Below are 72,089 nucleotides of genomic sequence, written 5' to 3' on the forward strand. Positions count from 1 at the left end.
GAGCCACAGCCCGCTGGACTTCACAGCGTGTCGTGTCATTCACTCCTCTTGCCTCCAGCACCAGCAAAGATACTAGCACCCTGGAGAATGTTGTGACGCTTTGCGGGAAGGTTACCCTAAAACAACGAGAGAGAGCGGCCTGAGATTATAAAGCAAAGAGAGAGAGAGAGGCAGAGAGAGAGACAGAGCGAGAGAGACAGAGTGAGAGAGATAGAGAGAGAGAGACAGAGCAGTATAGTCGGGGGAGAGATACTGTTCTCTGCAGCCACAACCGAGAGTCCCGAAGGCTGTGTTGCCTGCCTGGTGCCAGGGCTAAGGATATCTCCTCATAGCTGGAGAAGAACTTGTAATGGGAGGAGGAGGATCCAGTTGTTGTGGTCCACAAAGGAAACATAGAAACATAGGAGCAGGAGTAGGCCATTCAGCCCTTCGAGCCTGCTCCACCATTCAATATAATCATGGCTGATCCTCTATCTCAATACCATATTCCTACTCTCTCCCCATACCCCTTGATGCCTTTTGTGTCTAGAAACCTATCTATCGCCTTCTTAAATATATTCAGTGACTTGGCCTCCACAGCCTTCTGTGGTAGAGAATTCAACAGATTCACCACCCTCTGAGTGTAGAAATTTCTCCTCATCTCAGTCTTAAATGTCCTACCCCGTATCCTGAGACTGTGACTCCTCGTTCTAGACCTCCTAGTCAGGGGAAACACCCTCCCTGCATCCAGTCTGTCTAGCCCTGTCAGAATTTTATACGTTTCAATGAGATCCCCTCTCATTCTTCTAAACTCTAGTGAATACAGGCCTAGTTGACCCAATCTCTCCTCATACGACAGTCCTGCCATCCCAGGAATTAGTCTGGTGAACCTTCGCTGCACTCCCTCTATGGCAAGTATATCCTTTCTTAGGTAAGGAGACCAAAATTGCACACAGTACTCCAGGTGTGGTCTCACCAAGGCCCTGTATAACTGCAGTAAGACATCCTTGCTCCTGTACTCGAACCAATGACATAGGTAGAACTAGAAATGAGGTTCTGCTGAGGGAGTTTGAGGAGCTGGGGTCCAAATTAATAAGCAGAACCTGAAAGGTAATAATCTCTGGATTACTATCTGAGCCACAAATTGGCATAGGGTCAAATAGATCAGAGTTTTGAATGTGTGGCTCAAAGAGTGGTGTGGGAGACAGGGGTTTCGATTCATGGTGCACTGGCAACAGTACTGGGGAAAGAGAGAGCTGTTCCGTTTGGATGGATTCCACTTAAACCGGGCTGGGACCAGCGTCCTGGTGAATCGAATAACTAGGGCTGTAGATAGGGCTTTAAACTAAAAAGGCGGGAAGGGTTCAGGTGAGGGGAAATTTATAAATCTAAAGAGAAAAATCAAGACCATAGAGCAGTGTAGTGATTTGGGTAAAGATAAGCAGAGCGTGACAGGAAGGGACAGAGAGTTTAACAGTAATAGTGCATCAGTGAATAAAGTCAAATCAGGAAAAAATGTTAAAAAGTTAAAATTAAATGTGTTATATCTGAATGCATGAAGCGTCCGTAACATGATGGATGAATTAATGACACAAATAGAGATAAATTGGTTTGATCTAATAGCCATTACAGAGACGTGGTTGCATGGTGACCAAGTTTGGAATTAAATATCCCAGGGTACTTGACGTTTCGAAAAGAGAGACAAATGGAAGAGGAGGGGCGGGGGGGGGAGGGGGTAACCCTGATAATACAGGATGACATAAGGACAGTAGTGAGAAAGGATCTTGGCTCGGAAGAGCAGGAGTCGAATCAATATGGGTGGAGATAAGAAATAACAAGGGCCAGAAAACACTGGTGGGAGTAGGTTATAGGCCCTCCTAACAGTAGCTATACTGTTGGACAGAGTATTAATCAAGAAATAAGAGGAGCATGTAACAAAGGAAAGGCAATAAAGCTGGGGGGACTTTAATATTCATATAGGCTGCACAATTCAAATTGGCAAAAGTAGTTTGGAAGATGAATTCATGGAATGATTTTGTGACCGACCATGGAATAGGCTATTTTAGGGCTTGTGTTGTGCAATTAGACTGGGTTAATTAGTAATCTCATAGTAAAGGATCATCTGGGGAAGAGTGATCATAATATGATAGAATTTCACAGAGTTTGAGATTGACGTACTTAAGCACGAAACTAGTGCATTCACCTTAAATAAAGCCAATTAAATAGGTATCATGGGCAAGTTGGCTAAGTTAGAATGGGAAATTTGATTAAAAGGTATGATGGTAGATAAGCAATGGTGAACATTTAAAGAAATATTTCATAATTCTCAATGAATATACATTTCATTGCATTAGCGCCTGGTGCTAACTTTTTCAACTTTTAAAAGTTAGCACCCCAAACGGGGCTATAATGAATTTCTCCTCCTAAGAGCTTCTACAAGTATGTAAACAGGAAGAGAGTAACAAAAGTAAACGTGGGTCCCTCAGAGGCTGAGAAAGGAGAAATTATAATGGGGAATTATAGAAGACACAAAAAACATACTAGAAATAGTGGGGAACCAAGGGTCGAATGAGAGTGAGGAACTTAAAGTAATTAATATTAGTTAAAGAAAAGTACCGGAGAAATTAATGAGACTAAAAGCCAACAAATCCCCTGGACCTGATGGCCTACATCCAGGGTTCCAAAAGAGGTGGCTGCAGAGATAGTGGATGCATTGGTTGTGATCTTCCAAAATTCCCTAGCTTCTGGAATGGTCCCAGTGGATTGTGACTGGAAGCCTGTGTCTAGTGGGGTACCTCAGGGATCGGTGCTGGGTCCCTTGCTGTTTGTGATCTACATAAATGATTTGGATGAGAATGTAAAAGGTATGATCAGTAAGTTCGCAGATGACACGAAAATTGGTGGGGTGGTAAATTGTGAGGAGGAAAGCCTCAGGCTACAGGAAGATATAAACGAGTTGGTCAGATGGGCGGAAAAGTGGCAAATGGAATTTAACCCTGAAAAGTGCGAGGCGATGCATTTTGGACGGACAAATAAGGCAAGGGAGTACACAATGAGTGGTAGGACCCTAGGAAGTACAGAGGGTCAGAGGGACCTTGGTGTACATGTACATAGATCCCTGAAGGCAGCAGAACAGGTAGATAAGGTGGTTAAAAAGGCATATGGGATACTTGCCTTCATTAGCCGAGGCATAGAATATAAGAGCAGGGAGGTTATGATGGAGCTGTACAAAACGCTGGTGAGGCCACAGCTGGAGTACTGTGTGCAGTTCTGGTCGCCTCACTATAGGAAGGATGTGATTGCTTTAGAGAGGGTGCAGAGAAGATTCACCAGGATGTTACCTGGGATGGAGCGCCTCAGCTATGAAGAAAGACTAAACAGGCTGGGGTTGTTTTCATTGGAGCAAAGAAGGCTGAGGGGGGACCTGATTGAGGTGTACAAAATGATGAGGGGCATAGATAGGGTAGATAAAGAGGAACTTTTCCCCTTAGTAGGGGGGTCAATAACAAGGGGGCATAGATTCAAGGTAAGGGGCAGGAGATTTAGAGGGGATTTGAGGAGGAACTTTTTCACCCAGAGGGTGGTTGGAATCTGGAACTCTCTGCCTGAAAGGGTGGTAGAGGCAGGAACCCTCACAACATTCAAGAAGCATTTGGATGAGCACTTGAAATGCCATTGCATACAAGGCTATGGACCAAATGCTGGAAAATGGGATTAGACTGGACAGGGATTGATGGACGGCGCAGACACGATGGGCCGAAGGGCCTCTTTCTGTGCTGTAAAACTCTATGACTCTATGATTGGAAGGTAGCAAATGTAACACTGCTATTTAAGAAAGGAGGGAGACAGTAAACAGGGAACTGCAGGCCAGTTAGCCTGATATCAGTCATCAAGAAAATGCTGGAATCTATTATTAAGGAAGTGGTAACAGGGCACTTAGAAAATCATAATATGATTAGGCAGAGTCAACATGGTTTTATGAAAGGGAAATCATGTTTAACAAATTTATTAGAGTTTTGGAGGATGTAACTAGCAGGGTAGATAAAGGGGAACCAGTGGATGTAGCATATTTGGATTTTCAAAAGGCATTCGATAAGGTGCCACATAAAAGGGTGTTATACAAGATAAGGGCTCATGGGGTTGGGGTAATATATTAGTATGGATAGAGGGTTGGTTAAAGGACAGAAAACAGAGAGTAGGAATAAATGGGTTATTTTCAGGTTGGCAGACTGTTACTAGTGGGATGCCACAAGGATCAGTGCTGGGTCCTCATCTATTTACAATCTATATTTATGAATTAGATGAAGAGACCAAGTGTAATGTATTCAAGTTTGCTGATGATACAAAGCTAGGTGGGAAAGTAAGCTGTGAGGAGGACACAAAAGCCGCGGTTTTCCCTACCTCGGCGGGTCTGTGGCGGGTGACGTCAGTGGTGGCTCGCAGCCTTGCTGCTGGCTCCATCCCAGCCTCCAACGTGACTTTCCTCTGATTGGGCTTGTAAGCCCGCCCAGTGAGTTTCCCGGCCAACTGAAGGAAGTGGCTCTGATTATGTCATTTTATGACGCGTCATCAGCCGGTTTCCTTAAAGGGACCATGAGCAAATTTACTTTGACATTTGTGCTGTCAGTTTTCTACAGCATCGAGGTGCTGCAAACACTGACAAGCACTGCACAGAGGTGCACAGCTGCACCCAGGCTCTCCCATGACTCACTCCATATGCTTATAGAGGGAGTCACAGCACGCACAGAGGTTTTCTTCCCTTCCAATGGACGGAAGAGACCTCCGCAGGAGACCAACGAAGCCTGGTTGCAAATTGCACAGGTGGGCACAAGGAGGGTTGTCGTCAGGAGGACCAGGCTGCAGTGGCGTAAACCTTTCAATAATCTCAGTAGATCACGAAATGTTACTGCAAAGCCACACTCAACCTCATCCTGCTGTGCCACTCATCACATCCCCATCACTCTGCCTTCCCTACCCTGCTCCTGCACAGCCTTACTCACACCAACTTACCTTGCACCTCCATCCATCCCTCTCTATCTGCATAGAAAAACAAAATATTATTTAAATGGAGAGAGACTACAGAATGCTGAGGTACAGAAGGATCTGGGTGTCCTCGTACATGAAACACAAAAAGTTAGCACGCAGGTACAACAAGTAATTAGGAAGGCAAATGGAATGTTGGCCTTTATTGCAAGGGGGATGGAGTATAGAAGTAGGGAAATCTTGCTACAACTGTACAGGGTGTTGGTGAGACCATACCTGGAGTACTGCATACAGTTTTGGTCTCCTTATTTAAGGAGGGGTATACTTGCATTGGAGGCACTTCAGAGAAGGTTCACTAGATTGATTCCTGAGATGAAGGGATTGTCTTATGAAGATTGGTTGAGCAGGTTGGGCCTATACTCATTGGAGTTTAGAAGAATGAGAGGTGATCTTATTGAAACATATAAGATTCTGATGGGGCTTGACAGGGTAAATGCTGAGAGGATGTTTCCCCTCATGGGGGAATCTCGAACTAGGGGGCATAGTTTCAGGATAAGGGGTTGCCCATTTAAGACAGAGATGAGGAGGAATTTCTTCTCTCAGAGGGTCGTGAATCTATGGAATTCTCTACCCCAGAGAGCTGTGGAGGTTGAGTCAGTGAATATATTCAAGGCGGAGATAGACAGATATTTGAGCAACAGGGGAGTCAAGGGTTATGGGGAACAGGCAGGAAAGTGGAGTTAAGGCCAAGATCAGATCAGCCATGATCTTATTGAATGGCAGAGCAGGCTCGAGGGGCCAAATGACCTACTCCTGCTCCTATTTCTTATATTCTTATGTTCTTATGTACATTATCACTTCCCCATCTCACTAGCCACCCCTCCCACTCACCCTCACCCTAATCCAATCATACCAACTAACAATACACAAGGATAGGCACTAGTATGTTTTAGCCAATGTTTATGTGAAGTTACTGTTAATGTGCTGTCAAACATTGAAATCTTTATTTTCAACACTTTGCGCTCTTGCTTAGTGAGTTGCAGTGAATGGTGAGACATAGCGGTAGCCCTGCAATGCTGATGAGTGTGAAAGGAATGGCTTGGGCATTGTAGGGAAGCTTTATGTTGTTGGTGTGGGGTTGTGCCAACCATCTTCTGGCAACCAGGGCAGAGTCAAATTAAGTAAATCTGGCCATGATGAAGTCATACCGATGTCCCAGGCAGCAATGTGGTCGGATGCTGATGCCCTCTGTCCTGTGCAGCATCAGGTGATTGCAGAGAAGGTTGGTGTGGTTGTTGGTGAGGCTGGTGTCGGGGCTGATCGTGGTCAGATTCTGAGGACCAAGGTGAGAGAGTATAAAGTGCACCCATGCTGATGGAATAGATGGCAGGTGAAGTAGAGATGACAGAAGCGATCTGTCAATGTTGGAAGAGGTAATGAGGTCAGACTGAATGGAGACTTGTGTAAAGACTTGCAGCATTCTGAATCTGTAGTGGAAATACAATTTAGAGAAGCTAATAATTAAGGGAATATTTCTCAATCAACTGGGAGCTTTGACTTGACATTTGAAACTGTCAACTCATCAGCTGATTCAATGGCCAATGACCTCCTGCCTCAGCTTCACAGATGAGGTCTAGGCACAGTGGGAAACTGGTGGGCGACCTGCCAAATTCAAAAAGCTAGGGAAAAAAGCATTGTTTAGTGGCTATAAACAAGCCACTAATGATTTGAACCGCTGGCAGACCCATTTTGACAGTGGGTTCCCAACCTGTTGTCAATCATTTTAAATTTCACAGCTGACCCGCCACCCATCCCGTCCGCTGAGCGCCAGCAAAATCGCAGCCCCAGAGTCTGCAAAGGGATATAGACAGGTTAAGTGAGTGAGCAAGAAGGTGGCAGATGGAGTAGCATGTGAGGAAATGTGAGGTTATTCACTTTGGTAGGAAGGATAGAAAAACAGAATATTTTTTAAATGGTGAGAAACAATTAAATGTTGGTATTCAGAGGGATTTGGATGCCCTCATACAGGAAACACAGAATGTTACCATGCAGGTACAGCAAGCAATTAGGAAAGCAAACAGCATTTTGGCCTTTATTGCAAGGGAGTTGGAGTACAAGAGTAAGGAATTCGTTCTGAAAATTGCACAGGGCTTTGATGAGATCATACCTGGGGTACTGAGCACAGTTTTGGTCTCTGTACCTAAGGAAGGATATACTTGCCTTAGACGGGTTGCAACAAAGGTTCGCTAGATTGATTCCTGGGATGAGAGGGTTGTCCTATGAGCAGAGATTGAGTAGATTGGGCATATAGGCCTAGAAATTCAGTCGCGTTTGCGCCCACTTATTGGCTATAAAGTGGTTTGCGCCGGAAGTTTTTTAGCGCCCGAAATTGAGTTGGTCCCTAGCATCGGCGTTAGCCGGTAGCGCTGCGCCGGCACCGATGACGTCATCGGTGTGCGCAGCGCCCCGGTTCCAATGGTAATCTGTCCCGATGGCCAAATTCAGTTGCGGCCGCCTCGCCCGTCGCGGCCGCAAACAGCGTTTGCAAAATGGTGCCTTACAGCTCCGAGAGGCTGGCGCATAAAGGTGGAGGGGCGGCCGGCCGCTTTCCCGGCGGCCGCCTGGCCGCACCTCCCTCCCCGGACTCCTGCACCACCCCCCCGCGGCATTGGTGTGTGACTCCCGCGAGCCCAGCACTTCTCCGTGGTGCCGGGCTCATTTGACGGGGGAATCCAGCGGCGATCTCACGGCTGCAGGCAGCTCCTCCTTAAGAGAAGGAGGAGGCCTGCAGTACCCCAGCCTGCCGCACCGCATCGGTTGCCGCAGCGGCAGCTGGGCGCCGGAAACTGACATTCTTCGCCCCAAACGAGGCGGCCAAACCCTCCAATAGCGCCCGCCTCCGTCTTGGGGCGGCGCTACTGAATTTCAGGCGGGCGCTAGGGGAATCCGGCCCAGCGCTAAATTTCGGGCACTAAAGACCTGGCGCGGCGATACCGAATTTTTAGCCCCATACTCTCTGAAGTTTAGGATAATTAGAGGTGATCTCATTGGAACATACAAGATTCTAATGCTGAGAGGCTGTTTCCCATGGCTGGAGAGTCTAAAACTAGGGGGCATAGTCACAGGATAAGGGGTCAGCCTTTTAAAACTGAGGTGAGGAGGAATTTCTTCACTCAGAGGGTTGTGAATCTTTGGAATTCGCTACCCGAGAGGGTTGTGGATGCTCAGTTGAGTATATTAAAGACAGAGATCGATAGATTTTTGGACTCTAATGGAATCAAGGGATATGGGGATCAGGCAGGAAAGTGGAGTTGAGGTTGAAAATCAGCCATGATCTTATTAAATGTCGGGGCAGGCTCGAAGGACCATATGGCCTACTCCTGCTCCTATTTCAGATATTCTGATGTACCTAGTGAAGCACAGATTACAAGTGAGGAGGAACAAGTTATTGCAGTTCATCCAGCTGGAGTGACCAGCATTGGTGGTGTGGCAGAATGGTCTGATGAAGTAACACCTGCTCCAGATGGCCACTCCAGCCAGCCTCCTCAAAAGATTGAGGAAGTGGTAGAGAGTGGGAAGCCACTTACAGCCATTGACCCATCAAACGTGGCTCTGGCTGTTGCAGGGAAATAGTTACTGCCATAAATCTCAAGTTCGACTTAACTTAAAAGGGGTCATTTTCCAACTTTTACTTCACTGTTGGAAGCACGTATCGGAAATGTGAGGTCTTGTTGCATATGATTTTCTGACCATCCATGGTCAGGCAGTCAACATATATCTGAATTTCTGATGGGCAAGACTCCCTAGGAGAGGCAAGGGGCTGAATTTTTACTTTGACGAGTGTGGGGGTTTGCGAGCAGGTGGGCAATTAAAAGCACTGATATTGATAGCGCGTCGGGAAGCTGGCTTCAACCCGCCGGCTTCCGTCTTTAACTCAGGCACGTTAGTCAGCGCAGTAGAGACCCCCTCGGGAGAGGCAGGTGACCTAATTTAAGCAGTTGAGAGCTCATTACAGCCTTTTTTACCTGATGTTGCAGCTTTTACGGGCTGTCCACGGGATTCCCGGGCTTGCTGAACCTCGCCAGTGAAAGTAAGGCGAAAGCAAATAGGCCATCGTGGGAGTTGAACAATTGACAGTTTAAAAAAAACACATAAATACTCACACCTTACACCTACTTCCTTTCCTAAGGGAAAGAACCTTGGTGACACCATTTGTGCTGAAAGTTTGCTTTCAGGCATTTGCAGGTGATTTCTACTCCTCGCCTTCTCCTCACCTTCTCCTCACCTCTTAATCTTCTCCTCACCTCTTAATCGTCTCCTCACCTTCTCCTCACCATCTCCTCACCTTCTCACCTTCTCATCTTCTCCTCTTCAACTTCTCTTCAACTTCTCACCTTCTCTTCAACTTCTCACCTTCTCTTCAACTTCTCCTCATCTTCTCCTCATGTTCTCCTCACCACCTTGTAGTGTATGTGCCTTTAAGAGCCCCCTGTGTACTGTAATGCCGGTAATGGCCACTCGGGCTATATAAGCCTGTATATTGTGTTGTATCAGTTAGTTCACCTCCAGACTTTGTTCAGTAAACACCTGTGAAACCAACTCCTGCCTTCAGTGTGTCTATTAACACACGGACTCAACAGTGGCGACGAATTGGAAACGGACTTACCTGCAATTCGGCAGCACCTCAAGGACATCGATTCCTCAGACGTCCAAAGTCGAAGAAAAGCAAGAAAAAAAAAGGCTGTGGTTTCACCAGCTAGCCGAGCTGGTGGCAGGTACTGCAATAATTCTTCCTGGGCGGTGGGCTGGGGCTCCATCGGCTGGCTCTGCAGCGAGGCCAAGCAGCGAAGGCGGAGGTAAGCAGAAACAGACGGGGGGGGGAGCACTCGGGAGATGGCCAGTGCTGCAAAGCAGGTCGGCGTTCGGAACTAGCAGAGAGAGTCCGGCGGGAACGAGTCTCCACCTGTTTTTTAAAAAAAAACGCAGAAAACAGCGTTGTCAGCAGCAGCGGTGGGAAAGCGTGGGAAGCGCCATATCTTTTCTGCAGGAAAGAAAGAAAAGCGCGGAAAGCGCCATTTTTTTTCCAGGATGCCTAAGGCTGGCAATATTGATGCTTTTGATAACAATATAGAGGATTGGACCACATATGTGGAAAGAGTGGAGGTATATTGCACAGCAAATGGAATAGAAAATGATAAAAAGGCGTCAGTACTTCTAAATCTAATGGGCGCAAAGACATACGGGCTGTTACGAAACTTAATCACTCCAGCCAAACCAAAGGACAAGAATTTTAAGGAAACTGTTGATACCCTACAGGAGCACTTAAACCCAACACTGCTGCTGATAGTGGAACAATTCAAATTCTTCAAGAGGAATCAGCACAAGAATGAAAGTAACGCTGATTACCTCACCGAATTAAGAAAGCTATCAAAGCACTGCCAATTCGGGGCAGGACTGGCAGATTCTCTTCGAGACAAATTCGTCTGCGGTCTCCTAAGTGAAGGAACACAGAAAAGGCTGCTTTCTGAGAAAGATTTGACACTGGACAAGGCTTTCAGTATGGCTGTATCATACGAAGCAGCCACAAGAGGAGCTGCAGAGATACAGCAAAAGACACAGGACTTTGGCACCCATGAAATGACACAGGGTTTCGAGAGATGTTATCGCTGCAGCAGATCCACCCATGACCAGAGGGACTGCTGGTTCAAGGACAAAGCATGCAGGCAATGCGGAAAGATTGGACACATTGCACGGGTATGCCGATCTGGACAAAAAAAATCCACGGACAGGAAAAAAAAAATCAATAAAGAAAAGTACAGAAAGGTACAAATGATGACGGACAGTAGCTCCGAAGACCAGAAGAACGATAGCGACTCCGGAAACAAGAGACTAAGCTGTCTCAAATTACATAATGTAATTGCCAAAGAAGATTACCAGACCATTTGGGTTACCCTCATGATAGCAGGGTCCCCAGTTAAAATGGAGCTAGATACAGGATCAGCTCTGACCATCATAAATCAACAGGATTACGAGCGGCTATTTCCGCATATACCTTTAAAAGACACATCCATTATCTTGAAAACATATACGGGGCAGAAAGTATACCCCAAAGGAAAAATAAGGGTGCCTGTTGTATACAACGGCAAGGAAATACAGAAGTTGTATTTATACGTTCTACAAGATGGTGGTCCACCGCTGTTGGGACGTGAATGGATCAGGAAGATATGTTTAGACTGGCACTCCATTCAGGCACTGACGGTGACCAGTAAGGAAAAAAATGATGACGTCATACCTGAACGATTAAAAGACATCTTGGCCAACGCCAAGGAAGTGTTTCAAGAGAAACTAGGAACCTTGAAAGGCATCACCGCCTCAATAAAAGTGGAAGATGTGGCAATTCCCAAGTTTAAGGCAAGGCCGGTGCCATACGCAATTCGTCCAGCAGTCGAGGCAGAGCTGGAGAATTTGGAAAAGGCAGGCGTATTATCCAAGATAGATTGGAGCGAGTGGGCAACACCCATCGTCCCGGTCATGAAGAAAATGTTGAATAATGATAAATCTGAAGAACAGAGAAAAATTCACATCTGTGGAGACTTCAAGGTGACTGTAAACCCGGTCCTTCACACGGTACAGTATCCTCTTCCGAGGATAGAAGATATTTTCACCTCACTATCCGGAGGGAAACGTTTCACCAAAATTGACTTGGCACAGGCATATCTACAGATGAAGGTTGAAGAGGCCTCTAAAAAGTATCTCACGATAAATACACACAAAGGCCTGTACCAGTACAATCGACTGGTTTTCGGAGTAGCATCAGCTCCAGCTATCTGGCAAAGAGCTATGGAGCAAGTCCTCCAAGGGATTCCGGGGACTCAATGCTACATAGACGACATCCTTGTAACAGGAGAAAACGACAACGAGCACCTTGCCAATTTGGGGCAGGTGCTCACTAGGCTAAGAGAACGGGGCCTACGAGCATATCGCCCCAAGTGCAAATTTTTCCAGAATCAAATCATACTGTGGCCACATAATTAATAAGGAAGAGTTGCATAAGTCACCTGAAAAAAATTGAAGCGGTCATAAAAGCCCCAGCACCTGAAAATGTTTCACAATTAAGGTCGTTCCTGGGATTAATAAATTACTATCATAAATTTTTACCGAACTTATCAACTCTTCTGCACCCTCTTAATGAACTGCTACAAACTGGAATAATTTGGAAATGGAGCGAAGACTGTAAACGTGCCTTCCATAAATGCAAAGACTTAATCACGTCCAAGGAAGTTTTGGCTCATTACAACCCATCACTGCCAATCAGACTGGCATGCGATGCATCCCCTTACGGCGTAGGAGTGGTATTATCGCATAGATTCCCTGATGGCTCGGAACGGCCGATAGCTTTTGCGTCACGCTCATTGAACTCAGCTGAGCGTAACTATGCCCAAATCGACAGGGAACCTCTCAGCCTGGTATGGGGAGTGAAGAAATTCAACCATTACCTACACGGACAAAAATTTACCTTGTTGACTGACCATCAACCCCTCATCTCCATATTCAACCCTAAAAAGGGTGTTCCCATTATGACAGCGCAAAGGCTACAGAGGTGGTCCCTTTTTCTAGGGGCACACCAATATGACATAGAATACAAAGGATCAAAACAGCATGGGAATGCTGACAGTTTATCGCGCCTACCGTTGCCAACGGTAGAAGAGGCACCTACAGTAGACCCAGTGGAGATGTTCCACTCTACCATAGTCGAATGTCTACCAATAACAAATTCTGCCATTGAAAGGGAAACGAGAAATGACCCGACTCTCTCACGAGTCTACGATTTAACAGTGAAGGGATGGCCAGCACATGGCGAACCACTGTTGCCAGCATTCTCGCAAAGAAGAGAACAGCTGTCAGTGTGCTGAGGAACATTGATGTGTGGATCCAGAGTGGTGATTCCACCCAAACTCCAGGATAAAGTTCTAAAGGAGCTTCACGAGGGGCATCTGGGTGGAGTGAAAATGAAGAACCTAGCCAGGGCGTTTGTATGGTGGCCAGGTAGCGATGGAGACATCGAAGAAATGACCAAGAGCTGCCTAGGATGCCAGAAGGCCCAAAACGCTCCACCACAAGTCCCTCTACATCCATAGGAGTGGCCCTCATCTCCATGGCAAAGGGTACATATCGACTTTGCTGGTCCATTTATGGACTCAATGTTCTTAATCGCAGTTGATGCACACTCCAAGTGGCCGGAGGTAATAAAGATGTCCTCCACCACCATGGAAAAAACCATCACAGTATTAAGGACCATATTTGCCAGGAATGGGCTGCCTGAACAGATCTGTTCTGATAATGGACCGCAATTTATGTCTGAAGAATTCAGGAAGTTCTTAAAAAAACAATGGGGTTAAGCACTACATGTCCGCCCCATACCATCCCGCCACCAATGGATTGGCTGAAAGGTTTGTCCAGACCTTCAAGAAGGCCATAAAGGCCATGGGTAATGAAGACATAAAACTTCAGCATAAGGTAGATAACTTCTTGTTTGCATACAGGAATGCAACACATATGGTTACAAACCAAACTCCCGCCATGATGTTCTTCAATAGAAGCCTAAGATGCCGGCTGGATTTGATCAAGCCAAACATCAGAAGGGACGTGGAGATCCGGCAATTTCAAGGCACCGAGGCGTTATCTGGACCGAGTCAGGAAGCCTCCAGAGAGACTGACTTATAATTGATTAACTGCAGCAATGTGTAGATTATTGTTCTTGTAACATGTAATTAATGATTACTTAAAATATTATGTACTGGTTGGCTAAAAGGGGAGGAATTGTAGTGTATGTGCCTTTAAGAGCCCCATGTGTACTGTAATGCCGGTAATGGCCACTCGGGCTATATAAGCCTGTATATTGTGTTGTATCAGTTAGTTCACCTCCAGACTTTGTTCAGTAAACACCTGTGAAACCAACTCCTGCCTTCAGTGTCTCTCTATTAACACACGGACACAACACTTCTCTTCACCTTCTCCTCTCCTCACCTTCTCCTCACCTTCTCCTCACCTTCTCCTCACCTTCTCCTCACCTTCTCCTCGACCTGCTGCTCCACCGAAGAGAGAAGATGAGCACGGGGGTACATCTCGCAGGAGATGATACCCCCAACACAAGGTATATAGGCAGAGGAACAGCTTCCTGGACATGACTGAACACCAGTGCCTCAGGAGGCTCAGGGTGTACCGTCCTCCCTATGTGTATGTGTCTGTACGCCGTTAGACAGCCAGCCAAACTCCTTTCAATAACGACATGGGAGTCAGGATGTAGCGTCCAAGCTCCGGTGTTTAATGATGCCACACTTGCATGAGGTCAATGAAACAATACAAATCAGTTGTATTGGGTTGGAGTAAAACTGAGAAAGACAAAAGAAAGAAATGCACCTTGTTACATACATAAGATATAACTAACATCGAAACATGGATATGTAATGAAACCATTCAACTCACAGGCAATGCTTTCGAAGGCGTAACAATGTAGGATTACAGTGGATTAACTTGCAGCACGCTCCATGCTGTGGTGACCTCTTTGTCTGCTATCACTATACTACTTCCTGTTGAGTGACCCTACTGGCCATTTCCCTTTACTGCCACCTACTGGCAGCAACAAAACAAAACTCCTGCAATTATAAGGCAGAACACTCCCCGCCTGGCGTCTATTAGATGCCACTACTTATAAAACATACAGAACTATGGAATCAATAACACTCAGTACTCCTTTGGTAAGAGGAGTACGACCTCTGAGATGGGTCTGAAGAACTTTTTGACCATCCCTTGAACAGTAGCCTTGGTGTTCTATCAGTTCATGGTGGTGTCTTGTGAGCAATGTTTTGATGTGGCAGGACAACAAGACTCCTTTCTTGCAAGCTCAGTTCTGCATGCATCAGCCATCCTCCAATTCTGATGAGGCCGTCATTCAAAACTGGATTCAGTTTCCACAGTGAACTGGTCTTGGTAATGGTTCTTTTTATCTTTGACTCATTGGAGATGTAACCGAGCACAACTTTGCTGTCACAGTAGAATTTCACTGCATCAAGCTTGAAATCTATCTCATCCAGGATGAGATCTGCCATCTCCACCGCTAATACTGCAGCGCATAACTCCAGGCGTGGTATGGTGGGCTCTGGCTGGGGTGTCAACTTTGCCTTTTCCAGGACAAGTCCCACGTTGCTTTGGCCCTCATCATCCAGGGATCTCAGGTAGGCTACCATGCCAATAGCTTTCTCGGACGCATCTGAGAATACACACAACTCGGTACATTTGGATTTGGAGAGTGTGTCTGGTGAGTAGGTGCGTGGGATATGAGGATTTTTTAGATTTTTGAGAGAATTTCTCCATGTCTCCCATTCTGTTAACCTGCCTTCGGGGAGTGGAGAGTCCCAGTCGCTCGTGTCTGTGCAGAGTTCTCGTAGTAGGGCCCTTCCCTGAATAGTCACGGGCGCCACCATGCCGAGAGGGTCAAAGAGCGAGTTGACCATTGACAGCATTCCACGGCATGTAAATGGCTTGTCACCTACAGACCCTGCAAAGGTGAAGGTGTCAGATTCAACTTCCCAACGTAAACCAAGGCTTAGCTGGGCTGGCATGGTTTCATCGCTGAGGTCTAAGTCTTTAATGCCCTTGGCGAGATCCTCAGCTGGAAAGGCCTTCATCACTGCTACACTGTTTGAGGCAATTTTGTGCAGCCTCAGGTTGGACTGTGCTAATGAAGCTTGAGTTTGCTTCAGCAGGTTGATGGCTTCTGCTTCTGAAGGTAAGGATATGAGGCCGTCATCAACATAAAAATGTCTCTCCACAAATGGTCTTGTGTCTCTTCCATGCTCGTGTTCTCCCTCTTTGGCTGCACTTCTGAGCCCATAGATGGAGACTGCAGGGGAGGGGCCATTACCAAAAACGTGGACCCGCATCCTGTATTCAGTGATGTCCTTTGACATGTTGTTGTCGCGATACCAGAAGAACCTCAGATAGTTCTCTCTCACCACAAAGCAATAAAACATCTGTTGGATGTCTGCGGTTACTGCTACGAGCTCTTTCCTAAAGTGAATCAACACGCCAAGGAGGGTGTTGTTTAGGTCTGGACCCGTGAGCAGAACGTTGTTGAGTGAGATGCCACAGTGCTGGGCGCTGGAGTCGAAAACTACTCTTATTTGACTAGGTTTCTGGGGGTGATAAACTCCAAAAATCGGGAGATGCCAGCACTCCTCTTCTTTGAGTGGAGGTGCTAATTCAGCATGGTTACACTCAAACCTTTTCCATGAAGGCAATGAACTGTTCCTTCATTTCGGGCTTTCTATCTAATGTGCGCCGCAGCGATGCGAGGCGTGCCAGTGCCTGATCGCGATTGTTAGGCAGAAGCAGCCGGGGTACCTTGAAGGGGAAAGGCACAACCCAGCTGTTCGCCTCCTCTGTGAAATTCTTTCTCCATAATATTCATGAAAGCTTCGTCTTTGAAGGAGAGAGCACCTTTGTTGTCATCTTTTGTCTTTTCAAACACGGTGTGCCCCAGTTTGTCGACACTCTGATGTCAGCCGAGCACCCCCATACTGTGTGAGAGAAATCACCTTGTTGCTCCCCGTCGTAGCTCGCTCTCTTTCAGGTGGATGTGACTTGGGCAGGGAGTGAGGAAAGAGGGTCGTCCGCTTTCTAGCATGTTGGTCTTAAAGGTGCTTATGTTGGGCTTGTGAGCTTGGCCTAGGCACACTTCTCCCACGAGCACCCAGCCTAAGTCGAGTCTTTGGGCAAAGGGGGCATTGTGTGGTCCGTTAACTTGCTCTCTCACCTTATGCACCCTCACTACATCTCTCCCGAGCAGGAGGAGAATCTGGGCCTTTGGATCCAATGCTGGGATGCGTGATGCTATGGGCTTTAGGTGGGCATGGTGAAGCGCTGTCTCGGGCGTTGGTATCTCCGATCGGTTGTTCGGGATTTCACTGCACTCTATCAGTGGCAGTAAGTCTATGCTCACCCCTTCACTCACTGCCTCGGCACAGAACCCATCTGCTTTCCTTCCTGCCATCTCCAAGAGTCCGGCACAGGTTCTCAGTGAGTAAGGGGCTGGGCTACTCTCGATGACAAATATGTCAAAAACGTCTGACCGTGCGAGTGACCGGTTACTTTGGTCATCGAGTATTGCGTACATGTTAACTGAGAGGTTGCGCTGTCCTTGTGGGTAGACTCTTACAAGGCATATTTTGGAACACGATCGTCCTGTGAGGCCTTGGCCACACACCTCAGTGCATATGTATGGAGCTCACCGTTGGTGCAGTGGTAAGTGTTATGTTCATTCATAAATAGACATTCTTATTATGAACACAGCTAGCTTTTGCTAGATCTTTTATTGAGCACATGTGGACTAGGTACTGTATCTGTAGAGGCTTCCATCTTGACTGCTGCTTTGTGGGTAGCCTAGTGCCTCATGGGTAATGTAGTCTTAATATATATGGAGCTGGGTAGTGTAGTCTTATACATACAGCTATATACATCTCTACGCAGCTCTACGGCTCCACCTAGTGTCCACTATAGAATGACATGTTATTGATCACTACATCCCCCTTTCTTTGAGGTTTAACAAAATCAATATCAATCAACTTTCAAGAAAACAATAAAGATAATATCAGTAACACTTTTGTTAGTGCTCTATAAACAAACATTTTCAGAACAGTCAACACATTTTCAAAGCTTTACATTGTACTCAAAGATTAAGTCTATCAGGCTTTCTTACTTCACATGTGGATATTCTCAACACGGGTAAGTCTGATGTGTCTTCATGAGATTGTTCTGGCGGTGAATAACAAGATGCTTTTGCGGCATTGTCATCAATCTGCTCTTGTATAGATCGAGGTCTCCTTGCGATCTTTGCTTGGAGAGGGTTTCAGTGTTTCCTTCACTCTTCATGCCATAACTCTCAATGTAGTCAATGCACTCTTGAAAAACTGCTGGCAGCTGGATCCCATTATACAGCATAGTCCTCTCAGCAGCCTCGGCTAATGGAACACCAAAGATTGGCCTGAGGGAAGAAGGAGTATCCACCGGAACTGCTTCCTGCTCTGGTGCAGGCTTCTTCTTTTTCTTTTTCTCTTTCCACTGCTTAACAACATCTGCTGCGGTTATATCTTTGGACTTTTTCTCCTTGTGTTTTTCCTCTTTGTGCTTTTCTTCCTTTGGCTTCTCTTTGACCTTAAAGTCTTTTTCTTTCTTCTTGGAGAAACTAGGCTTTTTGAAGACATGGATACCCTTTGGCCTTTTCATCCTTGATGGGCTCTCTGCTTCATCACCTGAGTCATCTGGTCTGCTTATGGCACAGTTTATACGGTAGACTCTCTTGACCAGTTCTAAGTCTTCACAAGCTTTGTCACCTTGTATCGAATCAAGTCTTTCAGCCACAACAGAAAACATGAGATGATGCACGTTGTCTTTGACTGTCACTTTAAGTCTGCATACACCTAAGCTATCTATTTTCTGTCCATTATAGTCCTTCAGTAGTACTGACTTTTTCTGTATTTTGGGCTTTTCTTTCATATTGTTAATGTCACTCATACTGATTAAGTTTGCTTTTGCCCCAGTGTCTAGTTTCAAGGTAACTAATGCTCCATTTACCTGCAGTGGGATCATCCATTTGTCCTCTTTTACTGCATTAACTTTATGTTCAGCATTGTCCATTTCTGAGTGCTGCACATTTTCTGTATCCTTTTTGATATTGTCACATGACACCATTCGTACAAAAAATGTCTCACTTAAATCAGTGTCCTCAATTACATTAACTCGTTGCCCTTTCTTAGTTTTTACTTTTGAAAAGCATTGTTTGGCAAAGTGATTCTTTTCATTACACTTTGTGCACATTTTTCCAAATGCTGGGCATTGTTTTAACTGGTGTTTGTAACCACAGCGTTTACAATTAAAAATTTCATCCTCCGATTGCTTTTCATTTCTGTTCTGCCCATGTTTCTTCCCCTTATAGGACACAGCACCGACAGCAGCATTATCACTCATTACAATCGCATCATTATTGATTTCACTGAAAGTCTTCGCGTGCTTTCGAGCTAGCTCGCTGGCTTGGCATATTTTCACTGCATTTTCCAAATTTAGTTCGGTTTCTCTCAACAGACGTTCCCTGACTTTTTTATCATGAATACCAAACACAATCTGGTCACGAATCATGGATGCTTTGAGCTCAGAGAAATTACATGTCTGTGCTTTCAGTTTCAGATCAGTTATAAAGCTATCAAAAGTCTCATTTTGTTGCTGTGTCCGAGAACGGAAGATGTATCTTTCATACGTCTCATTCTTTTTGGGAGAACAATGTGCATCAAATTTCTGTAGCACATCATCTAATTTGTCTCTGTTCTCCGCTGGATTAAATACAAATGTATTAAATACCTCTATCGCCTGTGGGTCTGCAACCGTAAGCAGCAATGCTATCTTCCTTGCGTCTGGCTTCATGCCAAATCTGATGGCTGCAATGTAGAGTTCGAATTGCTGTTTAAAAGTCTGCCAATTGTAGTCAATTTTTTCTGTGAGTTTCAAACGCTCTGGTGGCTTCAAATTCTCCATGTCGCTTTTCACAATTTTCAGCAGATATTCACCACCCTGGTACCATGTTATGTTCATTGATAAATAGACATTCTTATTATGAACACAGCTAGCTTTTGCTAGACCTTTTATTGAGCACATGTGGACTAGGTACTGTATCTGTAGAGGCTTCCATCTTGACTGCTGCCTTGTGGGTAGCCTAGTGCCTCATGGGTAATGTAGTCTTAATATATATACAGCTGGGTAGTGTAGTCTTATACATACAGCTATATACAGCTCTACGCAGCTCTACGGCTCCACCTAGTGTCCACTATAGAATGACATGTTATTGATCACTACACTAAGGGTTCCCTTTCTCTCGTCTCCGGGCTCAGTCTTTGATGGTTGGCTTTTCCGTTGTGGGGGTAGGACCTGGGTGCATAGCTGTGCTGTGGCGGTCACTCTCACACCCCCCGCATCTCAACGCTATCCTACAGTCTCTTGCAGTGTGGGAAACGGAGGCGCAACATATCCCATTATCTTTGAGGTAGGCTCTGCGTTCATCTATGGTCCTGTTTCTGAAGCCTTTACATTTTGCGAGCGGATGAGGCTTATGATGGATGGGGCAGTGTTTTCCGGGATCGTCTTCATTCTTTGCTGCATCTATGCTGATGTCAGTCTTTGCAGTGACATCTGTCTTATGCACAGATATAGGCATTCTTGTGCCTACGTACTTTGTCATGGGCTTCTCATACTTTGAGGGTCCACTACAGTCGCTGGACAGGGCAAAGCTTGGATCATTTCTAATTCTGGCCTCTCTGCAGATAAAGTTCACAAAGAGGGAAAATGGGGGAAACCACATGTGGTTGTCTTCTTTGAATTTTGAGCCTATGTTGATCCATCTTTCTTGGAGAGGGTGGGGCAACTTCTCCACTATTGGGTTGATGCCATGAGCAGTATCTAAATAGGAGAGCCCAGGTAAGTATCCGTCTGTTTTGGCTGCCAGTAACTCCATTAAAAGGTCTCTGAGTTCTCTAAGCTTAAGGTAGTCTCTGTTACCTATTTTAGGAAAGTTTTGCAGCTTACTGAAGAGGGCTTTCGCTATCACCTCAGGAGCACAGTAACACTCCGAGTCTTGCCCAGACCATTCTAAGGGCTGTGCTTGGGTCATTTGTGTACACAAACCGGATCCTACGGGCATGTTCTGATGATTCTTTGCCCAGCCATGATAACAATAAATCCAACTCCTCACTAGCACTCAGGCTCAAGCCGCCAGTGGCATTAAGGAAGGATGACTGCCATGCTCTAAAGCTCTCTGGCTTGTCATCAAATTTTGTGAGACCTGTCTTTACAAGTTCTCTACGTGCCAAATATTGGGCAATGGCTGTCATATTAGGAGACTGTGCATGGGTTGCCAGAGTATGATCGCATCGGAAGGGCTGCGATTGGATGGGAGACTGCCATGCCGGATGACCTGTTCTAGCCTTTAAAAATGGTTCTTTTTTAATGTGAGGAATTTTGGCATAAGTACCTTCCAAGTGGTTGGGAGTGGCGGATTGGGGCACAGGTTTCTTCAGGGGCGCTGCAAACTCTCCTTCGTGTGACCAGTCGTCAATAACAAGGAAGGGGTCGTCATCAGTGTAGCGCGAATGATCCACCTGAGTGACCTCATGTTGGGCTGGTGATGGTGATTCCGTGTTCTCGTGCAATGGTTCAAAGTTTGGGAAGGAGGAGATGTCTGTGCGTGTCCTAGCCTGCTCCTGGACATAGTCGCTTGTCCGCCTCTCAGTGCTTTGAGGTGATGCAGGACGAGCGATGCTGCGGTGCTCTCCCACCTCTGCTTCTAGTGCTGCTTCCTGTATCTCCGCCTCAGCAGTAGCGGCAGCTGCTTCTTTCTCGATGTGTAGTGCCTCCAGCGTGGCATCCAATGCAGCAGCCTCTGCTTGTAGTCGGACCTTCTCTTTCTTCACAGCCAGTTCCTATTTAGCAAAGGTCACGTGAGCCTGTGCCGCTTTAGCTTTAGCCCAGGCTCTTGCTGCTGCTACACTGGCTGTTGATGATCTAGATGAGCGTGTACTTCTTGAGCTGGTCACAGATCTCTGCTCGTCTTGGAAGCTCTTGCCGTCCATGATTGCACCGTGCTGCACTGCGAATGTTGCTTGTTGCGCCAGCTGATGACTTGCCTTTTTACTGTACCATCCTCCCTACGTGTATGTGTCTGTACGCAGTTAGACAGCCAGCCAAACTCCTTTCAATAACGACATGGGAGTCAGGATGTAGCGTCCAAGCTCCAGTGTTTAATGATGCCACACTTGCATGAGGTCAATGAAACAATACAAATCAGTTGTATTGGGTTGGAGTAAAACTGAGAAAGACAAAAGAAAGAAATGCACCTTGTTACATACATGAGATATAACTAACATCTAAACATGGATATGTAATGAAACCATTCAACTCACAGGCAATGCTTTCGAAGGCGTAACAATGTAGGATTACAGTGGATTAACTTGCAGCACGCTCCATGCTGTGGTGACCTCTTTGTCTGCTATCACTATACTACTTCCTGTTGAGTGACCCGACTGGCCATTTCCCTTTACTGCCACCTACTGGCGGCAACAAAACAAAACTCCTGCAATTATAAGGCAGAACACAGGGTATCAAGTCAGGTTGTGGCAGACATTTGTAGCCTGCTGGAACAAGACTGACTGCCAAGTGAACCTGGTGGATTTGTGTTGCCATTGGCTCTTAAAGTCACCACTGCCCTCAACTTCTTCACCACAGGCTCCTTCCAGGGATTTGCAGGAGACATTTGCAGGCTTTCTCAGTCAGCCGCCCACAAATGCATCACCCAGGTGATCAATGTCATGCTTGACAAGGTGGGGATATATGTGCACTTTGCCACTGTTGAAGCCAGTCAGACTGAGCGGGCACTCCTCTTTGCAGCACTGACTGGCTTCCCACAGGTGCAGAGCATCATTGACTGCACACATGTGCTCATCATGTAATGAGAAAGGATTAATTAGCAATCTTGTTGTGCGAGGCCACTTGGGGCACAGCGATCATAATATGATATAATTCTTCATTAAGATGTATAGTGAAATATTTGACTCAGAGACTAGGGTCCTGAATTTAAATAAAGGAAACTACGATGGTATGAGGCGCAAGTTGGGTAGAATGGATTGGGGAATGTTACTTAAAGGGTTGACGGTGGATAGGCAATGGCAAACATTTAAAGATCGCATGGATGAACTACAGAATTTGTTCATCCCTGTTTGGCATAAAAATGAAACAAAAAAGGTGACTCAACCGTGGCTAACAAGGGAAATTAGGGATAGCATAAGATCCAAGGAGAGGACATAAAAATTGGCCAGAAAAAGCAGCAAACCTGAGGATTGGGAGCAGTTTAGGATTCAGCAAAGGAGCACAAAGGGATTAATTAAGAGGGGGAAAATAGAGTATGAGAGTAAGCTTTCAGGGAACATAAAAACTGACTGTAAAAGCTTCTATAGATATGTGAAAAGAAAAAGATTGGTGAAGTCAAGCGTAGGTCCCTTGCAGTCAGAATCAGGGGAATTTATAATGGGGAACAAAGAAATGGCAGACTAATTAAATGCATACTTTGGTTCTGTCTTCACAAAGGAGGACACAAATAGCCTCCCAGAGATGTCGGGGAACATAGGGTCTAATGAGAGGGAGGAACTTAATGAAATCAGTATTTGTAGGGAAATGGTGTTAAGGAAATTGATGGGATTTAAGGCCGATAAATCCCCAGGGCCTGATAATCTACATCCTAGGGTATTTAAGGAAGTGGCCCTAGAAATAGTAGATGCATTGCTGGTCATCTTCCAAAATTCTATAGATTCTGGAACAGTTCCCATGGATTGGAGGGTAGCTAATGTTACCCCACTATTCAAAAAAGGTGGTAGAGAGAAAACGGGGAATTATAGCCTGACATCGCTAGTGGGGAAAATGCTAGAGTTCATTATAAAAGATGTAATAGCAGTGCACTTGGAAAACAGTGACCGGATCGGACAAAGTCAACATGATTTACAAAAGGTAAATCGTGCTTGACTAATCTACTGGAATTTTTTGAGGATGTAACTGGTAGAATAGATAATGGAGAACCAGGGGATGTGGTGTATTTGGACTTTCAGAAGGCTTTCGATAAGGTCCCGCATAAGAAATTAGCGTATAAAGTTAAAGCACATGGGATTGGGGGCAAGGTACTGACTTGGATAGAGAACTGGCTGGCAGACAGGAAGCAAAGAGTTGGAATAAACGGGTCTTTTTCCGAGTGCAGGCAGTGACTAGTGGGGTAACGCAGGGATCGGTCCTAGGACCTCAGCTATTCACAATATCTATTAATGATCTAGACGAGGAAACTAGATATAATATCTCCAAGTTTGCAGACGACACAAAGCTGGGTGGGCGTGTGTGCTGTGAGGAGGATGCCGAGAAACTCCAGTATGATGGTTGGGTTATTGGGCAGATATATGGCAGATGCAGTATAATGTGGATAAATGCGAGGTTATCCACTTTGGTGGCAAAAACAGGAAGGCAGATTATTATCTGAACGGCAATAGATTGGGAGAAGGGGAAGTGCAACGAGACCTGGGTGTCCTTGTGCACCAGTTGCTGAAGGTAAGCATGCAGGTGCAGCAGGCAGTTAAGAAGGCAAATGGTATGTTGGCCTTTGTAGCGAGAGGATTTGAGTACAGGAACAAGGATGTCTTGCTGCAGTTGTACAGGGCCTTGGTGAGACCATACCTTGAGTGCTGTGTGCAGTTTTGGTCGCCTTACCTGAGGAAGGCTGTCCTTGCCATGGAGGGAGTGCAGCAAAGAGTCACCAGACTGATACCTGGGATGGCAGGAATGACGTATGAAGACAGATTGGGTCGATTGGGCTTATGCTCGCTGGAGTTTAGAAGAATGAGAGGGGATCTCATTGAAACTTATAAAATTCTAACAGGACTAGACAGACTAGATGCAGGAAGGATTTTCCCGATGGCGGGGAGTCCAGAACCAGCGGTCACAGTCTAAGGATAAGGGGTCAGCCATTTAGGACAGAGATGAGGAGGAATTTCTTCACCCAGAGAGTGGTGAACCTGTGGAATTCTCTACCACAGAAGGCAGTTGAGGCCAATTCATTAAATATATTCAAGAAGGAGTTAGATATATTTCTTAAGGCTAAAGGGATCAAGGGATATGGGGAGAAGGCAGGGACAGGGTACTGAGTTTGGATGATCAGCCATGATCTCATTGAATGGCGGAGCAGGCTCAAGGGGCCGAATGGCCTACTCCTGCTCCTATCTTCTATGTTTCTATCAAGGCACCCCCAGGTCACCCAGGAATGTTTGTAAACCATAAGGGCTTCCACTCCATCAATGTGCAGCTTGTCTGCAACCACAAGAAAATCATCATGCATGTGTGTGCCAGATTCCCTGGGAGCTGTCATGACTCATTCATCCTGCGCCAGTCCACCCTCCCTCAGTTCTTTGCACCTCCAAACTGACTTTCCGGCTGGCTGCTTGGAGACAAGAGGTATCCACTGAAGACATGGCTGATGACTCTCTTGAGGAGGCCAAGCAATGAGGCCAAAGAGTGCTACAATCAAAGCCAGATGACGACGAGATGTATAATAGAGCAAGCAATCGGGATGCTGAAGATGCGCTTCAGATGTCTGGACAGATCTGGAGGAACCCTTCAGTATGCACCAGCCAGAGTCTCCAGAATGATCATTGTTTGCTGCATTCTGCACAAAATAGTGCAGCAGCGAGGATTGGAGCTGCAGCAGGAGCAAGGTGCAGAGTCTCTTCGGAGGAGAAGGAGGAACACTAGGAGGATGATGATGAGGAGGAGAAACCTAAAGTGGACATGGCACCAGCAGTGGTGCACATTGCTGCCCGGGTGGCCTGGGATGGCCTCATAATGGCACGATTTAGTTAAGTTGCACCAGTGCACCCATATGGCACCCAGATGCTGAATGAACTCCCCCCCCCCCCCCCCCTTCCAACTACAAAGCAGTCCAAAAATGACCAAACCATTCCTGTCACAGACGTACATTGCTCAAAGTTAAGTAATGTCTTGCCATTCACTTCAACTGACAAGGCCATTTGCCAGGCAGCAGGCAAAAATGGACAAGACGGGAAAGTGGTGCAAAGAAATCATTTTATGTGGCTCATAACTTCAACAGAAACTTAACCATCTTAAATTTTATAACACACCCATGTGCATATCCTTGTGCCTCTGCAATTGTGGCTTCTTTCTCTTTCTACAACTCCTACAGTGTGCAACCCCTGTGACTTCAGCAGAGGTAGAGGCAGGCTGCTCACTTCCCTGCTCTGACTGCTTAGACACTTGGTGGATGTCCTCTGGGTTTTGGCCCTGCCAAAGACTGCTTGTCCTGCACCTGTGCAGGGCCAGACTCGGCCATTGGGATATAAGGAAGCATGTGGGGCTCTGACTGGAGCTGGGGGGCAACGGGGGAGAAGTGGGATCACTTTGAGCAGAGTCCTCACTTCCAGGTCCCCTTTCACCATCGTCCCTCTCATGGCCCACCCGTACTTCCCTGCTAGCAAGGACCTGGAGAGCACTTTAAGTGAGAGTCATGAAATGAGTGGAATGGATGGATGGACAACATCTGTTGAGAGTGACTATGAGGGAGAGGCGTAACATTGCATTAAGATGATGGTGAGTGTCAGTGGTGAATGGTCAGATGGGGATGTGAGTAAGTGCATAGACAGTGAGGGATGGGTGCACCTGCAAGGTAGGTTTGAAGGGATATTTACTAGTCCTAGCCCCTTTATGTCATCTTTACGAGGGCAGATGTTCCTTATCTTATGTGCCATCTTTATGAAGTTTACATTAGAACACCTTATCGAGGGTGAACCATTGTTTTGTTCCCAAAAGGTCAGCTTGTTGGAGCCATGCACCTTCTGCTTCAATAAGGTTATTTATTCAGGGTCAACAACTGTCTTATCTCAATAGCCAGAATTCTTTCATAGCGATTTCATCGTTAGGTTTCACAATTTCCAAACCCAGTTCGTCATGTTTTAATAAGGCCAGAATTCTTCCATAAGGCAGCGTATTTTTCTGACTAGGTTATGTGGTTCATTCCTTCACACCCCCCTCTTGACCAAAAAATGAGCTCGAGCATCAAGGACAGAGTCTTGTCAGTGTTTCAAATAAGGTTACAATAGCACATTAATTTCATGAGATTCACAAGAGCCTAATCATGTGCTACATTAAAATTCCTTTAAGTCATCCCAGGACAATGTTTTGCCTTATTTTAAATTGAAAGAAAGTAAAAGAATGATAGGTACATTGTCATGCAATTAGTAAAACAACATGTAATTAGAATGTCCAATTGGCAGACGTACGTTCCGTAGAGGTGAGTTATTCATACGAGTCAAGGAGACCTCATTTGGAACTGGCTGAAGCTTGACATGCTGTTCCATTGATCCAGCGTGAGGACAGATTCTTGTCTTCGTAAAGGCCTTGCCAGAAGCTCAGTTGATTCCTTCTCCATCCGCAGTGTTTCCCTCCTTCGTTGAAGTAACTCATTGATCTTTACTTGTTTTGTTGTGGCATTTTGCGAATCCAATTTCTGAGGCATTGCCAAGCATTGTGTGGAGGAGTCGGTGACACTGTCTGACTGTCGTCAGTAATTCGATCGCATCCATTTCCTGTGTCGTGCTCCAAGCTGGGTCTTGAAAGACTGTGTACGACTGCACCTTGCATTGTTCCTCCATTTCGGTACACCGCAGGACATCTTTTGAGATTGTCTATGGAGACAGTTTTAAGAATATGCTTGCCATTCAGCTGATTAATATGTATTTTAACTGTTCTTTCATTAATAACAGAATGTATTTGAACAGGTTTTTTCCACTTAGGTCTTAAACCAGGTTTTTGCTCAAACTTCTTTTCCTGTACCCATTCTCCTGCTATGAGTTGCCATGCTTTGTTTGTCAATTCTTTCTGCCTATTTGCCTCCCTTATCCTCTGATCAATTTGATGTACCTCCTTCGTTACTTTAAAAAAATCTAACTGTCGCTGTCTGGTCAAGGACTCAGTGTGTAGAGGCAATAAAAGAACTATGGGTAAGCGGTGTATTCATCTCAACTCCATACATCAGATAATATGGAGTTTTAGGGGGCACTGTCCCTGATGCAGATGCGGGCACATTATTAAGTGATAGCTGCACCTCCGGAATGACGGTGGTCCACTTATTTCCCCTGATTCTCAACAGTTTGACCAATAGCTTTTTTACATCCTGGTTTTTACATTCCACCAGCACCGCTGATTGCAGATGATGTGGCGTGCTGTGCTCTAACCCAATCCTCCTTTTTTCACAATAGTCTTTGAAGACCTTGAAGACAATGGCTCTGCCTTGATCAGAGTGTAAGATTTTGGGTGCACCAGCTACAGTAATTATGTCAGTAATAGCATTGGCGAGTGCGTTTTCCGAAACAGTTATTGTGGGGACCAGCCAGCAGAAGGAAGTGCATCCATCTACACAAACGAAAACATGTCTGTATCCCAAAGACAGGGGAAGTGATCCAATGAAGTCAATAAAGAATTTTCCCATTGGTTCATCAGCTTTCACAAGAGCCAATGGTGGGGGCTTAATTAGTGATGACTTATTGGTTAAATTGCATGGCTCACAATTTGCCACATATGTTTCACAGACCTTAAGCATGCCTGGCCACCAATATAAGGGAGTCAATATGCAGAATGTTGTTCTGGCACCACAATGTGCTTGACCTATGCCCTCGTGAGCTTCTTTTATAAGTTGTTCTCGTTTGTGTCTCGGGGGTACCTCTCAGTTTCCCTTGGGCATCTTAACTAGCACAATACCAGTAGGGGTTTCCGAGTAAAAGTAGTTTGATGGATATCCTGGTAGATTCTCTTTTGTTGGGTCTAATAGCTGAATCAGCTTCTCATCCTGATTAGCTGCCCGTTCTGCCCTAGTGATAACACTAATATTGGCAGGCCCCTCTCGAGGGGTGTCATGCAGATCGAACATTTCACTTGTTCATCTGCAAGACTGTTGCCTTTTGAGTGTACTGTCCCAATGGTATAGAAACATAGAAGATAGGCGCAGGAGGAGGCCATTCGGCCCCTCGAGCCTGTTCTGCCATTTAATGAGATCATGGCTGATCATCCAAATTCAGTACCCTGTCCCTGCTTTCTCCCCATATCACCTGACAATTCTGTTTCTCCATCCTCAAATGGAGAATATCTTCCCACAATGACTTATATTTTATGGGTTTACTCTTATGATTGGTAAAGTTTGTTTGTTCCCAGAAAACTAGATCTTGGTTATATCCTCTTTTACAATAGTCACTATCTGTACAGATTACTGTGGGTTTAATAGGGACTGCCTTTTCTAAAGCATACCGTAGTGCTGCGGCTTCAGCATATTGCGCTGTCTTATGGCCAAGGGGTATTGACAGTAATTTTTCTGGATAAAAAGAATAGGAATCTCAAAGTCCCTATTACCATCCCCATCCCAGCTAAGGATTGTTGGGATGTCCCTTTTTTAATCGTCATTGATGATCCATCACAGTAAATGACTTGATGGTACCAATCGTTTGAATTTCCTGATAAAAAGACTTGGCCATTCCCGACAGGGTTTGCCATTTCGTCAGGACCTAACCATTTAATATGAACTTTATAAGAAATTTCTAGACCTCAATGGTATATTGAGGGAGTTCTGATTTAAGTTCTGAATTCTGCAACTCCTCACCAAAGAGTGTACAGAGATTGAGGTTGCAAGTTTTTGATGCAGAAGACTTATGCGAGACAATTCTAAAAATATATAGAGATTTATTAAAGGACCGACATGCAATTTACAGTTGGTGAATTAGTCAATTGCAACTTTAACAGTTCTAAAAGGAGAAAACATACGATCTTATTATTAACAGAGAATCTTACTTTTAAATCTTAACTTTGCTACAGTATTACAGTTCTTAAAGTTTTCTTATACAGGATATCCATCAATATCAAATACCTTTGATCCCAGAGGTACAAAGAGTAGTAGACTACAGAGCCGCCTCTGAAGCCGAGAATCGCTTTGCCCGATTAAAGCGAGTCTGATATCCCATTTGAGAGTTCAATATTTATACTCTTTTCCAGTGGTATTCCCTTTAAGGTTTTTCTGATGATGCAAGTTATGTATCTCTATTCATCTTTCTGCTGACCTCTGCAACTCTTACTGCCACATCAACCAGAATCTTGTCTCATCTCCAGGTGTTCTGGGTTGACCATATAAAAATGGTGTGAAGAGCAGGTGTTCCTTATTTTATGTCATCTTTATGAAGGCAGATGTTCCTTATCTTATGTGCCATCTTTACGAAGTTTAAATTAGAACACCTTATCCAGGGTGAACCATTGTTTTGTTCCCAAAAGGTCAGCTTGTCGGAGCCATGCACCTTCTGTTTCAATAAGGTTATTTATTCAGGGTCAACAACTGTCTTATCTCAATAGCCAGGATGCTTTCATAGCGATTTCATCGTTAGGTTTCAAAATTTCCAAACCCAGTTTGTCATGTTTTAATAAGGCCAAAATTCTTTCATAAGACATTGGGCTGGATTTTCCTAAGCCCCTGGAGTCGGGTTGGAGGCGTGCGGGCGATAAAAATCGGAGATCCGGGGGTCCCGACCCCATCCTGCCTCCAACCCGCCTCCATGTCAATTTCATAGGAGTCGGGTTGCCGACAAGTGCTGGAACCCGACTCCCAGAGGCAGGAAAGGATTAAAGGCAATTAAACTGCCTGTTAACAGGTAGTTAACAGGTAGTTATTTGCCTATTTGCGATTTTTATTGCTGGTTTGTGGGCTTCCCGACAGCTCCAAACCACGAAAAGTTTTCAAGGTGGGACGTGGGTCTGAGGTCTTGGAGGGGTCGAGATGCCCAGTGTTCAGGTGAGTGAGGGGTGCAGGAGTGCAAAGGTAAGTGTTTTGCAAGTGTTTAAAGTGTTTAAATAAGTTTAACTTACTTTTACTTACCTTTACAGGAGTCCTGCATTCCGGTGTCGGGAGTCGGCTGCAAGAACCACAGAAGCTCCGATTTAAAAAAAAAAAAAAAAAATCAGCATCTTGGTTTCTGCAGCAAAATGATTTTAAAGTTATCCTGAGAAAGGACTGAGGCTGAATTAGCAGTTTTTCAGTGCTTGACAGCTTCAAACAGCTGTTAAACACTGATATTTCATCTGCCAAAAGCTTTTGACAGATGAAATGTCAATCTCTGACGTCACCTGTTGCCGGGTGGCCCTTAATTGGCCTGCTGAGCCCACAGGGCGGGCTCAACAAGGTCAATCAGAGGAAAATCCAGTGAGTTGGCCACATCTCCATGGAGGCGGGACAACAAGCCCGAATGTGGGTTTCCCACCTCCAACCGCCCCCATAGCAAAATCCAGCCCAGTGTATTTTTCTGAATAGGTTATGTGGCTTATTCCTTCACACCCCCCTCTTGACCAAAAAATGAGCTTGAGCATCAAGGACAGAGTGATGTGCAGGAGTAGGCTAGGGAAGGCAGAGTGAGGGGGTTGGGGTGACGCGCACATCAGGATGTAGGTGAATGTGGCATTGCTCACACCTTTCCTGACCTCCATGAGGTCATTAAAACTTTTACTACCCTGGAACCATGTCCTTTGAACAACACTTCTTCTGCTATCTCCAGCTATGCAGTTTTGGTCATGGTTGCTGACCTCTTCCTCCCATCAACAGGGTACAGTATGTCCCTGCGGCCCTCACTCCTTGGAATAATATCTCCAAGGAGGCATCACTAAACCTGGGGGCTGCTCTGTGCCTTTGACTCTGCATAATTAAGAATTTAGTATTATCAAAGTATTATAGTGCAAACAATTCCCCTCTGTCACAGTTGGCTTTCACCTCCACCAGCGTTCAAGTGACATCTGTGCATTGCTCCTTTAAATAGCTCAGCTGATGTCGAGTCATCCGTGATGTCATCAGACCTGTTCCAGTTATTTGGTCAGGAAACCCGGATGTCTGATTCAATTGCAGTGGCTTTGTTAAAAAGCCACTGCAAAATGCACCTCTCCAACTTCTGGGTTCTCGATGCGATCCATGGCATCACCGCACCTATCGCAACTCCAAGATAAAAATTCAGCCTAAGTCTGAAAAGTATGGATCACTTATGTTTGCATCACTCTGAAATGATTCCCTAGCAGAAGTACCTAGTACTATGTGACATCTGACTTTCAATTATGACTTTTCATTTCTTTTTGGTCTTCCTCCATGTGCTGGGGAAAATGTATGTGTTGGTGTATTTTGGTTATACATAATAACAACAACTTATATTTATATCCCACCTTTAACGAAATAAACCATCCCAAGGTGCTTCACAGGAGTGTTACCAAAAATAAATTGAGACAAAGACATATAAGGAGATGTTAGGGCAGATGACCCAAAGCTTGGTCGAAGAGGTAGGTTTTAAGGAGAGTCTTAAAGGAGGAAAGAGAAGTGGAGAGGCAGAGAGATTTAGGGAGGGAATTCCAGAGCTTAGGGCCTAGGCAGCTGAAGGCACGACCACCAATGGTGGAGTGATTAAAATCGGGGATGTTCAAAAGTCCAGAATAGGTGAAGCGCAGAGGCCTAGGGAGATTATAGGTGGAATGTATTATCACATGGTTTGTCACATGGTTTAGTATGAGCATGCTCAGTTCGCTCTAACCTAGTAAAGCAAGCACATGGACTAGTAACTCATCCTCTCTGCGCTTCATTTGTTCAACCAACATATATTACAGTAGGGCTGGAGGGGATTACAGAGATAAGGAGGGGCGAGGCCATGAAGGGATTTGAAAACAAGGATGAGAATTTTTAAATCGAGGCGTTGCTTAATTGGGAGCAAACGTAGGTCAGCAAGCACAGGGAAGATGGGTGAGCAGGACCTGGTGCGAGTTAGCGCATGAGTGGCAGAGTTTTGGGTGACCTCAAATTTATGGAGGGTAGAACTAGGGAGACCGGCCAGGAGTGAATTGGAATAGTCAAGTCTAGAGGTGATAAAGGCATAGGTGAGCATGGGATTCAGCAGCAGATAAGTTGAGGTAAGGGCGGAGACGGGCAATATTACGAAGGTGGAAATGGGCAGCCTTAGTGATAAAATGGACATGAGGTAGGAAGCTCAATTCATGATCAAAAAAGACACCAAGATTGCGAACAGACATGGTCAGCCTTAGACAGTTGCTGGGGAGAGAGATCGAATCAGTGGAAAAGGAATGGAGTTTGTGGTGTGAATGGAAGCCAAAGGCTTCGATCTTCCTGATATATAATTGGAGGAATTTTCTACCCATTCATTGCTGGATGTCGGAGAAACAGTCTGAGAGTATAGAGATGATGGAGGGTTCAAGAGACGTGGAGGAGAGGTAGAGCTGGGTATCATCAGTGTATATCTGTTGTCAGATGAGGTCACTAAGGGGCAGCATGTAGATGAGAAATAGGAGGAGGCCAAGGACAGATCCTTGGGGGACACCAGAGGTGACAGTGCAGGACTGGGAAGAGAAGCCATTGCAGGTGATCCTATGGTTACAGTTCAAAAGATAGGAATCAAACCAAGTGAGTGCAGCCCCATCCAGCTGGATGACAATGGTGGAGAGTGTCAGTTCACACGGTCACAGGAAGGGACAGTGTCAGTTCAAACTGTCACAGGACAGAGAGTGTCAGTTCAATATGTCACAGGACGTAGAGTGTCAGTTCAAACTGCCACAGGACGGGAGAGTGTCAGTGCAAACTGTCACAGGATGGGAGAGTGTCAGTTCAAACTGTCACAGAATGGGAGAGTGTCAGTTCAAACTGTCACAGGACGGGAGAGTGTCAGTTCAAACGGTCACAGGTCAGAGAAAGTCAGTTCAAATCACCACAGGATGGAGAGTGTCAGTTCCAACTGTCACAGGATGGGTGAGTGTCAATTCAAATTGTCACAGGACGGGAGAGTGTCATATGAAACTGTAACAGGACGGGAGAGTGTCAGTTCAAACTGTCACAGAACAGAGAGTGTCTGTTCAAACTGTCACAGGACGGGAGAGTGTCAGTTCCAACTGTCACAGGATGGGTGAGTGTCAGTTCAAATTGTCACAGGACGGGAGAGTGTCAGTTCGAACTGTCACAGGATGGGAGAGTGTTAATTCAAACTGTCACAGGACGGGAGAGTGCCAGTTCAAACTGTCACAGGACAGAGAGTGTCAGCTAAAACTGTCACAGGATGGGAGAGTGTCAGTTCAAACTGTCACAGGACAGAGAGTGTCAGTTAAAACTGTCACAGGACAGAGTGTGTCAGTTCAAAATGTCACAGGATGGGTGAGTGTCAGTTCAAACTGTCACAGGATGGGAGAGTGTCAGTACAAACTGTCACAGGATGGGAGAGTGTCGGTTCAAACTGTAACAGGACGGGAGAGTGTCAGTTCAAACTGTCACAGGACAGAGATTGTCAGTTCAAACTGTCACAGGACGGGAGAGTGCCAGTGAAAATGGTCACAGAACAGAGAGTGACGGTCTAAACTGTCACAGGACAGAGAGTGTCAGTTCAAAGTGTAACAGGACGGGAGAGTGTCAGTTCAAACTGTCACAGGACGGGAGAGTGTCAGTTCAAACTGTCACAGGGCAGCACGGTGGCATGGTGGTTAGCACTGTTGCCTCACAGCGCCAAGGACCCGGGTTCAAATCCGGCCTCGGGTGACTGTGTGGAGTTTGCACATTCTCCCCGTGTTTGCGTGGGTTTCCTCCGGGTGCTCTGGTTTCCTCCCACAGTCCAAAGATGTGCAGGTTAGGTTGATTGGCTATGATAAATTGACCCTTAGTGTTAGGGGGATTAAAATATGTGGGGTTACGGGGATAGGGTGGGATATGTGTCGGTGCAGGCTCGATGGGCCGAAATGGCCTCTATCTGCACTGTGGGGTTTCTGTGATTCTGTGATTCTGTGAGGATGGGAGCGTGTCAGTTCAAACTGTCACAGGACAGAGATTGTCAGTTCAAACTGTCACAGGACGGGAGAGTGCCAGTGAAAATGGTCACAGAACAGAGAGTGACGGTCTAAACTGTCACAGGACAGAGAGTGTCAGTTCAAACTGTCACAGGATGGGAGAGGGTCAGTTCAAACTGTCACAGGACAGAGAGTGTCAGTTCAAACTGTGTATGGGAGAGTGCCAGTTCAAACTGTCACAGGATGGGAGAGAGTCATTTCACACTGTCACAGGATGGGAGAGTGTCAATTCAAACAGTCACAGGACAGGAAAGTGTCAGTTCAAACTGTCACAGGATGGGAGATCATCAGTTCAAACTGTCATAGGATGGGAGAGAGTCAGTTCAAACTGTCAGAGGACGGGAGAGTTTCAGTTCAAGCTGTCACAGTATGGGAGAGTGTCAGTTTAAACTGTCACAGGAAGGGAGAGTGTCAGTTCAAACTGTGAAAGGACAGGAGAGCGTCAGTTCAAACTGTCACAGAACAGAGGGTGTCAGTTCAAACTTTCACAGGACAGAGAGTGTCAACTCAAACTGTCACAGGACAGAGTGTGTCGGTTCAAACTGTCACAGGATGGGAGAGTGTCAGTTCAAACTGTTACAGTACAGGAGAGTGCCAGATCAAACTGTCACAGGATGGGATAGAGTCAGTTCAAACAGTCACAGGATTTGGGAGAGTCATTTCACACTGTCACAGGACAGCAGAGTGTCAGTTCAAACTGTCACAGGATGGGAGATCATCAGTTCAAACTGTCACAGGATGGGAGAGAGTCGGTTCAAGCTGTCACAGGATGGGAGATCATAAGTTCAAACTGTCACAGGATGGGAGAGAGTCAGTTCAAACTGTCACGGGACAGAGAGTGTCAGTACAAACTGTCACAGGATGGGAGAGTGTCAGTACAAACTGTCACAGGACAGAGACTGTCAGTTCAAACTGTCACAGGACGGGAGAGTGTCACTTCAAACTGTCACAGGATGGGAGAGTGTCAGTTCAAATAGTCACAGGACGGGAGAGTGTCAGTTCAAACTGTCACAGGACAGAGAGTGTCAGTTCAAACTGTCACAGGACAGGAGAGTGTCAGTTCAAACTGTCACAGAATGGGAGAAAGTCAGTTCAAACTGTCACAGGACAGAGAGTGTCATTTCAAACTGTCACAGGATGGGAGAGGGTCAGTTCAAACTGTCGCAGGACAGAGAGTGTCAGTTCAAAATGTCACAGGATGGGAGAGTGTCAGTTCAAACTGTCACAGGATTTGAGAGAGTCATTTCACACTGTCACAGGACGGGAGAGTGTCAATTCAAACAATCACAGGACAGGAGAGTGTCAGTTCAAACTGTCACAGGATGGGAGAGAGTCAGTTCAAGCTGTCACAGGATGGCAGCGTGTGAGATCAAACTGTCACAGGACGGGAGAGTGTTACTTCAAACTGTCACAGAATGGGAGAGTTTCACTTCAAACTTTCACAGAATGGGAGAGTGTCAGTTCAAACTGTCAAAGGACAGGAGAGCGTCAGTTCAAACTGTCACAGGCAGAGAGTGTCAGTTCAAGCTGTCATAGGATGGGACAGTGTCAGTTCAAAATGTCACAGGATGGGAGAGTGTCAGTTGAAACTGTCACAGGATGGGAGAGTGGCAGTTCAAATGGTCACAGAACAGCGAGTGCCAGTCTAAACTGTCACAGGACGGGAGAGTGTCAGATCAAACTGTCACTGGACAGAGAGTGTCTGTTCAAACTGTCAAAGGAAGGGAGAGTGCCGGTTCAAACTGTCACAGGACAGAGAGTGTCAGTTCAAACTGTGACAGGACGGGAGAGTGTCAGTTGAAGCTGTCGTGGGATGGGAGAGTGTCATTTCACACTGTCACAGGACGGGAGAGTGTCAATTCACAGTCACAGGACAGGAGAGTGTCAGTTCAAACTGTCATAGGATGGGAGATCATCAGTTCAAACTGTCACAGGATGGGAGAGAGTCAGTTCAAGCTGTCACAGGATGGGAGCGTGTGAGTTCACACTGTCACAGGATGGGAAAGTGTCAGTTCAAATAGTCACAGGATGGGAGAGTGTCAGTTCAAACCGTCACAGGATGGGAGAGTCTCAGTTCAAAATGTCAAAGGACGGGAGAGCATCAGTTCAAACTGTCGCAGGACAGAGAGTGTCAGTTCAAACTGTCATAGGACGGGAGAGTGACAGTTCAAAATGTCACAGGACGGGAGAGTGTCAGTTCAAACTGTCGCAGGATGGGAGAGAGACAGTTCAAACTGTCACAGGATGGCAGCGTATGAGATCAAACTGTCACAGGACGGGAGAGTGTCACTTCAAACTTTCACAGAATGGGAGAGTGTCAGTTCAAACTGTCAAAGGACGGGAGAGCGTCAGTTCAAACTGTCACAGGCAGAGAGTGTCAGTTCAAGCTGTCATTGGATGGGACAGTGTCAGTTCAAAATGTCACAGGATGGGAGAGTGTCAGTTCAAACCATCACAGGACAGGAGAGTGTTGGTTCAAACTGTCACAGGACAGAGAGTGTCAGTTGAAACTGTCACAGGATGGGAGAGTGGCAGTTCAAATGGTCACAGAACAGCGAGTGCCAGTCTAAACTGTCACAGGACGGGAGAGTGTCAGATCAAACTGTCACTGGACAGAGAGTGTCTGTTCAAACTGTCAAAGGAAGGGAGAGTGCCGGTTCAAACTGTCACAGGACAGAGAGTGTCAGTTCAAACTGTGACAGGACGGGAGAGTGTCAGTTGAAGCTGTCGTGGGATGGGAGAGTGTCATTTCACACTGTCACAGGACGGGAGAGTGTCAATTCACAGTCACAGGACAGGAGATTGTCAGTTCAAACTGTCATAGGATGGGAGATCATCAGTTCAAACTGTCACAGGATGGGAGAGAGTCAGTTCAATCTGTCACAGGATGGGAGCGTGTGAGTTCACACTGTCACAGGATGGGCAAGTGTCAGTTCAAATAGTCACAGGATGGGAGAGTGTCAGTTCAAACTGTCACAGGATGGGAGATCATCAGTTCAAACTGTCACAGGATGGGAGAGAGTCAGTTCAATCTGTCACAGGATGGGAGCGTGTGAGTTCACACTGTCACAGGATGGGCAAGTGTCAGTTCAAATAGTCACAGGATGGGAGAGTGTCAGTTCAAACTGTCACAGGATGGGAGAGTCTCAGTTCAAAATGTCAAAGGACGGGAGAGCATCAGTTCAAACTGTCACAGAACAGAGAGTGCCGGTCTAAACAGTCACAGGACAGAGAGTGTCAGTTCAAACTGTCACAGGACAGAGCGTGTCAGTTCAAACCGTCACAGGACAGGAGAGTGTTAGTTCTAACTGTCACAGAACAGAGAGTGCCGGTCTAAACTGTCACAGGACGGGAGAGTGACAGTTCAAACTGTTACAGTACGGGAGAGTGTCAGTTCAAACTGTCACAGGACGGGAGAGTGTCAACTCAAATTGTCACTGGACAGAGAGTGTCTGTTGAAACTGACAAAGGACGGGAGAGTGCCGGTTCAAACTGTCACAGGACAGAGAGTGTCAGTTCAAACTGTGACAGGACGGGAGAGTGTCAGTTCAAGCTGTCATAGGATGGGAGAGTGTCAGTTCAAACTGTCACAGGATGGGAGAGTGTCAGTTCAAACTGTCACAGGATTTGAGAGAGTCATTTCACAGTGTCACAGGACGGGAGAGTGTCAATTCAAAAAGTCACAGGACAGGAGAGTGTCAGTTCAAACTGTCACAGGATGGGAGATCACCAGTTCAAACTGTCACAGGTTGGAAGAGAGTCAGTTCAAGCTGTCACAGGATGGGAGAGTGTCAGTTCAAATAGTCACAGGATGGGAGCGTGTGAGTTCAAACTGTCTTAGGACGGGAGAGTGTCACTTCAAACTGTCACAGGATGGGAGAGTGTCAGTTCAAATAGTCACAGGATGGGAGATTGTCAGTTCAACCTGTCAGAGGATGGGAGAGTGTTAGTTCAAACTGTCAAAGGACGGGAGAGCGTCAGCTCAAACTGTCACAGAACAGAGAGTGCCGGTCTGAACTGTTACAGGATGGGAGAGAGTCAGTTCAAACTGTCACAGGACAGAGAATGTCAGTTCAAACTGTCACAGGACGGGAGAGGGTCTGTTCAAACTGTCACAGGACGGGAGAGTGTCAGTTCAAACTGTCACAGGACAGAGAGTGTCTGTTCAAACTATCACAGGACGGGAGAGTGTCAATTCAAACCATCACACGACACGAGAGATTTAGTTCAAACTGTCACAGGACAAAGAATGTCAGTTCAAACTGTCACAGGATGGGAAAGTGTCAGTTCAATCTGTCACAGGACGGGAGAGTGTCAGTTCAAACTTTCACTGGACGGGAGGGTGTCAGTTCATACAGTCACAGGAGGGGAGAGTCATAGAGTCATAGAGTTATACAGCACAGATAGAGGCCCTTCAGCCCATCGTGTCCGCGCCGGCCATCACGCCCTGTCTAATCTAATCCCATATTCCAGCATTTGTCCGTAGTCTTGTATGCTATGGCATTTCAAGTGCTCATCCAAATGCTTCTTGAATGTTGTGAGGGTTCCAGCCTCCACAACCCTTTCAGGCAGTGAGTTCCAGACTCCAACCACCCTCTGGGTGAAAAAGTTCTTTCTCAAATCCCCTCTAAACCTCCCGCCCTTTACCTTGAATCTATGCCCCCTAGTTATTGACCCTTCTACTAAGGGATAAAGCTCCTTAGTATCCATCCTATCTATACCCCTCATAATTTTGTACACCTCAATCATGTCCCGCCTCAGCCTCCTCTGCTCCAAGGAAAACAAACCCAATCTGCCCAGTCTCTCTTCATAGCTGAAGCGCTCCAGCCCTGGTAGCATCCTGGTGAATCTCCTCTGCACCCTCTCCAAAGCTATCACACCCTTCCTGTAGTGTGGCGACCAGAACTGCACACAGTATTCCAGCTGTGGCCTAACCAGTGTTTTATACAGCTCCATCATAACCTCCTTGCTCTTATATTTTATGCCTCGGCTAATGAAGGCAAGTATCCCATATGCCTTTTTTACCACCTTATCCACCTGTTCCGCCGCCTTCAGGGATCTGTGTACTTGCACACCCAGATCCCTCTGACCCTCCGTCTTGCCTAGGGTCTTACCATTCATTGTGTATTCCCTTGCCTTGTTAGTCCCCCCAAAGTGCATCACCTCGCTCTTTTCCGGGTTAAATTCCATTTGCCACTGTTCCGCCCATCTGACCAACCCATCTATATTGTCCTGCAGACTGAGACTACCCTCCTCGCTATTTACCACCCTACCAATTTTTGTATCATCCGCGAACTTACTGATCATACCTTTTACATTCATATCCAAGTCATTAATGTAGACCACAAACAGCAAGGGACCCAGCACCGATCCCTGTGGTACCCCACTGGCCACAGGCTTCCAGTCACAAAAACAACCTTCGACCATCACCCTCTGCCTTCTGCCACTAAGCCAGTTTTGTATCCAACGTGCCAAGGCACCCTGGATTCCATGGGCTCTTACCTTCTTGACCAGTCTCCTGTGCGGGACTTTATCGAAGGCCTTACTGAAATCCATGTATACCACATCCACTGCGTTACCCTCATCCACACACCTAGTCACCCCCTCAAAAAATTCAATCAAATTAGTCAGACATGATCTTCCCTTGACAAAGCCATGTTGACTATCCCTGATTAATCCTTGCCTCTCCAAGTGGAGACTAATTTTGTCCCTCAGAATTTTTTCCAATAATTTTCCCACCACTGATGTTAGGCTCACTGGCCTGTAGTTCCCCGGTTTTTCCCTACTCCCCTTCTTGAATAATGGAACTACATTAGCGGTTCTCCAGTCCTCTGGCACATCCCCTGTGGCCAGAGAGGTTCTGAATATGTGTGTTAGAGCCCCCGCAATCTCTTCCTTTGCCTCACACAGCAGCCTGGGATACATTTCGCCCGGGCCTGGGGATTTATCCATTCTTTGGCCTGCTAAAACCGCCAATACCTCCTCCCTCTCGATGTTAATACGTTCGAGCATATCACAGTCCCCCCGCCCTATTTCTATGTCTACATCGTCCCTCTCCATAGTGAAAACAGATGCAAAAAATTCATTTAGAACCCCTCCTACATCTTCCGGCTCCACACACAGATTTCCACTTTTGTCCCTAATGGGCCCTATTTTTTCCCAAGTTATCCTCTTACCCTTAATATACTTATAAAACATCTTAGGATTTTCCTTTATTTTGCTCGCCAGTGTTATTTCATGGCCCCTCCTTGATCTCCTAATTTCTTTTTTAAGTATCCCCCTGCACTTTTTGTACTCCTCTAGGGCTTCCTCCGTCTTTAGCCTTTTGTATCTGCCAAAAGCCCACCTTTTTTTTAATCCATTCTCGTATATCCCCTGACATCCAAGGTTCCCTGTGGTTTTTGGAACCACCCTTGACCTTTACGGGAACATGTTGCCATTGTATGATCTCAATCTCCCTTCTGAAAGCCTCCCATTGCTCCGATGCGGATTTTCCTACAAGTAGCTGATCCCAGTCCATTTTGGCCAGATCCTGCCTTATCCTATTAAAATCGGCCTTCCCCCAATTTAGAACCTTTATGTCCGGCCCATCCCTGTCCTTTTCCATGACCACCTTAAATCTCACCATATTATGGTCACTGTCACCAAAGTGCTCACCTACTAGCACTTCTTCCACTTGGCCGGCCACATTCCCTAGAATTAGGTCCAGTACCACCCCCTCTCTTGTAGGACCTTCTACATGCTGGCTCAAAAAGCTCTCCTGGATGCACTTTAAGAATTCTACACCCTCTGTGCCTTTCACACTCTGACTATCCCAGTTAATATTGGGGAAGTTGAAATCCCCCATTACTATTACCCTATTATTTGCACATTTCTCTGAGATTTGCCTACATATCTGTTCCTCTATCTCCCCCTGACCGTTTGGAGGCCTATAGTACACTCCCAGCAAAGTGCTTGCCCCCTTCTTGTTTTTAAGCTCCACCCATATGGCCTCATTAGAGGAACCTGCTAATATGTCATCCCTCCTTACTGCAGTAATTGACTCCGTAATTAATATTGCGACACCCCCTCCTCTTATACCCCCCCCCTCTGTCTCGCCTGAAGATTCTGTACCCCGGAATATTGAGCTGCCAGTCTTGCCCCTCCCTCAACCATGTCTCCGTGATAGCAACAATATCATGCTCCCATGTGTTTATCAACATCTTCAGTTCATCCACCTTATTTGCAAGACTCCTTGCATTAAAATAGATGCCATCCAGCCTTGCCCTTGTATATTTGCCCTGTCTACCAAGCTGACTTGTTTTTTTCTCTATAATTGGCAGCACATCACCCCCTATTTCAGATCCCCTCTGTATCCCATCCCCCTGCCAAGTTAGTTTAAACCCCCCCCAACAGTGCTAGCAAACCTCCCCGCAAGGATATTTGTCCCGCTCTGGTTCAGGTGCAACCCGTCCGACTTGTACAAGTCCCACCTTTCCCAGAAGCAGGCCCAGTGATCCAGGAAAGTAAAACCCTCCCCCCTACACCAACTCTTTAGCCACGCATTCATCTGCTCTATCCTCCTATTCCTATACTCACTAGCACGTGGCACTGGGAGTAATCCAGAGATTACAACCTTTGAGGTCCTGCTCTTTAATCTGTTACCTAGCTCCCTAAATTCTTGATGCAGGACCTCATCCCCCTTCCTACCTATGTCGTTGGTCCCCACTCTTTTTCCTCCCTTTCTGAGCAGCAGAAGCGTCCCTGGTGCCAGGAAGCTGGCTGCTGCTGCCTTCCCCTGGTGAGTCATCCCCCTCAACAGTATCCAACTTGGTATACCTGTTTGAAAGGAGGATGTCCGCAGGGGGCCCCTGCACTTCCTGCCTGCCTCTGTTGCTCCGCCTGATGGTCACCCAGTTTCTTTCTGCCTGTGCAGCCCTACCCTACGGCGTGAACAACTCGCTAAACGTGCTATCCACGACCCTCTCAGCATCGTGCATGCTCCAAAACTCATCCACCCGCAGCTGGATGCATTTCCCGCACACATGGTCGCCAGGGACACTGGCAGCGCCCCTGACTTCCCACATGGAGCAAAAGGAGCAGAACACGGGTCTGAGCTCTCCTGCCATGATTTACTCCTTTAATTAATCTAAAAATTTATTCAATACCCCAGTTACAGGTATACTCTAGGGCGCTTTATTTACCAACTGTCCTCACTACAACACAGAGACCCTAGAAATTTAACACCACAGAATTCAAGCTTGTAATGAAAAGAGAGAAATACTCACCAACCAATCACTTACCTGCTCCCTGGTGACGTCACACCCCGATTACTTTTTACCTCTCTGCTACCTTCTGATCTCGCAGACTGGAGTTTAGTATGCCTCTCCTGGCCTCGCTGCCGCCTTTTGTACCTTGCCGCCGCCGCCGAGTCTCCCGCAGGTCCCGCCTCTCTCGCTGCCTGCCGCCGCTGCTCTGAGGCCTCTCCTGGCACCGCTGCCGCATTTTGTACCTCGCCGCCGCCGCCGAGTCTCCCGCAGGTCCCGCCTCTCTCACTGCCTTCCGCCGAGTGACAGTTGAAACTGTCAAAGGATGGGAGAGTGTCAGATCAAACTGTCACAGTACAGAGAGTGGCAGTTAAAACTGCCACATGACGGGTAAGTGTCAGTTCAAACTGTCACAGGACGGGAGAGTGTCAGTTCAAACTGTCACAGGATGGGAGAGTGTCAGTTCAAACTGTCACAGGATGGGAGAGTGTCAGTTCAAACTGTCACAGGACAGAGAGTGCTGGTTCAAACAGTCACAGGACAGAGATTGTTAGTTCAAACTGGCACAGGACGGGAGAGTGTCAGTTCAAACTGTGACAGGATGGGTGTGTCAGTTCAAACTGTCACATGATGGGAGAATGTCAGTTCAAACTGTCACAGGACAGGAGAGTGTCAGTTCAAACTGTCACAGGACAGAGAATGTCAGTTCAAACTGTCACATGATGGAGAGTGTCAGTTCAAACTGTCACATGATGGAGAGTGTCAGTTCAAACAGTCACAGGATGGGAGAGTGCCAGTTCAAACTGTCAAAGGCAGGAGAGTGTTCCTTCAAACTGTCACAGGACGGGAGCGTGTCAGTTCAAAATGTCACAGGACGGGAGAGTGTCAGTTCAAACTGTCACAGGATGGGAGAATGTTCGTACATACTGTCACAGGACAGAAAGTGTCAGTTCAAACTGTGACTGGACGGGCTTGTCAGTTCAAGCTGTCACATGATCGGAGAATATCAGTTCAAACTGTCACAGGATGGGAGAGTGCCAGTTCAAACTGTCACAGGACGGGAGAGTGTCAGTTCAAACTGTCACAGGATGGGAGAGTACCGGTTCAAACTGTCACAGGACAGAGAGTGTCAGTTCAAACTGTCACAGGACGGGAGAGTGTCAGTTCAAACGGTCACAGGACAGAGAGTGTCAGTTGATACTGTCACAGGACGGGAGATGGTCAGTTGCAACTGTCACAGGACAGAGAGTGTCAGTTCAAACTGTGACAGGACGGGAGAGTGTCAGTTCAAGCTGTCACAGGATGGGAGAGAGTCAGTTCAAACTGTCACAGAATGGGAGAGTGTCAGTTCAAACTGTCACAGGATTTGAGCGATTCATTTCACACTGTTACAGGACGGGAGAGTGTCAATTCAAACAGTAACAGGACAGGACAGTGTCAGTTCAAACTGTCACAGGAAGGGAGAGAGTCAGTTCAAACTCTCACAGGACGGGAGAGTGTTACTTCAAACTGTCACAGGATGGGAGAGTGTCAGTTCAAATAGTCACAGGATGGGAGAGTGTCAGTTCAAACTGTCACAGAACAGAGAGTGCCGTCCTAAACTGTCACAGGATGGGAGAGTGTCAGTTCAAACTGTCACAGGACAGGAGAATGTCACTTCAAACTGTCACAGGACGGGAGAGTGTCAGTTCAAACTGTCACAGGACAGGAGAGTGTCAGTTCAAACTGTCACAGGATGGGAGAGGGTCAGTTCAAACTGTCACAGGATGGGAGAGTGTCAGTTCAAACTGTCACAGGACGGGAGAGTGTCAATTTATACTGTCACAGGAGGGGAGAGTGTCAGTTCAAACTGTCACAGGACTGAGAGTGTAAGTTCAAACTGTCACAGGATGGGAGAGTGTCAGATCAAACTGTCACAGGACGGGAGAGTATCAGTTCAAACTTTCACAGGACACAGAATGTTGGTGCAAACTGTCACATGATGGAGAGTGTCAGTTCAAACTGTCACAGGATGGGAGAGAGTCAGTTCAATCTGTCACACGATGGGAGCGTGTGAGTTCAAACAGTCACAGGAAGGGAGAGTGTTACTTCAAACTGTTACTGGACCGGAGATTGTCAATTCAAACTGTCACATGACGGGAGAGTGTCAGTTCAAACTGTCACAGGATGGGAGAGTGTCAGTTCAATCTGTCACAGGACAGAGAGTGTCAGTTCAATCTGTCACAGGACAGAGAGTGTCAGTTCAATCTGTCACAGGACAGAGAGTGTCAGTTCAATCTGTCACAGGACAGAGAGTGTCAGTTCAATCTGTCACAGGACAGAGAGTGTCAGTTCAATCTGTCACAGGACAGAGAGTGTCAGTACAAACTGTCACAGGACAGAGAGTGTCAGTTCCAAAAGTCACAGGACAGAGAGTGCAGGTTCAAACTGTGACAGGACGGGAGTGTGTTACTTCAAACTGTCACTGGATGGGAGAGTGTCAGTTCAAACTGTCACAGGACAGAGAGTGTTAGTTCAAAATGTCACTGGACGGGAGAGGGTCAGTTCAAACTGTCACAGGATGGGAGAGTGTCAGTTCAAACTGTTACAATAAGGGAGAGTGCCAGTTCAAACTGTCGCAGGATGGGAGAGTGTCAGTTCAAACTGTCACATGATGGGAGAGCATTAATTCAAAATGTCACAGGACAGAGAGTGTTAGTTCAAACTGTCACAGGACAGGAGAATGTCAGCTCAAACTGTCACAGGATGGGAGAGTGTCAGATCAAACTGTCACGGGATTGGAGATTGTGAATTCAAATTGTCACAGGACGGGAGAGTGTCAGTTCAAACTGTCACAGGATGGGAGCGTGCCGGTTCAGACTGCCATAGGATGGGAGAGTGCCGGATCAAACTGTCACAGGACGGAAGAGTGTCGGATCAAACTGTCACAGGACAGTAGCATGTCAGTTCAAACTGACACAGGACGGGAGAGTGTCAGTTCAAACTGTCACAGGACGGGAGAGTCTCAGTTCAAACTGTCACAGGACGGGAGAGTGTCAGTTCAAACTGTCACAGGACAGAGAATGTCAGTTCAAACTGTCACATGACAGAGAGTTTCAGTTCAAACTGTCACAGGACGGGAGAGTGTCAGTTCAAACTGTCGCAGGACAGAGAGTGTCAGTTCAAACTGTCACAGGACAGAGAGTGTAAGTTCAAACTGTCTCAGGACAGAGAGTGTCAGTTCAAACTGTCACAGGACAGGAGAGTGTCAGTTCAAACTATCACAGGACAGGAAGGTGTCAGTTCATACTGTCACAGGAGGGGAGAGTGTCAGTTCAAAATGTCACAGGACGGGAGAGTGTCAAATCAAACTGTCACAGTACAGAGAGAGGCAGTTCAAAGTGCCACATGATGGGAGAGTGTCAGTTCAAACTGTCACAGGATAGGAAAGTGTCAGTTCAAACTGTCACAGGATGGGAGAATGTCAGTTCAAACTGTCACAGGACGGGAGAGTGTCAGTTCAAACTGTCACAGGACGGAGAGTGTCAGTTCAAACAGTCACAGGACGGGAGAGGGTCAGTTCAAACTGTCACAAGAAGGGAGAGTGTCAGTTCAAACTGTCACGGGATGGGGGAGTGTCAATTCAAACCATCACAGGACACGAGAGAGTTAGTTCAAACTGTCACACGACAGAGAATGTCAGTTCAAACTGTCACAGGACAGGAAGGTGTCAGTTCATACTGTCACAGGAGGGGAGAGTGTCAGTTCAAAATGTCACAGGACAGAGAGTGCTGGTTCAAACAGTCACAGGACAGATATTGTTAGTTCAAACTGTCACATGATGGGAGAATGTCAGTTCAAACTGTCACAGGATAGAGAGTGTCAGTTCTGCCACAGGACAGGAGAGTGTCAGTTCAAACTGTCACAGGACAGAGAGTGCTGGTTCAAACAGTCACAGGACAGATATTGTTAGTTCAATCTCTCACAGGACAGGAGAATGTCAGTTCAAACTGTCACAGGACAGGAGAGTGTCAGTTCAAACTGTCACAGGACAGGAAGGTGTCAGTTCATACTGTCACAGGAGGGGAGAGTGTCAGTTCAAAATGTCACAGGACGGGAGAGTGTCAAATCAAACTGTCACAGTACAGAGAGAGGCAGTTCAAAGTGCCACATGATGGGAGAGTGTCAGTTCAAACTGTCACAGGACAGAGTGTGCTGGTTCAAACAGTCACAGGACAGATATTGTTAGTTCAAACTGTCACATGATGGGAGAATGTCAGTTCAAACTGTCACAGGATAGAGAGTGTCAGTTCTGTCACAGGACAGGAGAGTGTTAGTTGAAACTGTCACAGGACAGGAGAGTGTCAGTTCAAACTGACACAGGATGGGAGAGTGTCAGTTCAAAGTGTCACAGGACGGGAGAGGTTCAGTTCAAACTGTCACAGGACGGGAGAGTGTAAGTTGAAACTGTCAGAGGACGGGATCGTGTCACTCCACACTGTCACAGGATGTTAGATTGTCAGTTCAAACTGTCACAGGAGGGGAGAGTGTCACTTCAATCTGTCACAGGACGGGAGAGTGTCAGATCAAATTGTCACAGGAAGGGAGAGTGCCGGATCAAACTGTCACAGGACGGAAGAGTTTCGGTTCAATCTGTCACAGGACAGTGGAGTGTCAGTTCAAACTGTCACAGGACGGGAGAATGTCAGTTCAAACTGTCACAGGACGGGAGAGTGTCAGTTCAAATTGACACAGGACGGGAGAGTCTCAGTTCAAACTGTCACAGGACAGAGAGTGTCAGTTCAAACTGTCACAGGACAGAGTGTGTCAGTTCAAACTGTCACAGGACGGGGAGTGTAAGTTCAAACTGTCACAGGATGGGAGAATGTCAGTTCAAACTGTCAGTGGACAGAGAATGTCAGTTCAAACTGTCACATGACAGAGAATGTCAGTTCAAAGTGTCACAGGATGGGAGAGAGTCAGTTCAAGCTGTCACAGGATGGGAGCGTGTGAGTTCAAACTGACACATGACGGAGAGTGTCAGTTCAAACTGTCACAGGATGGGAGAGAGTCAGTTCAAGCTGTCACAGGATGGGAGAGTGTCACTTCAAACTTTCACAGGATTGGAGAATGTGAGTTCAAATAGTCACAGACGGGACAGTGTCAGTTCAAACTGTCACAGGACGGGAGAGCGTCAGTTCAAACTGTCACAGGACAGGAGATTGTCAGCTCAAACTGTCACAGAATGGGAGAATGTCAGTTCAAACTGTCACAGGACACGAGAGTGTCAGTTAAAACTGTCACAGAATGGCAGAATGTCAGTTCAAACTGTCACAGGACGGGAGAATGTCAGTTCAAACTGTCACAGGATGTTAGAATGTCAGTTCAAACTGTCACAGGATGCGAGAGTGTCACTTCAAACTGTCACAGGACGGGGAGTGCCTGATCAAACTGTCACAGGAAGGGAGAGTGTCAGTTCAAACTTTCACAGGATGGGAGAGTGTGAGTTCAAACTGTCACAGGAGAGAGAGTGTCAGTTGAAACTGTCACAGAACAGGAGAGCGTCAGTTCAAAATGTCACAGGACGGGTGAGTGTCAGATCAAAGTGTCACAGGATGGGAGAGTATCAATTCAAACTGTCGCAGGAAAGGAGAGTGCCAGTTCAAACCGTCACAGGACAGGAGAGCGTCAAGTCAAACTGTCTGAGGATAGGAGAGTGCCGGTTCAAACAGTCACAGGATGGGAGAGTCTCAGTTCAAACTGTCACAGGACGAGAGAGTGTCAGTTCAGACTGTCACAGGATGGGAGAGTGTCAATTCAAACTGTTGCAGGAAAGGAGAGCATCAGTTCAATCTGTCACAGGACAGAGAGTGCCAGTTCAAAATGGCACAAGACAGGAGAGCGTCAGTTCAAACTGTCTCAGGACAAGAGAGTGCCGGTTCAAACTGTCACAGGACGAGAGAGTGTCAGTTCAGACTGTCACAGGAAGGGAGAGTGTCAATTCAAACCATTACAGGACATGAAACAGTTAGTTCAAACTGTCACAGGACGGGAGAGTGTCAGTTCAAACTGTCACAGGATGGGAGAGCGTCAGTTCAATCTGTCACAGGAAAGAGAGTGCCAGTTCAAACTGTCACCGGACAGGAGAGCGTCAAGTCAAACTGTCTGAGGATAGGAGAGTGCCGGTTCAAACAGTCACAGGATGGGAGAGTCTCAGTTCAAACTGTCACAGGACGAGAGAGTGTCAGTTCAGACTGTCACAGGATGGGAGAGTTTCAATTCAAACTGTCGCAGGAAAGGAGAGCATCAGTTCAATCTGTCACAGGACAGAGAGTGCCAGTTCAAAATGTCACAAGACAGGAGAGCGTCAGTTCAAACTGCCTCAGGACAAGAGAGTGCTGGTCTAAACTGTCACAGGACGGGAGAATGTTACTTCATCTGTCACAGGACAGAGAATATCAGTTCAAACTGTCACAGGATGGGAGCGTGCCGGTTCAGACTGTCACAGGACGGGAGAGTGTCAGTTCAATCTGTCACAGGATGGGAGAGTGTCAGTTCAAATTGTCACAGGACAGGAGATTAGCGGTTCAAACTGTCACAGGATGGGAGAGTGCCAATTCAAACTGTCACAGGAAAGGAGAATGTCACAATATGGGAGAGAGTCAGTTGAAGCTGTCACAGGATGGGAGCGTGTGAGTTCAAACTGTCAGAGGACGGGTGAGTCTTACTTCAAACTGTCACAGGACGGGAGATTGTCAATTCAAAATGTCACAGGACGGGTGAATCTTACTTCAAACTGTCACAGGACGGGAGATTGTCAATTCAAACTGTCACAGGACGGGAGAGTGTCAGTTCAAACTGTCACAGGACAGAGAGTGTCAGTTCAAACTGTCACAGGACAGAGAATGTCAGTTCAAACTGTCACATGATGGAGAGTGTCAGTTCAAACTGTCACAGGATGGGAGAGCGTCAGTTCAAGCTGTCACAGGATGGGAGCGTGTGAGTTCAAACTGTTACAGGACGGGAGAGTGTAACCTCAAACTGTCACAGGATGGGAGAGTGTCAGTTCAAACTGTCACAGGATGGGAGAGTGTCAGTTCAAACTGTCACAGGACGGGAGAGTGTCAGTTCAAACTGGCACAGGACAGTAGAATGTCAGTCCAAACTGTCACAGGACGGGAGAGTGTAAGTTCAAACTGTCACAGGACAGAGAATGTCAGTTCAAACTGTCACATGATGGAGAGTGTCAGTTCAAACTGCCACAGGATGGGAGAGAGTCAGTTCAAGCTGTCACAAGTTGGGAACCTGTGAGTTGAAACTGTCACAGGATGGGAGAGCGTCACTTCAAACTCTCACAGGATGGGAGAGTGTCAGTTCAAACCGTCACAGGACAGGAGAGCATCAGTTCAAATTGTCACAGCACAGAGAATGCCGGTCTAAACTGTCACAGGACGAGAGAGTGTCAGTTCAAACTGTCACAGGACAGAGAGTGTCAGTTCAAACTGTCACAGGACAGGAGAGTGTCAGTTCAAACTGACACAGAATGGGAGAATGTCAGTTCAAACTGTCACAGGACAGGAGAGTGTCAGTTAAAACTGTCACAGAATGGAAGAATGTCAGTTCAAACTGTCACAGGACAGGAGAGTGTCAGTTAAAACTGTCACAGGATGGGAGAATGTCAGTTCAAACTGTCACAGGACAGAGAGTGTCAGTTCAAACTGACACAGGACGGGAGAGTGTCAGTTCAAACTGTCACAGGACGGGAGAGTGTCACATCACACTGTCACAGTATGTTAGAGTGTCAGTTCAAACTGTCGCAGGATGGGAGAGTGTCACTTCAAACATTCACAGGATGGGAGAGTGTCAGTTCAAACTGTCACAGGACAGAGAGTGTCAGTTCAAAATGTCACAGGACGGGTGAGTGTCAGTTCAAACTGTCACAGGACGGGAGACTGTCAGTTCAAACTGCCACAGGATGGGTGAGTGTCTCTTCAAGCTGTCGCAGGACGGGTGAGTGTCAGATCAAAGTGTCACAGGACGGGAGAGTATCAATTCAAACTGTCGCAGGAAAGGAGAGTGTCAGTTCAATCTGTCACAGGATGGGAGAGTTTCAGTTCAATCTGTCACAGGCCGGGAGAGTGTCAGTTCAAACTGTCACAGGACAGGAGAATAGCGGTTCAAACTGTCACAGGATGGGCGAGTGTCAATTCAAACTGTCACAGGAAAGGAGAATGTTAGTTCAAATTGTCACTATATGGGAGAATGTCAATTCAAACAGTCACAGGATTTGAGAGAGTCATTTCACACTGTCACAGGACGGGAGGGTGTCAATTCAAACCGTAACAGGACAGGAGAGTGACAGTTCAAACTGTCAGAGGATGGGAGAGCATCAGTTCAAACTGTCACAGGATGGGAAAGAGTCAGTTCAAGCTGTCACAGGATGGGAGCATGTGAGTTCAAACTGTCACAGGACGGTAGAGTGTCACTTCAAACTGTCACAGGATGGGTGAGTGTCAGTTCAAATAGTCACAGGACGGGAAAGTGTCAGTTCAAACAGTCACAGGATGGGAGAGTGTCAGTTCAAAGTGTCAAAGGACGGGAGAGCATCAGTTCAAACTGTCACAGAACAGAGAGTGCTGGTCTAAACTGTCACAGGACGGGAGAATGTAATTTCATCTGTCACAGGACAGAGAGTATCAGTTCAAACTGTCACAGGATTTGAGCGTGCCGGTTCAGACTGTGACAGGACGGGAGAGTGTCAGCTCAAACTGTCACAGGATGGGAGTGTGTCAGTTCAAACTGCCACAGCACAGAGAGTGTCAGTTCAAACTGTCACAGAATGGGAGAATGTCAGCTCAAACTGTCACAGGACGGGACAGTGTCAGTTCAAACGGTCACAGGACAGAGAGTGTCAGTTCCAACTGTCACAGGACGGGAGAGTGTCACTTCACACTGTCACAGGATGGGTGAGTGTCTCTTCAAACAGTCGCAGGACGGGAGAGTGTCAGATCAAAGTGTCACAGGACGGGAGAGTATCAATTCAAACTGCCGCAGGAAAGGAGAGTGTCAGTTAAATCTGTCACAGGACAGAGAGTGCCAGTTCAAACCGTCACAGGACAGGAGAGTGTCAATTCAATCTGTCACAGGACAGAAGAGTGTCAGTTCAAACGGTCACAGAATGGGAGAATGTCAGTTCAAACTGTCACAGGACGGGAGAGTGTCATTTCAAACTGTCACAGGACAGAGAGTGTCAGTTCCAATTGTCACAGGACGGGAGAGGTTCAGTTCAAACTGTCACAGAATGGGAGAATGTCAGTTCAAACTGTCACAGGACGGGAGAGTGTCATTTCAAACTGTCACAGGACAGAGAGTGTCAGTTCCAACTGTCACAGGACGGGAGAGGTTCAGTTCAAACTGTCACAGGACGTTAGACTGTCAGTTCAAACTGTCACAGGATGAGAGAGTGTCAGTTCAGACTGTCACCGGATGGGAGAGTGTCAATTCAAACCGTCACAGGACACGAGACAGTTAGTTCAATCTGTCACAGGACGGGAGATTGTCAGTTCAAACTGTCACAGGACAGGAGAATAGCGGTTCAAACTGTCACAGGATGGGAGAGTGTCAATTCAAACTGTCACAGGAAAGGAGAATGTTAGTTCAAATTGTCACAATATGGGAGAGTGTCAATTCAAACAGTCACAGGATTTGAGAGAGTCATTTCACACTGTCACAGGACGGGAGAGTGTCAATTCAAACCGTAACAGGACAGGAGAGTGACAGTTCAAACTGTCACAGGATGGGAGAGAGTCAGTTCAAGCTATCACAGGATGGGAGCGTGTGAGTTCAAACTGTCACAGGACGGGAGAGTTTGTGGTAAACCACTTTTATCGTTCACTATCGTTACACTATGGTTATCACTGTTATATCGTTACACTATGGTTATCACTGTTTGCACTGTTGTATCACTACACGAGGTCGCCTCTTGTCACGCTGTTATACCTGGGCTGCCCACTGCTGACTCCGCCCATGGCTCCACCTACCTGCCCAGGTATAAAGGTGGTCGACTGGCTGGTATTCCTCCTTGTTGGATCCGATCACCCACGAGGGTGGGCTCTGTTATTCAGCCAATAAAAACATATAGTTACTTTCTTAACTCGTCGCTTTTCATTGGATGAATTGATAGGTATATCAATTTTATTGGCTAAATTTTTAAAATGTCATTACCTGAGCAGCCAAACGACCAGTCAACGGAGCAGCCAAACGACCAGTCAGACGCCCAGCTACAACAGCCACAGCAACCGGCCTGGCTGCGAGCCCTCCGACCACCGTACCTGGATCTAAACCCACAGGCAGCTAACTCAGCCCTCGACTTCAAACACTGGCTGAGCTGCTTCGAATCCTACCTGGGAGAATCCGGCGTGCCTCAGAGATCCAAGCTAAGAGTTCTGACCGCCCAAGTGAGCCCTAAAGTATTCGCACTCATCCAGGACCTTACTACATATGAGGCCGCCATCAACCTGCTGAAACAACAGTACCGGAGCCCGGTGAATTCCATGTATGCCAGACATCTCCTAAGATCCCGCCCGCAACAGCCAGGAGAGTCCGTAGATTAATTTTTACGGGCGCTACAAACACTCGGCAGGGACTGTGACTTTAAAGCGGTAACGGCGGCAGAAAATACTGAAGATAATATCCGAGACGCCTTCGTGAAAGGCCTGCGGTCCGACTACTCACGGCAAAGACTGCTTGAATCAAAGGACCTCGACCTGAACACAGCTGCAGCCCTCGCTCGCTCTCTAGAAGTGGCCCATCGGGACCTCGAGGCGTACTCCAGGTACTGTAATTCGCGACTCGGGACCGACCCCGACCGCAATACCCCTCGCAGCGCCGCCTCCGGGACCTACCTCAGCGTCCCGGACCCGATCGGGACCGCCACCCCCGGTACCGGCTGCGACATCGGAGCCCTGCGACCGGGCCGCCGGCTGCTTCTTCTGCGGCCAGGCGAAACACCCGAGGCCGCGCTGCCCTGCGAGAAACGCGACTTGCTCCAGTTGCCAGAAGAAAGGCCACTTCGCTAAGGCCTGCAGAGGGAGAGCCACAGACACCAGCAGTGCCTCATGCGAGCTGTGAGGGTGGCCATCTTTCATCAAGGCCACAGATGCCAGTATCCCCTCGTGTGAGTCATGGGGGGGGGGCCATCTTTGATCAAGGCCACCGACACCAGCAGTGCCACATGTGAGTTGCGGGGGCAGCCATCTTCTCCGCCATTTTATTCCACCTCATGGGCGCCGCCATTTTGCCCACCACACTCGACCGCCACCTTGCCTCCAGACCCGACCACCGCCTCACCCGCAGACTACAGCAGCTCGCTCAGCCATACACTCGCCTCCGTCACACTGGACCAAGCTCGCCCGCATCACCTGTCCAAGTCCATGATGGACATCGAAGTAAACGGCCACGCCACGACCTGCCTGTTCGACAGTGGAAGCACGGAGAGCTTCATCCATCCAGACACGGTGAGCCACTACTCCCTCACTGTCCGGCCAACACGCAACCGGATCTCGATGGCGTCTAGGTCCCACTCTACAGACATCAGCAGCTACTGTGTTGTGACCCTGTCGGTTAGGGGCACGGAGTATAAACATTTTAAACTTCTCATCCTGCCCCAGCTCTGCGCTGCCGTCCTACTAGGGCTGGATTTCCAATCCCACCTTCAAAGTGTCACTCTAGCATACGGTGGACCCCTCCCCCCACTCACAGTCAACAACCAGCATCCCTTAAACCGCCCACCGCGTACCACCTGCGGCCTATCCACCCTCAGGGTCCCGCCTCCCTCCCTGTTCGCCAACCTCACCCGCGACTGTAAACCCGTCGCTACCAAGAGCAGGCGGTACAGCGCCGGGGACAGAGCTTTTATTAGCTCTGAAGTGCAGCGCCTCCTGAAGGAGGGCATCATCGAGAGGAGCAACAGCCCCTGGCGCGCCCAGGTCGTAGTCGTCAAGACCGGCGATAAAAAACGCCTAGTCATCGACTACAGCCAAACCATAAACCGGTACACCCAGCTGGACGCATACCCACTTCCCCGCATATCTGATATGGTCAATCAGATTGCACAGTACCGTGTATTCTCTACCATCGACCTTAAGTCGGCCTATCACCAACTCCCTATCCGCCCTGAGGACCGCCAGTATACCGCCTTTGAGGTGAATGGCCACCTCTACCACTTCCTGAGGGTTCCCTTCGGCGTCACCAACGGGGTTTCGGTCTTCCAAAGGGAGATGGACCGGATGGTTGACCAGAACGGGCTGCAAGCCATGTTCCCCTATCTAGATAACGTCACCATCTGCGGCCGCGACCGGCAGGACCATGATGTTAATCTGGAGAGATTCCTCCATACGGCCCAGCGGCTGAACCTCACCTACAATAAGGAGAAATGTGTGTTTAACACCTCGCGCCTTGCCATCCTCGGCTGCGTAGTAGAGAACGGAGTCATCGGCCCCGACCCCGTAAGAATGCGCCCCCTCATGGAGCTCCCCCTCCCCCACTGTCCAAAGGCGCTGAAGAGAACACTGGGGCTCTTCGCCTACTATGCCCAATGGGTGCCCAATTATGCGGACAAAGCCAGACCCCTCATGAAGTCCACCTCCTTCCCCCTGATGGCAGAAGCATGCGCAGCCTTCTCCCTCATTAAGGGAGACATTGCTAAGGCCACAATGCACGCGGTGGATGAGTCTATCCCTTTCCAAGTGGAGAGCGATGCATCCGACTTCGCCCTGGCCGCAACCCTTAACCAGGAGGGGAGACCAGTGGCCTTCTTCTCAAGGACCCTCCAGGGCCCTGAGATCCGACACTCCTCGGTCGAGAAGGAGGCCCAGGCAATCGTGGAGGCTGTACGACGCTGGAGGCACTAGCTGGCAGGCAAATGATTTACCCTCCTCACCGACCAACGTTCGGTCGCTTTTATGTTTAATAACAAGCTGAGGGGCAAAATCAAGAACGACAAGATCTTGAGGTGGAGAATCGAGCTCTCCACCTATGATTATGATATCTTGTACCGGCCTGGTAAACTGAACGAACCCCCAGATGCTCTATCACGAAGTACATGCGCCAGCGTGCAAAGTGATAGACTGCAGACCCTCCACAACGACCTCTGCCACCCCGGGGTCACCAGACTTTACCACTTCATTAAGGCCCGCAACCTGCCCTACTCCATCGAGGAGGTCAGGACCATGACCAGGAACTGCCAAACCTGTGCCGAATGCAAACCGCATTTCTTTAGGCCGGACAGAGCAAGCCTGATCAAGGCCACCCGCCCCTTCGAGCATTTGAGCATCGATTTTAAGGGGCCTCTCCCGTCCTCTGACCGTAATATGTACTTCCTCAACATTATTGATGAGTACTCCCGTTTCCCCTTTGCCTTCCCCTGCCCAGACATGACCAGTACCACGGTCATCAGATGCCTGAACGACCTCTTCGCCTTGTTCGGGTTCCCGAACTATATACATAGCGACCGGGGCTCCTCCTTCATGAGCGAGGAACTTCGCCAGTTCCTACTAGCGAGAGGTATTGCTGCAAGCAGGACCACCAGCTACAACCCCCGGGGGAACGGCCAGGTGGAAAGAGAGAACGCGACTGTCTGGAAGGCCGTTCTCTTAGCCTTAAAGTCTAAGGGCCTCCCAACCTCTCGCTGGCAGGAAGTCCTCCCGGCAGTGCTGCACTCCATCCAGTCACTGCTTTGCACTGCCATTAACGCCACCCCCCATGAACGAATGTTTGTTTTCCCCAGGAAGTCGACTACGGGAACCACGCTACCAACTTGGCTGACCTCTCCGGGGCCTGTCTTGCTGCGAAAGCATGTGAGGGCCCATAAAATGGACCCCCTGGTCGAGAGGGTGGACCTCCTGCACGCCAACCCCCAGTACGCCTATGTGGCATACCCAGACGGGTGGGAGGACACAGTCTCCTTACGAGACCTCGCACCCTCGGGCATCCCTGAGACACCACCGTTACCCCCCACCACGCCCCCCAAATCCAGCACAGGTAGACGGCATGCCGGAACCCCACGGGCCTTCGCCGACCACGCAGACACCAGCATTAACGTCGGATACTGCATCACCGCCGCCGCTGCTGCGACGATCAGAAAGGCTTACGAGGCCTCCGGACAGACTGACATACCCGAACTGGTAGTACACTTCACCCCGCCGGACTCAAATCTAAACAAGGGGTGAATGTGGTAAACCACTTTTATCGTTCACTATCGTTACACTATGGCTATCACTGTTATATCGTTACACTATGGTTATCACTGTTTGCACTGTTGTATCACTACACGAGGTCGCCTCTTGTCACGCTGTTATACCTGGGCTGACCACTGCTGACTCCGCCCATGGCTCCACCTACCTGCCCAGGTATAAAGGTGGTCGACTGGCTGGTATTCCTCCTTGTTGGATCCGATCACCCACGAGGGTGGGCTCTGTTATTTAGCCAATAAAAACCTATAGTTACTTTCTTAACTCGTCGCTTTTCATTGGATGAATTGATAGGTATATCAGAGTGTCACTTCAAACTGTCACAGGACGGGTGAGTGTCAGTTCAAATAGTCACAGGACGGGAGAGTGTCAGTTCAAACAGTCACAGGATGGGAGAGTGTCAGTTCAAACTGTCAAAGGACGGGAGAGCATCAGTTCAAACTGTCACAGAACAGAGAGTGCTGATCTAAACTGTCACAGGACGGGAGAATGTTACTTCAAACTGTCACAGGACAGAGAGTATCAGTTCAAACTGTCGCAGGACGGGAGAGTGCCGGTTCAGACTGTCACAGGATGGGAGAGTGTCACTTCAAACTGTCACAGGATGGGAGTTTGTCAGTTCAAACTGTCACAGCACAGAGAGTGTCAGTTCAATCTGTCACAGGACAGGAGAGTGTCAGTTCAAACTGTCACAGAATGGGAGAATGTCAGTTCAAACTGTCACAGGACGGGAGAGTGTCATTTCAAACTGTCACAGGACAGAGAGTGTCAGTTCCAACTGTCACAGGACGGGAGAGGTTCAGTTCAAACTGTCACAGAATGGGAGAATGTCAGTTAAAACTGTCACAGAATGGGAGAATGTCAGTTCAAACTGTCACAGGACAGAGAGTGTCAGTTCCAACTGTCACAGGACGGGAGAGGTTCAGTTCAAACTGTCACAGGACATTAGAGAGCCAGTTCAAACTGTCACAGGATGGGAGAGTGTCACTTCAAACTGTCACAGGACGGGAGAGTGTCAGATCAAACTGTCACAGGACGGGAGAGTATCAGTTCAAACTGTCACAGGGCAGAGAGTGTCAGCTGAATCTGTCACAGAACAGGAGAGCATCAGTTCAAAATGTCAGAGGACGGGTGAGTGTCATTTCAACTGTCACAGGATTGGAGAGTGTCAGTTCAAAATGCCACAGGACGGGTGAGTGTCTCTTCAAACTATCACAGGACGGGAGAGTTTCAGATCAAAGTGTCACAGGACGGGAGAGTATCAATTCAAACTGTTGCAGGAAAGGAGAGTGTCAGTTCAATCTGTCACAGGACAGAGAGTGTCAGTTCAAACCGTCACAGGACAGGAGAGCGTCAGTTCAAAGTGTCTCAGGACAGGAGAGTGCCGGTTCAGACTGTCATAGGACGGGAGAGTGACAGTACAAACTGTCAGAGGATGAGAGAGTGTCAGTTCAGACTGTCACAGGCTGGGGGAGTGTCAATTCAAACTGTCACAGGACACGAGAGCTTAGTTCAGACTGTCACAAGACAGAGAGTGTCAGTTCAATCTGTCACAGGATGGGAGAGCATCAACTCAAACTGTAACAGGATGGGAGAGTGTCAGTTCAAACTGTCACAGGATGGGACCGTGCCGGTTGAGACTGTCACAGGACAGGAGAGTGTCAGTTGAAACTGTCACAGGACGGGAGAGTGCCGGACCAAACTGTCACAGGACGGGAGAGTGTCAGTTCAAACTGTCATAGGACAGAGAGTGTCAGTTCAAACTTTCACAGGGCAGAGATTGTCAGTTCAAACTGTCACAGGACGGGAGATTGTAAGTTCAAACTGTCACAGGATGGGAGTGTGTCAGTTCAAACTGTCACAGGACGGGAGAGTGTCAGTTCAAACTGTCACAGCACAGAGAGTGTCAGTTGAAACTATCACAGGACAGGAGAGCATCAGTTCAAAATATCACAGGACGGGTGATTGTCAGTTCAAACTATTAGTTCCGTGTGTTAATGGGGACATGGAATGCAGGAGTTGGTTTAACAATTCTTTACTGAATGGAGACAACCTGGAAACTGAAACTACAGAAGCCTGCTAGGGCCTTTTATACAGGGGTGGTCACTGCTGGTACTGCAGTCTGAGACCAGTTATTCCCTTAAAGGAACATACACAACAATTCCTCCCCTTTTAGATAAACAGTTCATAACATTCATTTAACAACTAAATAATAACTAATTACAATTACAATTACGGTTGCTAGATACATTGGTTGAAGTTAAGCAATTATAAGTTCAGTCATTGAGGAGGCTTCCTGATTCTGTCTGGATAACGCCTCTTTGGGATATCAGGTTCTTCTGGCAAGGTTGATTCGGGATCAATGTCGTTGTTTGGTTCGTCTGCTTCCAATATCACCGATTCGGCAGTAGATGCAATTGGTACTTCGGTTTCATCGCCAGGTGTATCAGATCTTGGCGTGGCGTTGACGTTTTCCAGTGACTCTAGAATCTGGTCAGCATGGCGTCTTACAATGCTCTCTCCAACATCCACGGTATACATTAGAGGTCCTTGCCGTGTACAGATTGTTCCTGGCTGCCATTTCTCTGTGCGGTTGTCCCAGGCCAAAACTGGTTGACCTATCTTAAAACTCCTGGTCGGCCTTTCATTCATATTCTGAAACTGCCTGTTCTCCACATCTCTTCTGACGTTTGGCTTAACCAAATCCAAGCGGCATCGTAGTCTTCGATTGAAGAACATCATGGCTGGAGTTTGGTTGGTAACCGCATGTGTCGCATCCCGGTAGGCAAACAAGAAGTTATCCACCTTGTGTTGTAGGGGTATATATTCATTACACATTGCCTTGATAGCCTTCTTGAATGTTTGAACAAACCTCTCGGCCAATCCAATAGTGGCTGGATGATATGGGGTGGATGTGTAATGCTTAACACCATTGTTCTTTAAGAACCTCCGAACTCTTCAGACACAAACTGTGGTCCATTGTCAGAGCAAATCTGTTCAGGCAGCCCATTCCTGGCGAATATGGTTCGTAAGACTGTGATAGTTTTTTCTGTGGAGGTTGGGGACATTTTTATTACCTCTGGCCACTTTGAATGTGCATCCACCGCAATTAAAAACATCGAGTCTATAAAGGGACCAGCAAAATCAACGTGCACCCTTTGCCATGGAGATGAGGGCCACTCCCATGGATGTAGAGGGGCTTGTGGTGGGGAGTTTTGGATCTTCTGGCATCCTGTACAGCTCCTGGTCATCTCTTCGATTTCACTATCGATTCCCGGCCACCACACAAACGCTCTGGCTAAGTTCTTCATTTTTACCCCTCCCAGATGACCCTCATGAAGCTCATTGAGCACTCTATCCTTCAATTTGGGTGGAATTACTACTCTGGATCAACACATCAAGGTTCCTCTGCACACTGACAGCTGTTCTCTTCTCAGCAAGAATGCTGGCAGCAGTGGTTCGCCATGTGCTGGCCATCCCATCCTCGTCACTAGTATTAGATCCATGTGTTAATGGAGACACGGAATGCAGGAGTTGGTTTAACAAGTCTTTACTGAATGGAGACAACCTGGAAACTGAAACTACAGAAGCCTGCTAGGGCCTTTTATACAGGTGTGGTCACTGCCGGTACTGCAGTCATAGACCAGTTATTCCCTTAAAGGGACATATACAACACAAACTGTCACAGGACGGGAGAGTGTCAGTTCAAACTGCCACAGGATGGGTGAGTGTCTCTTCAAACTGTCGCAGGATGGGAGAGTGTCAGATCAAAGCGTCACAGGACGGGAGAGTATCAATTCAAACTGTCACAGGAAAGGAAAGTGTCAGTTCAATCTGTCACAGGACAGAGAGTGTCAGTTCAAACCGTCACAGGACAGGAGAGCATCAGTTCAAACTGTCTCAGGACAGGAGAGTGCCAGTTCAAACTGTCACAGGAAGGAAGTGTGTCGGTTCAAACTGTCACAGGACAGGAGAGTGTCAGTTCAAACTGTCACAGGACAGGAGAGTGTCAGTTCAAACTGTCACAGGGTGGGAGAGTGTCAGTTCAAACTGTCACAGGACGGGAGAGTCTCACTTCAAACTGTCACAGGACAGAGTGTGTCAGTTCAAACTGTCGCAGGACAGAGAGTGTCAGTTCAAACTGTCACAGGATGGGAGAGTGTAAGTTCAAACTGTCACAGGATGGGAGAGTGTCAGTTCGAACTTTCAAAGGACGGGAGAGTGTATGTTCAAACTGTCACAGGACAGAGAATGTCAGTTCAAACTGTCACATGATGGAGAGTGCCAGTTCAAAATTTCACAGGATGGGAGAGAGTCAGTTGAAGCTGTCACAGGATGGGAGCGTGTGAGTTCAAACTGTCACAGGATGGGAGAGTGTTACTTCAAATTGTCACAGGACGTGAGAGTGTCACTTCAAACTTTCACAGGATGGGAGCGTGACAGTTCAAATAGTCACAGACGGGAGAGTGTCAGTTCAAATTGTCACAGGACAGGAGAGCCTCAGTTCAAAATGTCACAGCTCAGAGAGTGCCGGCCTAAACTGTCACAGGACGGGAGAGTGTCAGTTCAAACTGTCACAGGACAGAGTGTGTCAGTTCAAACTGTCACAGGACAGGAGAGTGTCAGTTAAAACAGTCACAGAATGGGAGAATGTCAGTTCAAACCGTCACAGGACGGGAGAGGTTCAGTTCAAACTGTCACAGGACGGGAGAGTGTCAGTTCAAACTGTCACAGGACGGGAGAGTGTCAGTTCAAACTGTCACAGGACGGGAGAGTGTCCCTTCAAACTGTCACAGGACGGGAGAGTGTCAGTTCAAACTGTGACAGGATGGGAGAGTGTCAGTTCAAATTGACACAGGACGTGAGAGTCTCAGTTCAACCTGTCACAGGACAGAGAGTGTCAGTTCAACCTGTCACAGGACAGAGAGTGTCAGCTCAAACTGTCACAGGATGGGAGAGTGTCAGATCAAACTGTCACAGGATGGGAGAGTGTCAGTTCAAAATGTCACAGGACAGAGAATGTCAGTTCAAACTGTCATATGATGGAGATTGTCAGTTCAAACTGTCACAGGATGGGAGAGAGTCAGTTCAAGCTATCACAGGAAGGGAGAGTGTTACTTCAAACTGTCACAGGATGGGAAATTGTCAATTCAAACTGTCACAGGACGGGAGATTGTCAGTTCAAACTGCCACAGGACAGAGCGTGTCAGTTCAAACTGTCACAGGACAGAGAGTGTCAGTTCAAACTGTCACAGGACAGAGAGTATCAGTTCAAACTGTCACAGGTCGGGAGCATGCTGGTTCAGACTGTCACAGGACGGGAGAGTGTCAGTTGAAACTGTTACAGGACGGGAGAGTGCCGGACCAAACTGTCACTGGATGGAAGAGTGTCGGTTCAAACTGTCACAGGACAGTAGAATGTTAGTTCAAACTGTCACAGGACAGGAGAGTGTCAGTTCAAATTGTCACAGGATGGGAGAGTGTCTGTTCAAACTGTCACAGGATGGGAGAGTGTTACTTCAAATTGTCACAGGACTTGAGAGTGTCACTTCAAACTTTCACAGGATGGGAGCGTCACAGTTCAAATAGTCACAGACGGGAGAGTGTCAGTTCAAACTGTCACAGGACGGGAGAGTGTCAGTTCAAACTGTCACAGGACGGGAGAGCGTCAGTTGAAACTGTCACAGCTCAGAGAGTGCCGGTCTAAACTGTCACAGGACGGGAGAGTGTCAGTTCAAACTGTCAAAGGAGAGAGAGTGTCAGTTCAAACTGTCACAGGACAGGAGAGTGTCAGTTAAAACAGTCACAGAATGGGAGAATGTCAGTTCAAACCGTCACAGGACGGGAGAGGTTCAGTTCAAACTGTCACAGGACGGGAGAGTGTCAATTCAAACTGTCACAGGACGGGAGAGTGTCCCTTCAAACTGTCACAGGACGGGAGAGTGTCAGTTCAAACTGTCACAGGATGGGAGAGTGTCCCTTCAAACTGTCACAGGACGGGAGAGTGTCAGTTCAAACTGTCACAGGACAGAGAGTGTCAGTTCAAACTGTCACAGGACAGAGAGTGTCAGCTCAAACTGTCACAGGATGGGAGAGTGTCAGATCAAACTGTCACAGGATGGGAGAGTGTCAGTTCAAGCTGTCAAAGGATGGGAGCGTCTGAGTTCAAACTATCACAGGAAGGGAGACTGTTACTTCAAACTGTCACAGGATGGGAGATTGTCAATTCAAACTGTCACAGGACGGGAGATTGTCAGTTCAAAGTGTCACAGGACAGAGCGTGTCAGTTCAAACTGTCACAGGACAGAGAGTGTCAGTTCAAACTGTCACAGGACAGAGAGTATCAGTTCAAACTGTCACAGGACGGGAGCATGCTGGTTCAGACTGTCACAGGATGGGAGAGTGTCAGTTGAAACTGTTACAGGACGGGAGACTGCTTGACCAAACTGTCACTGGATGGAAGAGTGTCGGTTCAAACTGTCACAGGACAGTAGAATATTAGTTCAAACTGTCACAGGACAGGAGAGTGTCAGTTCAAACTGTCACAGGACGGGAGAGTCTCAGTTCAAACTGTCACAGGACAGAGAGTGTCAGTTCAAACTGTCACAGGACAGAGAGTGTCAGTTCAAACTGTCACAGGACGGGAGATTCTCTGTTCAAACTGTCACAGGACAGAGAGTGTCAGTTACTGTCGAATGACAGAGAGTGTCAGTTCGAACTGTCACAGGATGGGAGAGTGTAAGTTCAAACTGTCACAGGATGGAAGAGTATCAGTTCGAACTGTCACAGGACGGAAGAGTGAAAGTTCAAACTGTCACAGGACAGAGAATGTCAGTTCAAACTGTCACATGAAGGAGAGAGTCAGTTCAAGCTGTCACAGAATGGGAGCGTGTGAGTTCAAACTGTCACAGGACGGGAGAGTGTTACTTCAAACTGTCACAGGATGAGAGAGTGTCGGCTCAAACTGTCACAGGACGGGAGAGTGTCGGTTCAAACTGTCACAGGACAGTGACTGTCAGTTCCATCTGTCACAGGACAGGAGAGTGTCAGTTCAAAATGTCACAGAATGGCGGAGTGTCAGTTCAAACTGTCACAGGATGGGAGAGTGTCAGTTCAAACTGTCACAGGACGGGAGAGTGTCAGTTCAAACTGTCATAGGACGGGAGAGTCTCAGTTCAAACTGTCACAGGACAGAGAGTGTCAGTTCAAACTTTCACAGGGCAGAGATTGTCAGTTCAAACTGTCACAGGACGGGAGATTGTAAGTTCAAACTGTCACAGGATGGGAGTGTGTCAGTTCAAAATGTCACAGGACGGGAGAGTGTCAGTTCAAACTGTCACAGCACAGAGAGTGTCAGTTGAAACTATCACAGGACAGGAGAGCGTCAGTTCAAAATGTCACCTGACGGGTGATTGTCAGTTCAAACTATTAGCTCCGTGTATTAATGGGGACATGGAATGCAGGAGTTGGTTTAACAATTCTTTACTGAATGGAGACAACCTGGAAACTGAAACTACAGAAGCCTGCTAGTGCCTTTTATACAGGGGTGGTCACTGCTGGTACTGCAGTCTGAGACCAGTTATTCCCTTAAAGGAACATACACAACAATTCCTCCCCTTTTAGATAAACAGTTCATAACATTCATTTAACAACTAAATAATAACTAATTACAATTACAATTACGGTTGCTAGATACATTGGTTGAAGTTAAGCAATTATAAGTTCAGTCATTGAGGAGGCTTCCTGATTCTGTCTGGATAACGCCCCTTTGGGATATCAGGTTCTTCTGGTAAGGTTGATTCGGGATCAATGTTGTTGTTTGGTTCGTCTGCTTCCAATATCACCGATTCGGCGGTAGATGCAATTGGTACTTCGGTTTCATCGCCAGGTGTATCAGATCTTGGCGTGGCGTTGACGTTTTCCAGTGACTCTAGAATCTGGTCAGCATGGCGTCTTACAATGCTCTCTCCAATGTCCACGGTATACATTAGAGGTCCTTGCCGTGTACAGATCGTTACTGGCTGCCATTTCTCTGTGTGGTTGTCCCAGGCCAAAACTGGTTGACCTATCTTAAAACTCCTGGTCGGCCTTTCATTCATATTCTGAAACTGTCTGTTCTCCACATCTCTTCTGACGTTTGGCTTAACCAAATCCAAGCGGCATCGTAGTGTTCAATTGAAGAACATCATGGCTGGAGTTTGGTTGGTAACCGCATGTGTCGCATTCCGGTAGGCAAACAAGAAGTTATCCACCTTGTGTTGTAGGGGTATATCTTCTTTACACATTGCCTTGATAGCCTTCTTGAATGTTTGAACAAACCTCTCGGCCAATCCAATAGTGGCTGGATGATATGGGGTGGATGTGTAATGCTTAACACCATTGTTCTTTAAGAACCTCCGAACTCTTCAGGCACAAACTGTGGTCCATTGTCAGAGCAAATCTGTTCAGGCAGCCCATTCCTGGCGAATATGGTTTGTAAGACTGTGATAGTTTTTTCTGTGGAGGTTGAGGACATTTTTATTACCTCTGGCCACTTTGAATGTGCATCCACCGCAATTAAAAACATCGAGTCTATAAAGGGACCAGCAAAATCAATGTGCACCCTTTGCCATGGAGATGAGGGCCACTCCCATGGATGTAGAGGGGCTTGTGGTGGGGAGTTTTGGACCTTCTGGCATCCTGTACAGCTCCTGGTCATCTCTTCGATTTCTCTATCGATTCCCGGCCACCACACAAACGCTCTGGCTAAGTTCTTCATTTCTACCCCTCCCAGATGACCCTCATGAAGCTCATTGAGCACTCTATCCTTCAATTTGGGTGGAATTACTACTCTGGATCAACACATCAAGGTTCCTCTGCACACTGACAGCTGTTCTCTTCTCAGCAAGACTGCTGGCAGCAGTGGTTCGCCATGTGCTGGCCATCCCATCCTCGTCACTAGTATTAGATCCATGTGTTAATGGAGACACGGAATGCAGGAGTTGGTTTAACAAGTCTTTACTGAATGGAGACCACCTGGAAACTGAAACTACAGAAGCCTGCTAGGGCCTTTTGTACAGGTGTGGTCACTGCCGGTACTGCAGTCTTAGACCAGTTATTCCCTTAAAGGGACATATACAACACAAACTGTCACAGGACGGGAGAGTGTCAGTTCAAACGGCCACAGGATGGGTGAGTGTCTCTTCAAACTGTCGCAGGACGGGAGAGTGTCAGATCAAAGCGTCACAGGATGGGAGAGTATCAATTCAAACTGTCGTAGGAAAGAAGAGTGTCAGTTCAATCTGTCACAGGACAGAGAGTGTCAGTTCAAACCGTCACAGGACAGGAGAGCATCAGTTCAAACTGTCTCAGGACAGGAGAGTGCCAGTTCAAACTGTCACAGGAAGGAAGTGTGTCAGTTCAAACTGTCACAGGACAGGAGAGTGTCAGTTCAAACTGTCACAGGACAGGAGAGTGTCAGTTCAAACTGTCACAGGACAGGAGAGTGTCAGTTCAAACTGTCACAGGATGGGAGAGTGTCAGTTCAAACTGTCACAGGACGGGAGAGTCTCACTTCAAACTGTCACAGGACAGAGTGTCAGTTCAAACTGTCGCAGGACAGAGAGTGTCAGTTCAAACTGTCACAGGACGGGAGAGTGTAAGTTCAAACTGTCACAGAATGGGAGAGTGTCAGTTCGAACTGTCAAAGGATGGGAGAGTGTAAGTTCAAACTGTCACAGGACAGAGAATGTCAGTTCAAACTGTCACATGATGGAGAGTGTCAGTTCAAAATTTCACAGGATGGGAGAGAGTCAGTTGAAGCTGTCACAGGATGGGAGCGTGTGAGTTCAAACTGTCACAGGATGGGAGAGTGTTACTTCAAATTGTCACAGGACGGGAGAGTGTCACTTCAAACTTTCACAGGATGGGAGCGTGACAGTTCAAATAGTCACAGACGGGAGAGTGTCAGTTCAAACTGTCACAGGACGGGAGAGTGTCAGTTCAAACTGTCACAGGACGGGAGAGCGTCAGTTCAAACTGTCACAGCTCAGAGAGTGCCGGTCTAAACTGTCACAGGATGGGAGAGTGTCAGTTCAAACTGTCACAGGACAGAGAGTGTCAGTTCAAACTGTCACAGGACAGGAGAGTGTCAGTTAAAACAGTCACAGAATGGGAGAATGTCAGATCAAACTGTCACAGGACGGGAGAGGTTCAGTTCAAACTGTCACAGGACGGGAGAGTGTCAGTTCAAACTGTCACAGGATGGAGAGTGTCCCTTCAAACTGTCACAGGACGGGAGAGTGTCAGTTCAAACTGCCACAGGACGGGAAGGTGTCCCTTCAAACTGTCACAGGACGGGAGAGTGTCAGTTCAAACTGTCACAGGATGGGAGAGTGTCAGTTCAAATTGACACAGGACGTGAGAGTCTCAGTTCAAACTGTCACAGGACAGAGAGTGTCAGATCAAACTGTCACAGGATGGGAGAGTGTCAGTTCAAAATGTCACAGGACAGAGAATGTCAGTTCAAACTGTCACATGATGGAGATTGTCAGTTCAAACTGTCACAGGATGGGAGAGAGTCAGTTCAAGCTGTCAAAGGGTGGAAGCGTGTGAGTTCAAACTATCACAGGAAGGGAGAGTGTTCCTTCAAACTGTCACAGGAGGGGAGATTGTCAATTCAAACTGTCACAGGACGGGGATTGTCAGTTCAAACTGTCACAGGACAGAGCGTGTCAGTTCAAACTGTCACAGGACAGAGAGTGTCAGTTCAAACTGTCACAGGACAGAGAGTATCAGTTCAAACTCTCACAGGACGGGAGCATGCTGGTTCAGACTGTCACAGGACGGGAGATTGTCAGTTGAAACTGTTACAGGATGGGAGAGTGCCGGACCAAACTGTCACTGGATGGAAGAGTGTCGGTCCAAACTGTCACAGGACAGCAGAATGTTAGTTCAAACTGTCACAGGACAGGAGAGTGTCAGTTCAAATTGTCACAGGATGGGAGAGTGTCTGTTCAAACTGTCACAGGATGGGAGAGTCTCAGTTCAAACTGTCACAGGACAGAGAGTGACAGTTCAAACTGTCACAGGACGGGAGAGTCTCAGTTCAAACTGTCACAGGACAGAGAGTGTCAGTTACTGTCGCAGGACAGAGAGTGTCAGTTCGAACTGTCACAGGACGGAAGAGTGAAAGTTCAAACTGTCACAGGACAGAGAATGTCAGTTCAAACTGTCACATGACGGAGAGAGTCAGTTCAAGCTGTCACAGAATGGGAGCGTGTGAGTTCAAACTGTCACAGGACGGGAGAGTGTTACTTCAAACTGTCACAGGATGAAAGAGTGTCGGTTCAAACCATCACAGGACAGAGACTGTCAGTTCCATCTGTCACAGGACAGGAGAGTGTCAGTTCAAAATGTCACAGAATGGTGGATTGTCAGTTCAAACTGTCACAGGACGGGAGAGTGTCAGTTCAAACTGTCACAGAATGGGAGAATTTCAGTTCAAACTGTCACAGGACGGGAGTGCGTCATTTCAAAGTGTCACAGGACAGAGATTTTCAGTTCCAACTGTCACAGGATGGGAGCGTGTGCGTTCAAACTGTCACAGGACGGGAGAGTGTCATTTCAAACTGTCACAGGACTGGAGTCTGTCAGTTCAAACTGTCACAAGATGGGAGAGTCCCAGTTGAAACTGTCACAGCACAGAGACTGCCGGTGTAAACTGTCACAGGACGGGAAAGTGTCAGTTCAAACTGTCACAGAATGGGAGAATGTCAGTTCAAACTGTCACAGGACGGGAGAGTGTCGGTTCAAACTGTCACAGGATAGAGACTATCAGTTCCATCTGTCACAGGACAGGAGAGTGTCAGTTCAAAATGTCACAGAATGGGAGAGTTTCAGTTCAATATGTCACAGGACGGGAGAGTCCCTGTTGAAACTGTCACAGCACAGAGACTGCCGGTGTAAACTGTCACAGGACGGGAGAGTGTCATGTCAAACTGTCACAGGATGGGAGAATGTCAGTTCAAACTGTCACAGGATGGGAGAGTGTCAGTTCAAATTGACACAGGACGTGAGAGTCTCAGTTCAAACTGTCACAGGACAGAGAGTGTCAGTTCAAAATGTCACAGGACAGAGAGTGTCAGCTCAAACTGTCACAGGATGGGAGAGTGTCAGATCAAACTGTCACAGGATGGGAGAGTGTCAGTTCAAAATGTCACAGGACAGAGAATGTCAGTTCAAACTGTCACATGATGGAGATTGTCAGTTCAAACTGTCACAGGATGGGAGAGAGTCAGTTCAAGCTGTCAAAGGGTGGAAGCGTGTGAGTTCAAACTATCACAGGAAGGGAGACTGTTACTTCAAACTGTCACAGGAGGGGAGATTGTCAATTCAAACTGTCACAGGACGGGGATTGTCAGTTCAAACTGTCACAGGACAGAGCGTGTCAGTTCAAACTGTCACAGGACAGAGAGTGTCAGTTCAAACTGTCACAGGACAGAGAGTATCAGTTCAAAATGTCACAGGACGGGAGCATGCTGGTTCAGACTGTCACAGGACGGGAGATTGTCAGTTGAAACTGTTACAGGATGGGAGTGTGCCGGGCCAAACTGTCACTGGTTGGAAGAGTGTCGGTCCAAACTGTCACAGGACAGTAGAATGTTAGTTCAAATTGTCACAGGACGGGCGAGTTTTACTTCAAATTGTCACAGAACGGGAGTGTGTCAGTTCGAACTGTCACAGGATGGGAGAGCATCAGTTCAAACTGTCACTACACAGAGTGTGCCAGTCTAAACTGTCACAGGATGGGAAAGTGGCAGTTCAAAATGTCACAGGACAGGAGAATGTCAGTTCAAACTGTCACTGGATGGGAGAATGTCAGTTCAAACTGTCACAGGACGGGAGAGTGTCAGTTCAAACTGTCACAGGATGGGAGAGTGTCAGTTCAAAATGTCACAGGACAGAGAATGTCAGTTCAAACTGTCACATGATGGAGATTCTCAGTTCAAACTGTCACAGGATGGGAGAGAGTCAGTTCAAGCTGTCAAAGGATGGAAGCGTGTGAGTTCAAACTATCACAGGACGGGAGAGTGTTACTTCAAACTGTCACAGGACGGGAGATTGTCAATTCAAACTGTCACAGGATGGGAGATTGTCAGTTCAAACTGTCACAGGACAGAGCGTGTCAGTTCAAACTGTCACAGGACAGAGAGTGTCAGTTCAAACTGTCACAGGACAGAGAGTATCAGTTCAAACTGTCACAGGACGGGAGCATGCTGGTTCAGACTGTCACAGGACGGGAGATTGTCAGTTGAAACTGTTACAGGATGGGAGAGTGCCAGGCCAAACTGTCACTGGTTGGAAGAGTGTCGGTCCAAACTGTCACAGGACAGTAGAATGTTAGTTCAAATTGTCACAGGACGGGCGAGTTTTACTTCAAATTGTCACAGAACGGGAGTGTGTCAGTTCGAACTGTCACAGGATGGGAGAGCATCAGTTCAAAATGTCACTGCACAGAGTGTGCCAGTCTAAACTGTCACAGGATGGGAAAGTGGCAGTTCAAAATGTCACAGGACAGGAGAATGTCAGTTCAAACTGTCACTGGATGGGAGAATGTCAGTTCAAACTGTCACAGGACGGGAGAGTGTCAGTTCAAACTGTCACAGGATGGGAGAGTCTCACTTCAATCTGTCACAGGACAGAGTGTGTCAAATCAAACTGTCGCAGGACAGAGATTATCAGTTCAAACTGTCACAGGATGGGAGAGTGTAAGTTCAAACTGTCACAGGATGGGACAGTGTCAGTTCGAACTGTCACAGGACGGGAGAGTGTAAGTTTAAACTGTCACAGGACAGAGAATGTCAGTTCAAACTATCACATGACAGAGAATGTCAGTTCAAACTGACACAGGACGGGAGAGTGTCAGTACAAACTGTCACAACACGGGAGAGTGTCACTTCAAACTGTCACAGGGCGTTAGAGTTTCAGTTCAAACTGTCGCAGGGCGGGTGAGTGTCAGATCAAACTGTCACAGGACAGAGGGTGTCAGTTCCAACTATCACAGTACAGAGAGTGTCAGGTCAAACTGTCACAGGACGGGAGAGTGTCACTTCAAACTGTCACAGGGCGTTAGAGTCTCAGTTTAAACTGTCACAGGACGGGAGAGTCTCACTTCAAACTGTCACAGGACAGAGTGTGTCAGTTCAAACTGTTGCAGGACAGAGAGTATCAGATCAAACTGTCACAGGACAGGAGAGTGTCAGTTCAAACTGTCACAGGATGGGAGAGTGTCAGTTCAAACTGTCACAGGACGGGAGAGTCTCACTTCAAACTGTCACAGGACAGAATGTGTCAGTTCAATCTGTCGCAGGACAGAGAGTGTCAGTTCATACTGTCACAGGATGGGAGAGTGTCAGTTCGAAATGTCAAAGGACGGGAGAGTGTAAATTCAAACTGTCACAGGACAGAGAATGTCAGTTCAAACTGTCACATGATGGAGAGTGTTACTTCAAATTGTCACAGGGCGGGAGAGTGCCACTTCAAACTTTCACAGGATGGGATAGTGTCTGTTCAAACTGTCACAGGATGGGAGAGTGTCAGTTCAAACTGTCACAGGATGGGACAGTGTCAGTTCAAACTGTCACAGGACGGGAGAGCGTCAGTTCAAACTGTCACAGCTCAGAGAGTGCCGGTCTAAACTGTCACAGGACGGGAGTGTGTCAGTTCAAACTGTCACAGGACAGAGAGTGTCAGTTCAAACAGTCACAGGACAGGAGAGTGTCAGTTAAAACAGACACAGAATGGGAGAATGTCAGTTCAAACTGTCACATGACGGGAGAGTGTCAGTTCAAACTGTCACAGGACAGAGAGATTCAGTTCCAACTGCCACAGTACAGGAGAGGTTCAGTTCAAACTGTCACAGGATGGGAGAATGTCAGTTCAAACTGTCACAGGACAGAGAATATCAGTTCAAACTGACACAGGACGGGAGAGTGTCAGTTCAAACTGTCAGAGGACGTTAGACTCTCAGTTCAAACTGTCACAGGACGGGAGAGTGTCACTTCAAACTGTCACAGGACGGGAGAGTGTCAGATAAAACTGTCACACGTTGGGAGAATGTCAGTTCAAA

This window comes from Somniosus microcephalus, chromosome 5, assembly GCF_052327205.1.
Source record: "Somniosus microcephalus isolate GS21.2 chromosome 5, FLI_Smic_1.0, whole genome shotgun sequence".
In the NCBI taxonomy this organism is placed as follows: Eukaryota; Metazoa; Chordata; class Chondrichthyes; order Squaliformes; family Somniosidae; genus Somniosus; species Somniosus microcephalus.